Raw genomic sequence first — 69,739 nt, 5'->3', positions numbered from 1 at the left:
AACACGGCTCAAACCTGGTTTCATTGCTGATTGAATGCCAAGTTTAAGAGCAAGAGCTTCACCAAACAAAGCAGAGCTAGGAAAAAAATGATAATTGGCTACCAAAGAATCATCCCTCTAGCATCCATAATAAAGCAGCCAATACCCATTGCTTTTAGCCTATTTGACAAAGTTGCATTTGAGAAAATGAGAGATGACTCATAAGGGACAGAAAGAGAGTTGTGCATGGGATGAACTAAGGACTAGGAGCCCGACGACACTAGAATAAATGACAAAGCCTCTTCAACATATTGATCAACCATAAAAATCCAAGATATGAAGGATGGCAAGGTCACAAGAAATACCCTTAAATTCTGTTGTTTCCAAATCTGCCAAACAATTGATGCATGCGTAAAGAAAGCTATTCCATATTACCACACACAAACAAAAGCTATTCCATTGTTCCTTTTTAGTTAACCTTAGGAGTTTCCCCCATTTAGGAATCCATCAATGAAAAGGCAAGCCAGGAGTAGAAGATGATCTAAGGGAAATACATACTGCAAACCAAGCTTATTGGACAAAGGGCCACTCCAGAAGTGCAGGCTCCACTGTTTCAAGGGCAAAAACACAAGAAAAGCATACTCCAGATTGACTAAAATCCCGATGTTTTAAATTAATCGTAACACCAATAGCACTCAAGCAAACTTTCCACAAAATATTGAAGGGGTATTTTGGATCTCCAACAAATAGGAGATGACCCAAGATCTAAGGGTGTTTCCTTCACTATAGGTTGAGTAAAAAATTGCTCTTCTTTTAGGCTTAAAACTATAAAACTTCCAGATCCTATATTATAGGGAGTCAAAACACTTTTCACCTGGAGATGAGCCATTACTACTGTTGGATACGCCCAACTCAGTGTTCCATTGCTGATACATTAAACATGACCTCATTCCTTACTTGCCAGATTGAGTAATCAAGTAGAAGGGTTTTTGTTAACATTTCAACATTTTTGTTTTTCTTGAGAAATATATACCTTGGTTATCCATTGAGTTCGTGCATTCAACACTGAGGAGATCATTCTAGTGACATCCATGAGCTGTATTAACAAAAGAATTCATTAGATCTGGAAATGATTTCATTATCAAGGAGGATTCATCAACAGAACCACCATAAATGGAAAAACTTTAATGTAGAAATTTTCCTAGTCCAACAGGTATAGACTGGCACAAAGGTCTGAAATCTGAATATCCACAGGCCCCTGCCAATCACAAAGGATCAATCTTGCAAAGCCTCATCATAGATCAGTGGATCCTAGAGTCCATGGAACCAAGAACTGCCCAAGCTTTGCTCAATCCACCAAGAAATACCACATGCATATTCATTCTGAATATCTAATCTAAACTGTAATCCTTGGTTTTCAGAAAGAGCAAATTGTCATTTTGTTTATTATGTTGCAAGTAAAATAATCATGTCAGCACAATCCGAGAGAAACAGACCCCAGCCCCCATCTTCTAAAACAATGTCCTCAGATGTGGGATTGATGCAAATAAATCATCTTCCAAAACAAAATTTGGAAATTATCAATTCCTACAACAGTGGCTACAGCATAAGTACAATCACAATATTGACCACTGGCTGCTAACCATGTCCCAAGAAGAACCAGAACTCTATGAAGAAAAGCATTTCACTTGTAAAAATAACAGTTTTTAATAGAAAAAGAACATCAACATGTTTGTTTTTAATACGCTGTCCCTAATTATTCAAACATTGTGAGGATACACCACTACTAGTTCCATGGGCAAGCTTTCTCAAATTCTTCCTGTTCCTTGCGGCATAATTCAAACTCATTGGTGTGGTAATACATGCAACCAGCATAAGCATCCATCTCTTTTGTACAACTTTGATGAAGATCCTTCAACCTGCATATCAAGGAAACCCATGACTCCAAAATGCAAACCTCTCTCTCAAACAAAAGAAGAGTAGGCAAAGGGGATCATAGTTAGGTGGTAAAGAATGATAGGAGAGCCTGAAATTTGTATCTGAAAAAATCAATAAAACTGCATGTAAACATCAAATAGAACACATGCCAAATCAATTAATGCAACATTGACGCAAAATGAACAGCAGTTTGCTAATGAAATCAAAGACACAGCAATAGATGGACAAAGATCAAAAGCTACCAGATGCATGGGGGCTCGGGAAGTGCCTTCAAGAAGACCTCACACACAAAAGTTTTAGGGGGAGTCTATGAGATCTCCTAAGCCTCTACATGTTTATGGGCATGTTTGGAACAAGCAAGTTGATACCACCACTGCAACTGTGCCTACATTACCCAGTCAACCGCCTTCCTCTGATCCAGGATCCATAGTTCCAACCATCCCATCAGGTGAGTCTCTCTCCCTTATTGATCATGTTGATCCTTCTGTTGATCCATCTCTTGTTTTTCATGTTGTGCCTTATGATTCCCTTTCCCCATCCTATTGTGTTTTTGTGTCTTCTCTGTCCTTTATTTCCATTCCCAAGAATTGGCAGGAGGGTCTAGCAAACCCATGATGGAAAGAAGCTATGAATGAAGAAATGAGGGCTCATGGAAAAAATGAAACATATGAACTAGTTTCTCTTCCTTGGGATAAGAAAACTGTAGGTTGAAAATGAGTTTTCACAGTTAAACAAAAAATGGATGGCACTGTAGATTATTACAAGGCCAAGCTTGTTGCAAAAGGGCTTACCCAAACATGCATTGATTTTTAGGAGACTTTTGCTCCAATGGCCAAGATGAACACCATTCAAGTTATTCTGTCATGTGTTATTAACTTGGGATGGCAACTACAACAACTTGATGTCAAAAATGCATTTTTGCATGGTGAGCTTGAGGAGGAGGTGTATGTAGAAATTACTACTGGCTTCTCCAACAAAGATACTCAAGGAAAAGTATGCAAAGCTGAAATGGACACTTTAAGGATTGAAGCAATCGCTCAGGGCTTGGTTTGGCCGTTTTCATAAGTCAATGGTCTCTGTCGGATATAAGCATAGCAATGCTAATCACGTATCATTTTTCAAGAAATCAGGTGATCGCATTACAGTTCTCATTGTCTATGTGGATGACATTATTGTCACTGAGAGTGTCTCTACATAGATATCTAATCATAAGTCTGATTGGGAAAATAGTTTGAGATTAAAGACTCGGGGTCTCCACGTTATTTTCTTGGTATCAAAGTTGCCTGCTCATCAAGAGATATCTTTCTCTCTCAACGAAAGTATACTTTTGATCTATTATCTGAGACCAGAATGCTAGGGTGTAAGCCTGTAGATAAACCTCATGAGGCTAATGGTCATCTCACAAGTAAAGAGAGAGAACCAGTCGACAAGAGTAAAATACCAAAGACTGGTAGGAAGGTTGATTTATCTCTCTTATACTTGCCCTGACATCATCTATGCTGTGAGTTTGGATAGTTAGTATATGCAAGATCCCTATTCTACTCATATGGAGGCAATATTTCGAAAAAGGGGTTCTCTTCTCTCCTCATGATCACATGTGTGTTGAAGCCTTTACAAATGCAGACTGAGCTAAATCTCCTGATGATAGGAGATCTACTTTAGGGTACTATACTTATGTTGGTGGGAACTTTATTACTTGGCATAGAAAGAAACAGGCAGTGGTTGCTAGATAGAATGCTAAAACAAAAATTCGTTCTATGGCTCATGGTATTTGTGAGTTGTTATGGCTTCAGAGTCTTCTCCAAGATCTTAGTGTTTCTATTTAACTTCCCATGATGCTTTATTGGGATAGTAAATCTGCTATTAGCATTGCTTATGATCCAGTTCAGCATGATAGGACGAAACATGTGAAGATTGACCGCCACTTCATCTAAAAACTCGAATAGGGTCTTATCTGTATACCATTTGTTAAGTCTAGTGATCAGTTGGCTGATGTGTTTACAAAAGGTCTTAATAGTAAGGTTTTTCATCCTATTGTGTGCAAGTTGGGCATGTGTGATATTTATGCACCAACTTGAGTGGGAGTGTTGTAACATGGGTATAACGATAGATTTATCCGTAGGGTTTCTCTAGTGTTGCCCTAGGGGCATTATTGTACTTGTACCTCATATCATTTATGTTGAAGTATCGAGCATTAATGTGAATGGAATCTTGATTAGTATCTTCTCATATCCTAATCGAGATTCCCCCACTATTTGTGTTATACCCGCACCCCGGATCATAATTAATTATTATTTCTTCCCCGTGACGTGTGGTTATCACTACCACGTGCTGGTGAGCTGTTCTCACTGGTGGTCAAACCCAGTTACAAATTATTGACCATGATACGGGCTTACCATTGACACACCATGGCAATGGAGAAGTAAGTTTTAGCCCTTGGCTTATTTATTTATCTTTTTCCTCGATGCCCTCGAAGTGCGGGTCAAGATTTAGACCGCCCGGGCTATTTTAGTTGAGTTGGGAATATTCTATTTGTGGGTCCCCCTTATTTAAGGGAGCGTGTGATGGGCTTATAATCCCATGGTGGATGGATCCATCCCCAAGTGGGTTCTTTTCTATTTGAAACCTATGGGCAGGCCCATTCAACTTGAGGGCCCATTTGACTCTATTTGACCCAAAGATGGGTTAACCCATTCCTGTACCCTAAATAAGACCATGGGTCAACCCATTAAGCCCTCTTGACCCATTTAACTTAAACTACCCATTTGGCCTAATGACCATTTATCTTGGATCCACCCATTTAACTATTTGACCCATTTAACTTAAGGGACCCAAGCCCATTTTCTATAAATAAGACAAAGGGGGGGGAGAAGGATTCATTTTCATTTCTTCTCCCATCTAGCCTAAATCGTGGAAGAGAGAAAGAGGAGAGAAAGGAGGAAGAAGAAAGAAGAAAGAAGGAAAGAAGAAAGAAGGAAGGAGAAAAGGAGGAAGAAGGGTGGAGAATCTTGGTTGGAGGTTTGGAGATCACTTCTTGGAGCCTCAACATGGAGCCTTCTACCTTGGGGTGGGTAAGCCATTCAATCCCATCTCTTTTCTTCTATTTTGGGTTTTGGGGTTTGGGAAATGGGAGAAATTCGACCTAGGGTTCTCTTGGAACCTAAGGAATCGATGGAACCTCTAAACCTAGACTATGGTGGAGTTATTTCACTCCATTACAAGCCCTAAGCCTAAGTAATCTCTTTCCATTTAAGAAATTTAAGGTTTCTACCCTATTATGTCCTAATTTAGGTTCTCTTTGTTTTCTCTTAAATCCATGGGATTACATGGACCTAATGAGGTCTTAGAACCCTAATGGACCTAGGAGGAAGCTTTCTTGAAGTCTCCCTACCTTTAAACCCCTTGGAAAATGAATCCCTAGTGAGAAACCCTTCAATTTTCGGTTCGCGTATGTGGTTTTACACTTGGATTCGGTTTATGAAACCACACCTGCAACCGACCTTGACTAAAACTATCCTAAGCCCCTGGTTAGCTAGGATTTACATGTGGTTTCGACTGCAAGAAACCACCCGAAATTACCTCCCCGAAAAGGCCCCCGTGAAGCTCGGATTTACACTCGGATTCGGTTTAAAACCACATCCGCATCCGACCTTGACTAAAACTGTTCTGGGCCCCTGGTTTCCTAGGATTTACACTGGATTCAGTTTTCAAACCACATCCGCATCCGACCTTGACTAAAACCGTCCCGGGCCCCGGTTTCTAGGATTTACATGTGGTTGCGAATTTGGGCATGAAACCACGCCGCAACCACTTCACTAAAACCTTATACTTAAATGATTAATGGGAGACCTTTTGGGGATCCGTCCCTTTACTTAATTAACCCTATTTTCACTCTTTATTTAGGTTTAAAGTTTTCATCTTGTGACGTGTTACTTGATTTCGCGACAACTCATAACATCGGGGCATAACACATATTGTGAGTGGGTTTGGTTGTTTGGGCTTGATATTATTATTGCATTGTATATTATGTCATCATTATAAATTATTAAGCATGCTTGCGCATATTGCATACTTTTATATATGAATGTTATGATGTTAATTGGAGATGCTTTACTTTGATGGGTCTCGGTGCGGTGGGTGCCGTGAAACCCCTGGATAATATATATATTTATGAAGAAATTATGTTGAATGTCATGTTGAATCAGTATGCGCCGTGTCGTCTTGTGCCGGCACTAAACCGGATGAAAAGTTGATGCGCCCGGATTACCTCTCGGGACGATAGGACTTGCATGTAGCTGTGGCTAGGATTTTACACCCTTATGCTACGACCCTTACCAACGGGGGTTTAGGTGTTGGGTAATCGACACCGGATTCTCGTGGAGGTGGGAGAGGCCATCATGGTAGTATTGGTTATCGTGTGGTCGCTTCGAGTGGTCTTGGAGGCTTCGATCGGCGTAGGTCCCGGTGACAATTGAGGTTTCATTGTGGCGATAAGTTAAGTGACCCACGTGTCTCCCGAGTTGTCACCGTAGCATATGCCATTGACTTAGTTGTGATGTTAGGTGGAAAATTTACTTAACATATGCATGCATCATTGGACTATGTGAATTGTGTGTTTGTGCATCCCCATCCCCTCACTCTGCTCGGTGGAGAGCTAACCCCCTCGTGTACACAATTTTTAGATTATGATGCGTGCGGAGGAGGAGCCTAAGTCGTGTTAGAGGAACATGGCAACGGTGTCCTTGTGACAATTGCGCCTACGGGCCGTGAGAACTCTAGGGACTTGTTCCCCTTTTGTTTATTTTAGGCGTAGGCCCATGTAAAAATATTTTGTTATACCCTTGTTAATCATTATTAGATGGTAATGAAAAATGGATTAACTACAGTATTTATCATCTAGGCTTTGATCATCTTGTAATTATTGATTTTATACGCTCGCAAAACTACCGATCATTTGGAATGTAATATTTTCCTTTCCGCACTGATATTATATTGTTTTAATATTAGTTATGATCGTGCGTTGGACACCGTGTCGTCTGATCCTCGGCAGCTTAATAGGATGACAAGCGTTGTCCTAGTCACCCCTTATAATGTATTTTATCCTTGTGCAGGATGGGGCGTGACAGAGTGGTATCGAGCAATGATGCTCGCACCGACCACGATCTCGCGGACTCTTGATTTACTCTCCACAATTAGGTTCTAAACTAAAAATCTTTAAGAACATAAATGATTGTATGCAGACATAGGAGAAGACTGATTGTGGTGAAACAAGAACTTAGAAGATAATAGGCAACATGGAACTTAGGACTTGAACCATAGGCTGTAAAGCTACAACTATATAATTGCTTGGTTGAGTCTTAAGTAGGTCATAAATGGGTAACTATATGTTATAATTCATAAACAATAATGAATCAATCATAACCAAGCACAATTATCAACAATGATTTAAATAAGAGAGAATTAAGCAAATACATAGAGATACATATAAGATTAATTACAAATATTCAATTATTCCAAATCTTCTTGGGAGGCAATCATATCCTTCCCATTTCAACATTCATGATTTCATCTATTCCAACAAAGACATATGATTCTATCCTGCTCAATCAAAAGATACTAATCTAACACCATGATTGTTCCAGATTCTCTGCTTCGGCATAATTGTGTCTTTCCCAACTCAAAATACAAGATCTCATCTGTTTCAACTCAAAACATTTGATTCTGTTCATCTCAGATTAAATGTACAAGTCTACCATTTTTAAAAAGTTCCAAATTGGTCATCCTAAGATAAGAACTAGAAGAACTGATCCGAGATAACTTCAATTTGTTGAGAGAAAGTCGGGCTAGTCATTTACACCACCGCCACCACCGCAACCAAGAAAGGTGTCGATGTCACCTACCCCTCTCTCGATACCCTCTAGGCACCAAGTCTGGTTGGAGAGTTGCTTCGTGACCTCATCGAAGCCATCCACCACTCGCAGTTCATCGCCGATGGCCGTCGAATGTCAATACCTCCCACTTGATTAAGGTATAGGGATTCCTTCTAAGTGAACAATAGGTCCTTGCTCCTCCAATGGACACGTTGATAACGCCGGCCAATCGTGCTGCAATGAAGGCTATAGGAACCCCCTTGACACATGAAACAACCCGATAATTACGTATGCCTGGGTTCTCGGTGTCCGTTTGTATAGAATGGCAAATGAGTTGTAGGTAGTATGGTTCGGAAGGTTGAGAATGTTGGTCCACCCCAATGCCTCGAATCTCCGCCCCACCATGTAAGCTTTGAGATCATCCAACACTACATCCCGCCCTTCCACTATATTTTTAAAGCGGAAGTAGTCTGGTAAAGCTCGGGGTCCTCTATCTTTTGAAACCATAGTGGATCTAGGACAGTTGGTGCAACTTGTTCAACACATGCACGCTGTGTTCTTGGAGCCATTGATTGTTTTAACCTGCAGCTAAAAGCCAAGATTGATAGCAAATTTGTACCTTGAATGCTAAGGCCTAAGTAGATGATCAATGTAAGGTTATGAAGTTCAAAACCTAGTCCTTGATTTTCCTTCCAAAGCAAATTAAATTTCAGCAGGATTCTTAGGCTAGAAAATTTTGATTTTATCCAATTGTGATCTAAGAAGTTAGGGAAAAAAGAAAAGGCATGACCATTATGTGAATGACATGATAAATAATGAAGATTCATGGTCATAATATGCCTAGAAAGTAATGCTTTATGCAAAACAGTGAGTTCAAGCAAAATATGGACTTATTTGATCTTGAAACATGCTATAAACTTTAAAGAAAATTTTTAGATTTTGTGATTGGAAGTTTGAATCTTGAGAAACAAGTAAAGTTGGCTTGTGACCACTCAAAGGATGTAAACTAAGCCCTATCTAGTAAGACCGATTCATACATGGCAAAAGAGAAGAGGAAAATTCGAGTAGGTTTTGGTTTTCCAAAATCCAACCTAAATCCTTGAGTTAGATGCCAAGATTGTATGCAAGCCCTTGTATAGGTTGCTTATGATGAGAAAATGGTTAAGATTAGGTTGTGAGTAACCTACCAAGCAAAAGGAAACAAAAACCCCAAGTTTTATAAACCTGAAATCGATTTTGGGGTTTCTCCTTGAGAGAAATCAATGGGAGAGAGAGAGATCTTACCCGAATGCGATTGGATGTTGTTGAGGAGTAATTTGGAGCACTAAAATCCACCAAGGAGGAAGTGAGAGCAAGAACGATCGCGGCTTTTGGTTCTTCAAATGTATTAGAGTTGTGTTTTGAAGGAGGAAATAAACCTCTAAGTCGTGGGTTTTAAAATTTTAATTTTTGGGCCATGCGGTTTCACCATGGATTCAATTTTGTGAAATCGACTGAGAATCCATGAATTTCTCGAGAACAAAATTTGATTCAGAAAAAGCTCGGATTTACCTGTGGTTGCAACTTCATCAAAACCACACCTAAAACCGCCTGCCGAGAAGGGTTTTCTTGCCTTGTCTTGATGAACCAACCTATGTTAGGCTTTTATTACCTCTATTTGATGTTTCCTCGCCCCTCTTGTGGCATATCTTACCCTGGTAACTTAAGCTTTATCTTGGCAAATAAAAGTATAGAAGTGAAATGCCTACAAGATGTGAAAATTGTATTGTGACAAGAGCATGTAAGGGAAATGAGACATGATAACCATAGGAAGATGTTTGGAGTGAAGAGAAATGAATAAGATCAATGCACATGTAAAATCCATGTGACATTCCTAATGCGTGGATGTGAATAATGAGATCAATGTGAACAACATATACTTTTGGCGACTTTACATTCCAACCAATGCCAACCAAGCAAGTTACTGGATGAAAACACCTCAACAAGAGACAAGAATTATTTATTTGAGGAAGAGAGGAAAGATTCTAAGGATTTTTATCAACGATCATGTATACAAGAGAATATGCTTGAAGATAAGACAATGTGATAATTTTCTATGAGATTTTATGGCATGTAAAAGAATTAGATTTGAACTTGGAGAGTTTTCCCAAAATACTGTGAATTGAGGACTTTACTACAACCAAAACTTGAACATAATCCAAGTAAAATTCAACTATATATGATAAACCTAGCAACAATCTCTAAAATACTTGCAAAGACTTGAAATTTATAAAAGGTGCAATAATCAAACAAGGATCCAACAACTTAGTGCCATCGATCAAATAGGACTTGATTACACCCAAAAACCCTAGTTTTGGCCAATCAATTTTGGTATGGATTTGGTGTACATGGCTATGGGATTACAAGCAAAATCAAGACATGATCACAACTTGAGATGATTCATCCCAAATCTAAGAAAAGAGAAAGTAGAAATGGGAAGAAAGCCATATCTTGAACAAGTGAGAGTTAAACCTTGAGGCTTAAGATTACAAGAAAACCACCCGAGGGAAGCTTGAACGGAAGTCCCTATAGAGCTTTTTCTCCTGCGGTTATGTTCCTTTCTTTGGAGCCAAAAGTGAGTTTTAAAACTCGCGGCTCGTTATGTTAAATTTCGCAAATGAACGAACGAGCAAATCCACTTATAGTGAATCCGCTCCGCATAAAACTTGAAATTATCATTTTAAATGCATGCGGATCAACGAACGGATCCACACTCATGCATCCGTCCGTAAATCCGTTTGACTTACACCCTCTCGGCCATTGAGACTTTTGAGATTGGACAAACGAACGGATTCGTATTCCACATCCGCCGTTAGTTTGCTCTCCTATTTTCGCGGAGGAGCCACGAAACGACTGCAGAGTATCGACACGCTCGTGAGTCCACCCGATTTCTTTTAGGATTTTTAGCTTGTTTTGGAGACTTTGACTACACTTATATGTGATGATTATGTGCCTATACCCTAGATCGGACACCCCGTTGTGTGACCCATTTGTGGGAACCACCTAAGTCTAGTCAATACCTTGAATTGAAAGAGGTTAGGACTTGTACTGGATCGGCACCTAATAAAAAGTAGCAGCATTGGTAACCATGTGACTCCTCTCTTACATAAAGGAAGAAGAGTTACCTTTGAGGATAAAGACCTTCGATCCTATGAATTTAAAGACCGAACCTTATGGATAGAGAAACCTAAACCTATACGGGTAGAGACCCTCAATGGGGTGCGTAGGAAAGGAAAGTAATAGACTGGTTTATTTGAGTAAGCCATGAAGGTCACGTGTATTTGGAAGTCATTCATAACACCTCAAGCTAGTGACGACTCTATTTGAACTTTACTTGGTCCATCCAAACCTTGTTTAGACTCATAGAGAAAGTCCTACACCGTGATTTGACTTTCCAAAAAAAAAAAAAAAAAAAGACTTAGTGAACCTGCACTCGAGAACTTCTTGTTCTCGTGGATTGACCTAGATGACGATATGTCCATAGGGATTTGAATGTAATTATTGAATCTATGCCTACATATTGGTGTGATAAATATATATAGATATACCTTAGAACCTTGGACTTGTGTGACTAGAGTGATTCTCCGGTACTACAAGTATGACTTACCTCGACCTTCTTGTGAAACTAGTGAGCCCGACCTTGGTTGACCAAACCTTAGGGTAATGAAGAATGAATTTAATGACCGGATAGGTTAAATTATGGAGAGCTTGAAGAGTTGACTTGGACAAAAGCTAGTAATGGTTATTGGTTCTCAAAGAGGACTGATGTGGACTCTTCCCTGGGATAACCGTAGTAGGTTAAAGGTTGTGAAAGTTGAAATCAAGGATGTAACAAGACCTTCTCCAACGACGATATGAATGGGGTAATGGATCACCAAATGCGTCCCCTCCGATCGAGTGAACAATAGGAGATTCCATCAATATTCCAAATCATTCTAAAGTTGGGTTAGGTAATGAGACAACCGGATGTGCAAGCCTTTAGAATGTGAACCCTATGTTGGGACATGGACGTTAAATCCTGTAACCCAAGACTGACTGAGTAGTGAAGGCTAGAATGGTATCACCTGATCTGGAAGATTTAGGGAACTCTTCCTTGAGACTTAACTTAGTAGTTGGAACCCTGTTTTTCTAGGGTTATTGTGAACCACACCCCGTGGTAATGTGACCCTGTAAAGAAAAGAGAATTGTGAAACTCGACTTGTTGCCATGTAGACATGCCTCATCTTGACTCGACCTTTGACTTAGTTCAAGATGTGGGTGACTTGGGATGTTGTTATCCAATAGTTCTTATCACTTGAGACCCTAGTGCCTCAAATTTCGGGGACGAAATTTCTTGTAAGGTGGGGAGGATGTTATACCCGCACTCGGATCATAATTAATTATTATTTCTTCCCGTGACATGTGGTTATCACGCCACGTCTTGGTGAGCTGTTCTCACTTGGTGGTCAAACCCATTACAAATTATTGACCATGATACGGGCTTACCATTGACACACCATGGCAATGGAGAAGTAAGTTTTAGCCCTTGGCTTATTTATTTATCTTTTTCCTCGATGCCCTCAAGTGCGGGTCAAGATTTAGACCGCCTGGGCTATTTTAGTTGAGTTGGGAATATTCTATTTGTGGGTCCCCTTTATTTAAGGGAGCGTGTGATGGGCTTATAATCCCATGGTGGATGGATCCATCCCCAAGTGGGTTCTTTTCTATTTGAAACCTATGGGCAGGCCCATTCAACTTGAGGGCCCATTTGACTCTATTTGACCCAAAGATGGGTTAACCCATTCCTGTACCTAAATAAGACCATGGGTCAACCCATTAAGCCCTCTTGACCCATTTAACTTAAACTACCCATTTGGCCTAATGACCCATTTATCTTGGATCCACCCATTTAACTTAAGGGACCCAAGCCCATTTTCTATAAATAAGACAAAGGGGGGGGAGAAGGATTCATTTTCATTTCTTCTCCCATCTAGCCTAAATCGTGGAAGAGAGAAAGAGGAGAGAAAGGAGAAAGAAGAAAGAAGAAAGAAGGAAAGAAGAAAGAAGGAAGGAAAAAAGGAGGAAGAAGGGTGGAGAATCTTGGTTGGAGTTTTGAAGATCACTTCTTGGAGCCTCAACATGGAGCCTTCTACCTTGGGGTGGGTAAGCCATTCAATCCCATCTCTTTTCTTCTATTTTGGGTTTTGGGGTTTGGAAAATGGGAGAAATTCGACCTAGGGTTCTCTTGGAACCTAAGGAATCGATGGAACCTCTAAACCTAGACTATGGTGGAGTTATTTCACTCCATTACAAGCCCTAAGCCTAAGTAATCTCTTTCCATTTAAGAAATTTAAGGTTTCTACCCTATTATGTCCTAATTTAGGTTCTCTTTGTTTTCTCTTAAATCCATGGGATTACATGGACCTAATGAGGTCTTAGAACCCTAATGGACCTAGGAGGAAGCTTTCTTGAAGTCTCCTACCTTTAAACCCCTTGGAAAATGAATCCCTAGTGAGAAACCCTTCAATTTTTACTGCATTATGTGGTTTTACACTCGGATTGATTTTATGAAACCACACCGCAACCGACCTTGACTAAAACTATCCTAAGCCCCTGGTTAGCTAGGATTTACATGTGGTTTCGCACTGCAAGAAACCACCCCAAATTACCTCCCGAAAAGGCCCCGTGAAGCTTCGGTTTACACTCGGATTCGGTTTTAAAAACCACATCCGCATCCGACCTTGACTAAAACGCTCCGGGCCCCCGGTTTCCTAGGATTTACATGTGGTTGCAGAATTTGGGCATGAAACCACACCTGCAACCACTTCACTACGAAACCTTATACTTAAATGATTAATGGGAGACCTTTTGGGGATCCGTCCCTTTACTTAATTAACCCTATTTTCACTCTTTATTTAGGTTTAAAGTTTTCATCTTGTGACGTGTTACTTGATTTCGCGACAACTCATAACATCGGGGCATAACACATATTGTGAGTGGGTTTGGTTGTTTGGGCTTGATATTATTATTGCATTGTATATTATGTCATCATTATAAATTATTAAGCATGCTTGCGCATATTGCATACTTTTATATATGAATGTTATGATGTTAATTGGAGATGCTTTACTTTGATGGGTCTCGGTGCGGTGGGTGCGGTGCAAACTCCCTGATAATATATATATTTATGAAGAAATTATGTTGAATGTCATGTTGAATCAGATCGCGTCCGTCTTGGCGTAACCGGCACTAAACCGATGAAAAGTTGATGCGCCCGGATTACCTCTCGGGACGATAGGACTTGCATGTAGCTGTGGCTAGGATTTTACACCCTTATGCTACGACCCTTACCAACAGGGTTTAGGTGTTGGGTAATCGATACACCGGATTCGTGGAGGTGGGAGAGGCCATCATGGTAGTATTGGTTATCGTGGCCTTGCCACCGAGTGGTCTTGGAGGCTTCGATCGGCGTAGGTCCCAGGTGACAATTGAGGTTTCATTGTGGCGATAAGTTAAGTGACCCACAGTGTCTCCCGAGTTGTCACCGTAGCATATGCCATTGACTTAGTTGTGATGTTAGGTGGAAAATTTACTTAACATATGCATGCATCATTGGACTATGTGAATTGTGTGTTTGTGCATCCCCATCCCCTCACTGCTCTGGAGAGCTAACCCCTCGTGTACACAATTTTTAGATTATGATGCAGTGCGGAGGAGCCGAAGTCGTGTTAGAGGAACATGGCACGGGTGTCCTTGTGACAATTGCGCCTACGGGCCGTGAGAACTCTAGGGACTTGTTCCCCTTTTGTTTATTTTAGGGCGTAGGCCCATGTAAAAACATTTACTGTTATACCCTTGTTAATCATTATTAGATGGTAATGAAAAATGGATTAACTACATATTTATCATCTAGGCTTTGATCATCTTGTAATTATTGATTTTATACGCTTCAGCAAAACTACGATCATTTGGAATGTAATATTTTCCTTTCCGCACTCGATATTATATTGTTTTAATATTAGTTATGATCGTATGCGTTGGGACACCGTGTCGTTGATCCTGGCAGCTTAATAGGATGACAAGCGTTGTCCTAGTCACCCCTTATAATGTATTTTATCCCTTGTCTGGGATGGGGGCGTGACAATTTGACTCCCTTTTCTGTTATGTTTTATATCTAGGATTAGTCTAATTCCTAGCTTGTTTATGTTTGTGGATCCTAATACAACTAGGAGTCCCTCTTTGTAATCCATTATATAAATAAAGGTAGTGAAGGGGGACTGGAGGTTATGACCATTGTCTCTCTCAGTCCCTGTTCCTCTTCTCCATCTCTTCTTCATCTATTCTATTCTCCTCTCTCGGTTTTGCTATTTTAGGGTTTTGATCAGCCACATGGTATCAGAGCTTTACTCTTAGACTGGAAGTGACTTGCGGTTCTGGTTTGAGGGTCCTGTAAAGCCTTGTCTCTTCAAGGGGTGCAGCACCCTCTGCTGCATATTGCTATGGATTAAACCCTAGATGGAGTTTTCAATTGAAAACTAGGGTTTTTATTACTACTACTTACCTGAGTTTTGAGATCGATTGGAGATCCTTAAGTTGACGTTGCTGGTTGTTATTTGAAGGTTTCTTCTACATCTAATCCTGATCCAATTTGTGAATCCATTCTCTTATGGAACTGCAGATTCAACCAATTTATTTTTCAAAATTTCTCTCTACTACTTCCTGTGGTAATCTATTGAGGGTTTCATATCAGGTGATATTTTATCTCCAATTGATCCATTAAGTTGGTGAAATCTGATTTCTCCTTCAGGTACACCCTTCGGTTCATCTTCTCTATTGCATTTTTTTTTCGGGGGAGGGGTGGTTCAAAACCCTAGTTACTACTGCAACCGATTGATCTACTACTGCTATTTTTGGGTTTTCAAACCCTAACTCTATCATACTACTACTACTAAATCTCTTAATTGTTCTGTGACCTTCTATCTTTCTTCTTGTATTTTTCAGGGCCTTTAGACAAGGAGGACAATTGATGGAGAGCTTGAGCGTGATGGTTTGTATGACATGGATGGCACCGATCCTTCTATTGCAGCTACATCTACTAATATACCATCTAACATGCAATGGCATTTACGACTTGGTCATCCATCTATACCTAAACTACAGTTAATGGTTCCTAGTTGTAAGCCTACCTCTCATCTTGAATGTGAAGCTTGCGAACTGGGCTAACATCACCGTGCCTCTTTTCCGGCTCGTATTACACCTAGAAGTTCTTCATTGTTTTCTTTAGTGCATTCTGATATTTGAGGTTCGTGTCATGTCAGTAATAGCTCAAGATATTCTTATTTCGTTAGTTTTGTAGACAACTACTCTCGTTTTACTTGGGTCTATCTGTTGAAAGACCGGACTCAATTTATTATTGTATTTAAAATTTTTTATCAGTAAATAAAAACTCAGTTTGACAAGTCAGTTAAAGTTTTTCGTTCTGACAATGCTCTTGAATACACTCAAACTGGGATTTCTGATTTTTGTCTCACTCGTGGTCTTGTTCACCAAACCAGTTGTTCGTACACCCCACAACAAAATGGACTGGCTGAACACAAAAATAGACACTTACTGGAGGTGGCACGGTCTATTATGCTCCACATGCATGTCCCCAAATGATTTTGGTGTGATGCTGTCCTCATTGCTTGTTACCTTATTAATCGTATGCCGTGTCTGTTTTGAATAATAAAATCCCTTTTTCTCTTCTTTACTCAGATCGTCCTTTGTTTGCCTCTCCACCACGTGTTTTTGGCTGTGTACGTTTTGTTCACATCCTTCACCTTGTCATTGATAAGTTATCCCCTCAGTCTATTAAGTATGTTCTTGGTTACTCTAGAACCGAAAATGGTTATCAATGTTTTGATCCGGTTTCTCATAAACAGTTTATTAATGCTGACGTCACCTTTTTTGAAAATACTCCTTATTTTTCTTTTCCTACACCATCTCTTGTGCACAATGAAGATCTTCTAGGTCGTCCCATACTTGTGACCATACCCATCTCATCACCCAAACCAGTTAAAGTTTATCACTCTCCGCCGTGGCCAACCTATTGCACCATGCCCCACTACTAAGCCGGCCACCCATGCCTTGGTCTGGCACCCCCTGGTCCTACTATTTCGGAGTTGCCATTCACTACAAAAGATGTCACTCCTCCTGACGATCAAACTAATTCCGATGCTGAGGTTTCCCTCGACTTACCAATCGCTGTCCGGAAAGGTACTCGCTCTTGTACTCAAAAGTCATATCAATCCCAAGTTGTTTATCCTGTTGAAAACTATGCCTCGATTTCTTACCTACCATCCCACTATTACCCATTTACTTTTGCTTTATCTACTAACTTTGTTCCTAAGACGTACTGTGAGGCATTACCTCACCCTGGCTGGAAAGCAACAATGGACACAGAAATGGATGCTTTGTTATCTCGACACACTTGGACTTTGGTTTCATTGCCCCCTGGGAAGGATCTTGTTAAGTGTCACAGGGTTTACATTATCAAATACAATCCTGATGGTTTTGTTGAGTAGCTTAAGGCCAAAATGGTTGCAAAGGATATATTCAGACTTATAGTGTGGATTATTTTAAACCTTCTCCCCGATTGCCCGTTTGAATTCTGTTCGGATTCTTATTTTTCTGGCTGTCAACTTTGATTGGCCCTTGTATCAAATGGATATAAAAAATGCCTTTCTTTATGGTGATCTTTAAGAAGAAGTTTATATGGAGCAACCTCCGGGGTTTTTGCTCAAGTGGGACGATTATACTAAAGTATGCAAACTTTGTAAGGCTATCTACGGGCTGAAATAATCTCCAAGAGCTTGGTTTGACAAGTTCGGCTCCATTGTTACTAAGTTTGGGTTCTCACAGTGTTACTCTGACCATTCCGTCTTTGTTCGACACCAGAATTCAAAGGTCGTTGCAATGGTAGTTTATATGGATGACATTATTCAATCTAGTACTGATACTTCTGGCATTGCTCAAGTTAAATCCTATCTTCATCAGCATTTTTAGATAAAAGACTTAGGTATTCTCAAGTATTTTCTTGGTATTGAGGTTTTGCGAAGCAGGAAAGGTATTAGCTTATCACAATGGAAATATGTTCTTGATCTCCTATCTGAAACTGGAATGCTTGCTTCCAACCTAGCAGATACTCCCATGGATCCCCATAAAAAACTTGGATCTAGTGAGAGTGAGGATTTTATAGATGTACATCGGTATAAGAGATTGGTTGGCAAACTTATTTATCTTACGGTTACTCGATCAGATATATACTTTGTTGTTAGAATTATTAGTCAATTTATGCACACGCCAAAGAAGATTCACTGGGATGCTGCTTGCCGTGTGCTACGATACCTAAAAGATGCTCCTAGCAAATGACTCATTTATCGACCTAATTGAAATAATAACCTAGTTGGATTTTCTGATGCTGACTGGGCTGGTGCTGATGGTGATAGGTGCTCTTCTACTAGTTATTGCACCTTTGTGGGAGGTAACTTAGTCACCTGGAAGAGCAAGAAACAAACTACTGTTGATAGGTCTAGTGCTGAAGCTGAGTATCGGGTCATGGCACATACTACTGCTGAGTTGATGTGGGTAAAGTCTTTGCTTAAGGAGTTGGGCTTCCTGTCACTCAGCCTATGCAAATGTTTTGTGACAATCAAGCAACTATTTATATTGCCAGTAATCTGGTGTTTCATGAAAAGACAAAACACATTGAAGTTGATTGCGACTTTGTTCGAGATGCGGTTATGAAGAAATTGATTTCTAGTCCATTTGTTTCCACTACCAATCAACTGGGTGTTATGTTTACCAAACCACTATTTGGACCTGCTTTTCGAAGAAATTGTTCTAAGCTGGGTCTAGGTGATTTGTACGCTCCAGCTTGAGGGGGAGTGTTAAAGTATCGAGCATTAGTATGAAGGGAATCTCGATTAAGATCTTCTCATATCCTAATCGAGATTCCCCCACTAATTGACTCCCTTTTCTATTATGTTTTATATCTAGGATTAGTTTGATTCCTAGTTTGTTTATGTTTGTGGATCCTAATACAATTAGGAGTTTTTCTTTGTAATCCATCATAAATAAAGGTAGTGAGGGGGGACTGGAGGTTATGACTATCGTCTCTCTCAGTCCATGTTCATCTTCTCCATCTCTTTTTCATCTCTTCTATTCTTCTCTCTCGTTTTTGCTATTTTAGGGTTTTGATCTGCTACAATCTATTATAACTAAAGTTGGCTGGTGTCTCATAGACACAAGTCACATTTCCCCAAAATACTTCAACTATTAAAAAGAAAAGATAGCTTCTTGAATAGGGCTTCAACCTCAATTTTAGCAAAAAACGATTTTCAAGCAGTTTGAGTTTAAAGAAGGATGAGAGAATTGTAGAGTAGGACATACTAGCTAAGACGGCTATGAAAGAATTGACTTCGCACATTCCACAACTGGGCTATTCATGGTGCTTCATTGAATTAGTAGAATATCAGAATAGCAATTCAAGAAAACCCAATTAAATTCAAAAACCTACCTAGAAGGCAAACATAAAACTGCAAATTTCACCAATAATTAGATCTAATCGAAGATCAATATCAGTAAATTATCAAACTACAATGAACAAGCAACAGATGCAGTGGCAAATAGACAAGGAAGAAGAGATATCCCATAGGGACCAATTCCATATTCCTATAAATTCTCAATAACCACATAAAACACACAATCTATCTATCATAACACTCATGCCCCTTACAACAACAACAAGAACAACTCAGACTTATCCCAGCTAAATGGGGTTGGCTATATGGATCCTGTCAAAACAACGTATAGAAAACTGAGATTCTCACTAGGGAAAGGGAAGTAAGAGAAAAGAAGCTTAGAAACGAAGAATGAGATGGGAAAAGTGAGGAATAGAAAATGAAAAAACGGGAGTACGACAGCATGCCCCTTATGACGGCAAAATCTAATTCAGTTCCCTATAATTCAAACTTAATTCACAAATAAACTTAAATTCCCAACATGAATTCAAATACAATTTCATCAACTCTGATTAGTAGTGCTTGATCCTTTCCTCAACGTATAAAATAATAACTCAAGGATAGGATAGGCCCAAAATCAAACACTTGATTAAATTAAAATTTCGAAAAATGGATATCTCATCTTATACTTGCTTCCCCCAAGTATAAAGGTCACTAAATAAGCTTTCAGACGGCATAAAAATCAGACTGAATGGTTCTCACCTTTCAAAACATATAACAAAAGAGTACTTCCTCCTGGTCAAATGAATTGGCCACTTGGAATCCACGAAGGTACAGTCAAAACAAATTAGATTCATTCATCGGAACCCATATACATTAAACAAAAAATAGAGCAATATACATGGGATCAAATTCAGCAGAGATCGACAATAAAAAACCCCCAAGTTTCGCAGTGTACACCGTTTTAAATGCCAGTTTCAAATAATTGCACCATCAATCAAGTCTGTAAATACGAATAGACAAGCAAATAAAAGAAATTAAAAAAAAAAAAAAAAAACCAGAGATTTTGGATGTTTATAGGCTTAGAACGCAACGAGTAACCTTCTGGAGATGAGCCATTACGATTGTCGGATATACCCAACTTAGTGTTCCTTTGCTTGTACATTAAATGTGGTATGGGTTCCCTTTAGCATCATTAAACAGGACCTCATTCCTTGCTTGCCAGATTGAATAATCAAGTAGAATGATTTTTGTTAACATTTCAACATTTTTGTTTTTCTTGAGAAATATATACCTTTGTTAACCATTGAATTCGTGCATTCAACACTGAAGAAATCATTTCAGTGACATCCATGAGTTGTGTTAACAAAAGAATTCATCAGATTTGGAAATGATTTCATTATCAAGGAGGATTCATCAACAGAACCACCGTAAATGGGGAAACAACTTTAATGTAGAAATTTTCCTAGTCCAGCAGGTATAGACTGGCACAAAGGTCTAAACTCTGAATATCCACAGGCCCCTATCAACCACAAAAGATCAATCTTGCAAAGTCTCATCATAGACCGGTGGATCCTGAAGTCCATGGAACCAAGAACTGCCCAAGCTTTGCTCAATCCACCAAGAAATACAACATGTAAGTTCATTCTAAATATCTAATCTAAACTGTAATCCTTGGTTTTCAGAAAGAGCAAATTGTCATTTTGTTTATTATGTTGCAAGTAAAATAATCATGTCAGCACAATCCGAGAGAAACAGACCCCAACCCCCATCTTCTAAAACAATGTCCTCAGATGTGGTATTGATGCAAATAAATCTTCCAAAACAAAATTTGGAAATTATCAATTCCTACAACAGTGGCTACAACATAAGTACAATCATAATGCTGACCACTGGCTGCTAACCATGTCCCAAGAAGAACCAGAACTCTATGAAGAAAAGCATTTCATCTGCAAAAATAGCAGTTTTTAATAGAAAAAGAACATCAACATGTTTGTTTTTAATACTCTGTCCCCAATTATTCAAACATTGTGTGGATACACCACTACTAATTCCATGGGCAGGCTTTCTCAAATTCTTCTTGTTCCTTGCGGCATAATTCAAACTCATTGGTGTGGTAATACATGCAACCAGCATAAGCATCCATCTCTTTTGTACAACTTTGATGAAGATCCTTTAACCTGCATATCAAGGCAACCCATGACTCCAAAATGCAAACCTCTCTCTCAAACAAAAGAAGAGTAGGCAAAGGGGATCACACTTAGGTGGTAAAGAATGATAGGAGAGCCTGAAATTTATATCTGAAAAAATCAATAAAACTGCACATAAACATAAAAAAGAACACAGGTCAAATCAATTAATGCAACATTGAAGCAAAATGAACAGCAGTTTGCTAATGAAATCAAAGACATAGCAATTGGTGGATAGAGACCAAAAGCAACCAGATGCATGGGGGCTCGGGAAGTGCCTTCAAGAAGACTTCACACACAAAAGTTTTAAGGGGAGTCTATGTCATCTCCTAAGCCTCTACATGTTTATGGGCGTATTTGGAACAAGCAAGTTGATACCACCACTACAACTGTGCCTACTCTACCCAGTCAACCGCCTTCCTCTGATCCAGGGTCCATAGTTCCAACCATCCCATCAGGTGAGTCTCTCTCCATTATTGATCATGCTGATCCTTCTGTTGATCTATCTCTTGATTTACCTATTGCTGTTCGGAAAGGTAAACGGACTTGCACTTAACATCCTATTTTTCATGTTGTGTCTTATGATTCCCTTTCCCCATCCTATCGTATTTTTGTGTCTTCTCTGTCCTCTATTTCCATTCCTAAGAATTGGCAGGAGGGTCTAGCAAACCCATGATGGAAAGAAGATATGAATGAAGAAATGAGGGCTCATGGAAAAAATGAAACATGGGAACTAGTTTCTCTTCCTTGGGATAAGAAAATTGTAGGTTGAAAATAAGTTTTCAAAGTTAAACAAAAAATGGATGGCACTGTAGATTGTTACAAGGCCAGACTTGTTGCAAAAGGGCTTTACCCAAACATGGATTGATTTTCAGGAGACTTTCGCTCCAGTGGCCAAGATGAACATCATTCAAGTTATTTTGTCATGTGTTATTAACTTGGGATGGCAACTACAACAACTTGATGTCAAAAATGCATTTCTGCAAGGTGAGCTTGAGGAGGAGGTGTATGTGGAAATTACTACTGGCTTCTCTAACAAAGATACTCAAGGAAAAGTATGCAAAGTTGAAACGGGCACTATAAGGATTGAAGCAATCGCTCAGGGCTTGGTTTGGCCGTTTTCATAAGTCGATGGTCTCTGTCGGATATAAGCAGAGCAATGCTGATCACACATTATTTTTCAAGAAATCCGGGGATCACATTACTGTTCTCATTGTCTATGTGGATGACATTGTTGTCACTGAGAGTGTCCCTACAGAGATATCTAATCTTAAGTCTTGTTGGGAAAATAGTTTGAGATTAAAGACTTGGGGTCTCCACGTTATTTCTTGGTATCAAAGTTGCCCACTCATCAAGAGATATCTTTCTCTTTCAACGAAAGTATACTCTTGATCTTTTATCTGAGACCCGGATGCTAGGGTGCAAACCTGCAGATAAACCTCATGAGTCTAATGGTCATCTCACAAGTAAAGAGGGAGACCCAGTCGACAAGAGTAGATACCAAAGACTGGTAGGCAGGTTGATTTATCTCTCTCATACTTGCCCTGACATCACCTATGCTGTGAGTTTGGAGAGTTAGTATATGCATGATCCCTATTCTACTCATATGGAGGCAATATTTCGGAAAAGGGGTTCTCTTCTCTCCTCATGATCACATGTGTGTTGAAGCCTTTACAAATGCAGACTGGGCTAAATCTCCTGATGATAGGAGATCTACTTTAGGGTACTATACTTATGTTGGTGGGAACCTTGTTACTTGGCATAGCAAGAAATAGGCTGTGGTTGCTAGATCGAATGCTGAAGCAAAATTTCGTTCTATGACTCATGGTATTTGTGATTTGTTATGGCTTCAGAGTCTTCTCCAAGATCTTAGTGTTTCTGTCCAACTTCTCATGATGCTTTATTGTGATAGTAAATCTGCTATTAGCATTGCTTATAATCCAATTCAGCATGATAGGACGAAACACGTGAAGATTGACCGCCACTTCATCGAAAAACTCGAATAAGGTCTTATCTGTATACCATTTGTTAAGTCTGGTGATTAGTTGGCTGATGTGTTTACAAAAGGTCTTAATAGTAAGGTTTTTCATCCTATTGTGTGCAAATTGGATGATGTAGATCTAAGCCTCCTCGAATTGAGGAAGCCACCCTAAACCTAGGGTTTTAGTAGGAGCCTTAGGATAGTTTAGTTCAGTTCTATACTTAATTTTTTTTAGCAGCCTTAAGGACTTAATCCTATTGGCTGAGATTGTTTTATTCTTATTGGTTCCTAGGGTATCTTTTATTTAAGTTGTCTTAAGTTATTAGGGGTAGATGAGTCTTTTCTTTTTAAGTTTAAGTTATTTTAATCTAGCTACTCCCATCCACGATTGATGAAGGAGAGTTTGAATTGTATTCTGTTTTGGCTCTTAGGCCCTTATTAATAAGAGAATCAAAGGAGAGGCTCCCCCACAGTTTATTTTGAAAAAATATTTCGTTGCTTTGCTGCCTTCTGCTGCTGCCATTGCTCCCTTTGTGTGAGTGTTGCCTTGTGGATTTCAAGGTGCTAGGGTGAGTGGACTCACACGACTCCTTGCGTTTGTCCAGTACCGGGAGGTTCTTCTTCTTCTTCATTCAAGCTTCTTCAAGGCAGATCTACAAAACCCAGTGAGTATCTTATAGTTTCTGCTATTTAACAATCTTCTTCTTCTTCCTCCAGCTTACCCTAATCGACCCCCATAACCCTTACTCCATGTAGAGTCTGTCCAGGCCAAATTTCACAGTGAAGCCCTTTAAAACTTTAAACACAACCCCCCTCACAGCAGAAATAGGTGTTTTAGATGTATTTTTTACCTGGTTTGTTTCACTGGCACATAAAAACAGAACGGTGGATCCAGACGGTAGATTCCATTTTTCTGTGCCAGTAGCACAGAAAAACGCCAAAAACAAGAAACAAAAGTGTTACCAAACGGGCTCTTATATGTCAAAATTCTGTTTCTAAGTATTTAAATTCTAAAAAGACACAACTAAGTGGTGAATAAAAAGTATCGGCCGACATAAAGACATGACATGAGATATCCGCTTTAAAATTAAAAGGACCACAAATCCCAACTTTCATGCACCATTGCTACACTTAATGGAAGATCAGATGACTCAGAACTCAAAACTTTCCATTTCCATGGCTTCCCTTTTGTCTACACCCACCACACAACAGTACACTAAGTACAGACTGAAATCAAAGCTCAAATTCCAAGTCTCTCACACTTAAACTAGTTTCTAATAATTCTAATTATATGTTAGTTCCCATATAAATAAAGCAGGAGCCTAAGCATTGTAAACCAATGGTTTAGAATAATCCAAAGTGGGATTCATAGAGACACATGGGCAGACAAAGAAGTTGTATTAGTAATAAAAATGGGGTTCCTAACTCCTTGTTTGGGCTACATTAATGCCTTGCTGTCTGTCTACAATACATAGATGGCTGGATTCCAGGCGAGGGTGGGCTCTCAGGATTTACTTTAGAAGCTTCGGACTAGAGTTCTAATCTTAAAAATAATAGTTAATAAAGTTGCTGGCATGCTCACTTACATTAATAAATTTGTTCTTATAATGGTTTTGCTGTCTAGTGTTCTTGTCAATATTCTCCCTTCATTACACTTAAAAGGGCTAATAAATTATACAATAGTTTTTGGATTGCTCCGATGATACCTAGCCAATTAATATAGATTGCCAACTTAGGATTGGTTATATTGTCCACCTATTTAGTCATCCATGGATGGTGCTTTTCTGTTTAGAGTTTGTTTAAACTTCAACATAGATGACAATCAAAATTAAGAACTTCAAATTACAACACAAGAGTCTTTAAGAGTTTGTTTAAACTTCAACATAGATGATAATCAAAATAAAGAACTTCAAATTACAACACAAGAGTCTTTAAACCCCCCCCCCCCCTCCAAAAAAGAAAAATTGTTTACTGCAAAGGATGTAGAAAGTTAATGGTGAGATCATACTGAAAGGGTTGATTGGGAAAACGTACAACAGATAATTAAATTTAGGTTTCCTAATATCATTAAAATTATGGATCAAGCCTCATGTGAGCATCATAAATGCAGTGCCTCCTAAGTAACTTATCCCAACTCCTAATAACTCCTCAACTACTAACGTAATCCAACTTAAAACTTCAAACATCTCATGCACATAACATCGATGGAGGAGATCGAGAGGGTGCTAGAGTGATGAGCGACCAGCCCTTCCCCCTCTCCTCATTATTTATTGAATGTAGAATCCATAGTTACTAACCGTAGATGAGAAGGGAAAGGAGAAGAGAGGGCAGAGAAGGGAACCGCAACCAACCTGCCTAGGCCACGCAGGCTTTAACCAAACAAACAAACAAACCCAGTTCATTCTTCAATTATGTTCATTATGTTTGATTGCTTACAAATATTAAGTGAAATAGAAATAAATTTCCCTTTCCCAACTCCAAAACTGAAATAGAAGTAAAATCAAATCCTATCTCCTAAAGAAGTAAAATCAAATGTTATCTGAAGTAAACGTCTTATGAAGTATGTCATGAATCCTTTTATATGAAAGTGTGATCTACTTATGTTTTTTGTCATATTTTATCTCTTACCTTCCAAAGGAGTTATTAGCTTTGGAAGATCATATAGGGAATGTCAGCACAAAGATATCTGAAGAATTAAAGATCGAATATCTAAAACTTCGAAAATGTTTTTTATCCTCAGAAGAGAACTCTCTCTGAAGGAATCCAGCATTATTTGTCAGGTATCCATATCTTCTCACTTCAATCTTCTCAGTTATTTCAATCACGATTTTGAACTTTCTCACAGGTCCTTGTAGAAAATATGAGTGACAAGACATGCCTACACTGCCTTTAATGAGAGGAGTAGTAGTATGAACTGGGAGTACTAGATTGTGGCCATAGCTTCCATACTGCTTGTATCAAGCAATGGCTAAGATGCAAAAAAACCTCTGCCCTATATGCAATTGCACTGGTCTGACTACCTTAAACCCAATAATATGGTCTTTTACTAATGTAAACTAGCAATATATATTGTAATGTGTTCCAAAAAAACAACAGAAAAGAGACATGTATGTAAATATAGAAACAATAAACTTACATAATTTCCCTTCTGAAAAGGTAACCTGTTCTTCAACAGAATGCAAGTTAAAAATGAATTAACTGTCAGCATGGTTCCACAAGCTCCTAATAAGAGATCAGGTGGAGGCTTCACATTCATTGCCAAACAGAAATCTATTTTTCTCTTGGAAGAGTTTATTCAGATCTTCCAATAAAAACTCTCCTCCTTGCTGAATAAAATTTTGTTTCTACCTGCTCTGCTTAGCCTCCATATTCTGCACTCTGCAGGCAGGCCTTCAGGGTGTTAATTCAAATTTTCCTTTTCAAAGGTGATGCTTGGGAGCTATCAGAAATTTGGCTTCAAGTCTAAGAGTTGTAGGCATCCTCTTTTTATAATTGTATAGGGTGTGAGTCTATCAAATCAAATAGTTCATCTCCTATACCAAATCCAAGCATTCTAGCCATGTCGGTCGTCTTCAACTTGGGTTTTGAGACTTTATTTTGCTTCAACCAAGAATACACAACAAATACTTTCTTCATGACAAACAATTCCAAGGCCTCTAGATAGAACACAATACCCATTTTCATGCTTATCTGTCCAAAGAAAAAAGTTAGGATGTTAGAGCTGAAGGCATCCCATCCCCCTATCTCTCTCTCTCTAACTCGCAACTAATACCTGGTGAGGAACCAACATAGCTGCATAACGAGCAAGCTCTCCAGCACGCCAGTCCAATACAACAGGTAGTCATGGGTAGGCAGCATCAAGCCTCAAGAACCATAGTTATATCTGGAATTTCAGATAGTTCTCGAAGATCATGAGGATCTTCTCTTGTATAGTTTATGGTAAAACCGACAGTTTGCTAATGAAATCAAAGACATAGCAATTGGTGGACAGAGACCAAAAGCTGCCAGATGCATGGGGGCTCGGGAAGTGCCTTCAAGAAGACTTCACACACAAAAGTTTTAGGGGGAGTCTATGTCATCTCCTAAGCCTTTGCATGTTTATGGGCGTGTTTGGAACAAGCAAGTTGATACCACCACTGCAACTGTGCCTACTCTACCCAGTCAACCGCCTTCCTCTGATCCAGGGTCCATAGTTCCAACCATCCAATCAAGTGAGTCTCTCTCCCTTATTGATCATGCTGATCCTTCTGTTGATCCATCTCTTGATTTACCTATTGCTGTTCGGAAAGGTAAACAGACTTCCACTCAACATCCTATATTTCATGTTGTGTCTTATGATTCCCTTTCCCCCTCCTATCGTGTTTTAGTGTCTTCTCTGTCCTCTATTTCCATTCCTAAGAATTGGCAGGAGGGTTTAGCAAACCCATGATGGAAAGAAGATATGAATGAAGAAATGAGGGCTCACGGAAAAAATGAAACATGGGAACTAGTTTCTCTTCCTTGGGATAAGAAAACTGTAAGTTGAAAATGAGTTTTCACAGTTAAACAAAAAATGGATGGCACGGTAGATTGTTTCAAGGCCAGGCTTGTTGCAAAAGGGCTTTACCCAAACATGGATTGATTTTTAGGAGACTTCTGCTCCAGCGGCCAAGATGAACATCATTCAAGTTATTTTGTCATGTGTTATTAACTTGGGATGGCAACTACAACAACTTGATGTCAAAAATGCATTTCTGCAAGGTGAGCTTGAGGAGGAGGTGTATGTGGATTTTACTACTGGCTTCTCTAACAAAGATACTCAAGGAAAAGTATGCAAAGCTGAAACGGGCACTATAAGGATTGAAGCAATCGCTCAGGGCTTGGTTTGGCCGTTTTCATAAGTCGATGGTCTCTGTCGGATATAAGCAGAGCAATGCTGATCACACATTATTTTTCAAGAAATCCGGTGATCACATTACTGTTCTCATTGTCTATGTGGATGACATTATTGTCACTAAGAGTGTCCCTATAGAGATATCTAATCTTAAGTCTAGTTGGGAAAATAGTTTGAGATTAAAGACTTGGGATCTCTACGTTATTTCTTGGTATCAAAGTTGCTCGCTCATCAAGAGGTATCTTTCTCTCTCAACGAAAGGATACTCCTGATATTTTAATCTGAGACCAGGATGCTAGGGTGCAAACCTGCAGATAAACCTCATGAGGCTAATGGTCATCTCACAAGTAAAGAGGGAGAACCAGTCGACAAGAGTAGATACCAAAGACTAGTAGGCAGGTTGGTTTATCTCTCTCATACTTGCCCTGACATCACCTATGTTGTAAGTTTGGATAGTTAGTATATGCATGATCCCTATTCTGCTCATATGGAGGCAATATTCCGGAAAAGGGGTTCTCTTCTCTCCTCATGATCACATGTGTATTGAAGCCTTTACAAATGCAGACTGGGCTAAATCTCCTGATGATAGGAGATCTACTTTAGGGTACTATACTTATGTTGGTGGGAACCTCGTTACTTGGCATAGCAAGAAACAGGCTGGGGTTGCTAGATCGAATGCTGAAGCAAAATTTCGTTCTATGGCTCATGGTATTTGTGATTGGTTATGGCTTCAGAGTCTTCTCCAAGATCTTAGTGTTTCTGTCCAACTTCTCATGATGCTTTATTGTGATAGTAAATCTGCTATTAGCATTGCTTATAATCCAATTCAGCATGATAGGACGAAACACGTGAAGATTGACCGCCACTTCATCGAAAAACTCGAACAGGGTCTTATCTGTATACCATTTGTTAAGTCTGGTGATCAGTTGGCTGATGTGTTTACAAAAGGTCTTAATAGTAAGGTTTTTCATCCTATTGTGTGCAAATTGGATGATGTAGATCCAAGCCTCCTCGCATTGAGTAAGGCACCCTAAACCTAGGGTTTTAGTAGGAGCCTTAGGATAGTTTAGTTCAGTTCTATACTTAATTTTTTTTAGCAGCCTTAAGGACTTAATCCTATTGGCTGAGATTGTTTTATTCTTATTGGTTCCTAGGGTGTCTTTTATTTAAGTTGTTTTAAGTTGTCTTAAGTTATTAGGGGTAGATGAGTCTTTTCCTTTTAAGTTTAAGTTATTTTAATCTAGCAACTCCCATCCACGATTGATGAAGGAGAGTTTGAATTGTATTCTGTTTTGGACCTTAGGCCCTTATTAATAAGAGAATTGTGGGAAAGGCTCCCCCACAGTTTATTTTGAAAAAATATTTCGTTGCTTTGCTGCCTTCTGCTGCTGCCATTGCTCCCTTTGTGTGAGTGTTGCCTTGTGGATTTCAAGGTGCTAGGGTGAGTGGACTCTCACGACTCCTTGCGTCTGTCCAGTACCGGGAGGTTCTTCTTCTTCTTCAAGGCAGATCTACAAAACCCAGTGAGTATTTTATAGTTTCTGCTATTTAACAATCTTCTTCTTCTTCCTCCAGCTTACCCTAATCGACCCCTATAACCCTTACTCCATGTAGAGTCTGTCCAGCCCAAATTTCACAGTGAAGCCCTTTAAAACTTTAAACACAACCCCCTCACAGCAGACCCTCCACTCGACTGCCATCTCAGCCCCAACTTACAACTCTAAACCCTAATCCCCTCATCCCTCTAAAACCCTAAAACCCTAGGATTCCCAGATCAGTCACTTCTGCCCATCAATTCCACTCCATATTCTGATAGAGTGTTCTTCCCCCTCTTTGGAAAACTCGACAAACCTGAGTCCAAACTCCCATCTTAAAACCCTAGTTTCAGCCTAGAATCTAAAACCTAAAACCCGAAACCCTAACCCTAATTTTGCAGATTTCTCAAACTTAACCAAATCCTATTATTTTATCCCATAATAACCCCCTAGACCTGCAGATTAAAACTATATAAGACCCATTCCCAAATTCCCCTCCTAAACCCTAGAATTAACCTAAATCCTAGTGCTGTCCATTCGAACCAGCAACCCCTTTGGCTGTTTGGTCCTGTTGTTTTGCTCCTAGTAGGCCTCCTACCTACATAGGACTGCATTACTGGGCATGTGTGATATTTATGCACCAACTTGAGGGGGAGTGTTGTAATATGGGTATAACGGTAATTTTGTCCGTAGGGTTTCTCTAGTGTTGCCCTAGGGGCATTATTGTACTTGTACCTCATATCATTTATGTTGAAGTATCGAGCATTAATGTGAAGGGAATCTCGATTAGGATCTTCTCATATCCTAATCAAGATTCCCCCACTAATTGACTCCCTTTTCTGTTATGTTTTATATCTAGAGTTTTATATCTAAGATTAGTCTAATTCCTAGCTTGTTTATGTTTGTGGATCCTAATACAATTAGGAGTCCCTCTTTGTAATCCATTATATAAATAAAGGTAGTGAAGGGGGACTGGAGGTTATGACTATTGTCTCTCTCAGTCCCTGTTCCTCTTCTCCATCTCTTCTTCATCTATTCTATTCTCCTCTCTCGGTTTTGCTATTTTAGGGTTTTGATCAGCTACATAGTATCAGAGCTTTACCCTTAGACTAGAAGTGACTTGCGGTTCTGGTTTGAGGGTCTTGTAAAGCCTTGTTTCTTCAAGGGGTGCAGCATCCTCTGCTGCATATTGCTATGGATTAAACCCTAGATGGAGTTTTCAATTGATAACTAGGGTTTTTACAACTACTCCCTACCTGAGTTTTGAGATCGATTGGAGATCCTTAAGTTGACGCTGCTGGTTGTTATTTGAAGGTTTCTTCTACATCTAATCTTGATCCAATCTGTGAATCCATTCTCTTATGGAACTGTAGGGGTGTCAATAAAGCCCGGCTGACCCGAACCCGCTCAAACCCGCCCTGAGCCCGGCCCGGGCCCGACCCTGATTTTTTGACCCTGAGGGCAGGTTTGGGTATAGTTATAGTTCGACCCTGGCAGGGTCGGGTCGGGTCAGGGTTTAGATCCCGGGCCTAGCCCGGCCCGGCCCGACCCTGTATAAATTATAGGTATATAATATTACATATATATATATATATATATATATATATATATTATATACTTAATATAAGTATTTTCTTAACAAAACAAACAGGAAAAAAAAAAAAGAAGAGAATTGTACAGAGATAACTACTAGCTTTGTCATCATCATGAAGTGGGAACCTATAAAAAGAGTAGATCATCTACTATTTTGATCAGGGCCATAAAAAGAGTCACTGACATGATTGTTATTTAGTTGTAGCCCCTATAAGCTTCCAGGCCTATTGAGGGGACACCGTTACAATTGTAGAGAGAGTCTATACACATGCCATTTTTTTCAACATATTTATTAGTTGTCCCACAGGTTGAGATCCTATGTTATAAAAACATGGTCTAATGAGACGTGGACGGTGCCATAAATCAGGACCAACCCGACCCGGCTCGACCCTGCCAGGGTCGGGTAAGGGTTGAGAGTTTCTTGACCCTGGCAAGGTCGGGTCAGGGTCAGGGTCAGGGTTAAGGCCTCTAGGGTTGGGTCAGGGTTTAGGGCAGGCCCGGCCCAACCCGACCCATTGACACCCCTATGGAACTGTAGATTCAACCTATTTATTTTTCAAAATTTCTCTCTACTACTTCCTGCGGAAACCTATTGAGGGTTTCATATTAGGTGATATTTTATCTCCAATTGATGCATTAAGTTGGTGAAATCTGATTTCTCCTTCAGGTACACCCTTCGGTTCATCTTCTCTATTGCATTTCCCCCCCCCTTCAAAACCCTAGTTACTGCTGCAACCGATTGATCTACTACTGCTATTTTTGGGTTTTCAAACCCCAACTCTGCCATTACCATTGCTACCGTGGGTTTTTTTTTTTTTTTTCCTTTTAAACCCTAATCCTACCGATTGTCTTACTATCACTATATTTGGGTTTTTCAACCCTAATCTGACTATATTACAGAAGCCGAGTGTGTCATTCCTGCTACTGCTGCAACTGTTGACTATGTTACTGCTGTTGGTACTAATTTTGGGGCCTTGTTACATCTAATCTGGTTCTATTCAAGCACCAATTAATTTAATACTGCTGTTGCCTCTTTGTTCTGATCAGTTATCTTTATGGCTGATCCTAAACCTCAAATGGACATTGTCGAAGTTTAGATCACTACTATAAAACTCTCCGGAGTTGCCAACTATCTTGCATGGGCCCAGGCTGTGCATGCATACATTCAGGCTAAAGGAAAAATAAAATACATTACAAATGATCCTTCTACTGTTGATCCAAAGGATCCTACCTCAGTCACAGCTCATGATGAGTGGATACGTGAGAATTCTATTATTAAAATATGGCTATGGAACAGTGTAGAGCCTGCTGTTGCATCTAATGTGATGTTTCACACCCTTACCAAGGATGTCTGGAATGATTTACGTGGAAGTTTCTCTCAAGAATAAAATCTCTCGCATGCATGATCTTTATGAGAAGCTTTTCACTTTTCAACAAGGAGATAAATCTTTGAATGACTACTTTTCCATAAAGGCATGGTTGAAGAACTCAAGTTACATCAGCACCTCACTACTAATTTGGATCAGTTAAAAGAACAAGAAGCTAAATTTCACGTTGCTAAATTTCTGGCTGGATTACATCCTAATTATCAGTCTGTGAAAAGTCAACTACTCACAAGGGAGAAAGTTCCTTCTCTTAATGAAGTGTTCTCATGTATCAATCGTATGGCTAATCCCTCTAAATCTGATATTACTTCAAAAGACTGCTCAGCTTTTATTGCTGGTCATGGTCGAGCCGTCGAGGATGTGGTCGTGGCCAATCCAAGGGCCGTGGCCGTGGCACTAGTGGAAGAGGTACCAGTTATCAATCCTTTGACAAATCTGCCCACCAATGGTCTTATTGTGGGAAACAGAATCATACTGTGGATACCTGTTGGGCTAAACATGGAAAACCTGAATGGGCAAATGAACTAGCCAATACAGCCATGACTGAGAAACCTACCACTGAGAACCCTACCAGTGATATGAATTAGAGTTCTACGTCAGGTACTTCATCCACTGTGGCATATGATGATTACAATCAGCCGGTCAAACGCCTTCAACAACTTGAAGCTGCATTTGCCTCCACTTCTACCACCACCTTAGCCTATAAAAGTAATTTGGTATTTTATCATCCTTCTACCTCTTGGCTTATTGATTCTGGTGTTTCATGTCATATAACTGGTAAGTCAAGTTTGTTTTATTCCATAAATCAATTTCAAACCTCCTCTAATGTTATCCTTGCTGATGGGTCTTCTACTAAGGTAACTGGTCATGGAATTGTTCCCCAACATCTTCCTCGACTTTTTCCCCTGTACTTTGTTCCTAATCTACCTTTAAGCCTTTTATCTGTCAGTCAACTTACTAAATCTCTTAATTGTTCTGTGACCTTCTATCCTTCTTATTGTATTTTTTAGGACCTTTAGACAAGGAAGACGATTGATGGAGAGCTTGAGTGTGATGGTTTGTATTACATGGATGGCACCGGTCCTTCTACTGCAGCTACATCTACTACTATACCATCTAACATGCAATGGCATTTACGACTTGGTCATCCATCTATACCTAAACTACAGTTAATGGTTCCTAGTTGCAAGCCTACCTCTCGTCTTGAATGTGACGCTTGCGAACTGGGCTAACATCACCGTACCTCTTTTCCAGCTCGTATTACACCTAGAAGTTCTTTATTGTTTTCTTTAGTGCATTCTAATATTTGAGGTTTGTGTCATGTCAGTAATAGCTCAAGATATTCTTATTTTGTTAGTTTTGTAGACAACTACTCTCGTTCTACTTGGGTATATCTATTGAAAGACCGGACTCAATTTATTACTATATTCAAAAAAATTTATTAGTAAATAAAAACTTAGTTTGACAAGTCAATTAAAGTTTTTCATTCTGACAATACTCTTGAATACACTCAAACTGAGATTTCTGATTTTTGTCTCACTCATGGTCTTGTTCACCAAACCAGTTGTTTGTACACCCCACAACAAAATGGAGTGGCTGAACGCAAAAATAAACAGTTACTGGAGGTGGCATGATCTATTATGCTCCACATGCATGTCCCCAAACAGTTTTGGTGTGATGCTGTATTGCTTGTTACCTTATTAATCGTATGCCGCATCTGTTTTGAATAATAAAATCCCTTTTTCTCTAATTTACCGAGATCGTCCTTTGTTTGCCTCTCCACCACGTGGTTTTGGCTGTGCATGTTTTGTTCACATCCTTCACCCTGCCATTGGTAAGTTATCCCCTCAGTCTATTAAGGGACCGTTTGACAACGTTTTGTTTCTACTGTTTCTTTGCCAGCAATGTTACCAGTACACAAATGGAACAGAAAAAACGTTTGATAAATCCGTTTTGTTTCACTTGTTTTTAAGGAACAAAAATCAAAATTTATAACAATTTATGCCTAAAATAACGTTTTTGACATAACAACTATTTGTTGTTTTTACATTTGTTGGACCAATTACTCAAAACTGTTACCCTTTTTTTTGATAAATCTCAAAAGTGTTACCCGATATCTCCTTCTCTCGCTCACTCCAACCTACCTCTCTGTTTGGCACACGATCAACAAACCCTAGAAATCCCCAAGCTCCAACTCTCTCTCTCTCGCCCATCTCTCTCTTTGGCACACGCTGAAGCTCCACTGCTCGAGTTGGCATCATCGTCCTCACCTCAAGCTCGAGGAGCTCTGCTGCTGTCCCTCCCTACTTCAAGGTAAATATCTCTCTCACTCTCTGTGTGTCTCTCTCTTTCTCTGTCTCTCATTCATGGTGGAACGAACAGGTTTTCTTGTAGAGAACGAGAAAACCTGCTGCTATGAAACCCTAGATGTCAACAACAAGAATTTAAAACCTTGTACCGATTACAGCACCCCAGGTCAGAGACTCGATTTCTGCTATGAACCCTCGTTTGAGAGAACGATGGGTTAAACCCCTATCTGTTCATTTGTCTCTGTTTCTCGCCTCTCTCTCTCTTGCTCTGTATGGATAGTCATATTTCTTTTATTTCAACTGCAATACATGTACCGATATTTTTTTTCCCCTATGATTTTATCATGTGCATTTTTGAAACTATTTGAAAATCCTGCTTTGTTCTAGTTACTTCACGTAGTGCAGATGGGTTTAAATTCAAGTGATGGGTTCGATTCAAATTTCAATCTTTTCAGTTTTAACAGAGTTCAAGAGATGAATGGACTCAAAATCACAAAATAATTTAGGATATGCTTGCTGGTCTAATGTTTTATTTCTCTGTTCACCTTTATCTTTATTGAAGATTTTAGTGTTGCTATTATGATCTTTCATTATTAGGGGAAGAAGAAATGGATTCATAGAAGTATTTTTCAATACCTTTTCTTTTACATTGATGTCTCTGGTTCTAAAATGAGACTTTTTTAAATTCAAAAAGTGACTTTTTGAGATAGAAAGTGAAGCACAAGAAGAAAGAGAAATCATTCAATAAAAATTCAGTTCCCACAAGAACGCTTAAATTCCTTGAGAGCCTTGTGCTTCACAGGCAAACCTGACTCAGAAATGAAACCTGTGAAGTAGTTCCCAACACTGAAGTTCAGTTCCCACAACATCACTTACCCAGTTACCCCCAAATAGTCCTTAAGAAACCACTTAACCATAACTCTAGGGACAGTAGTAAAAATAACCCTCCTCCCTGTTGGAGCCAACACCTCATAAGCCTGAAGCTTTAAATTCTCAAGGAAGAACTTGGGCAAGACAGCTCTTCCAAAAACAACAAAATAGGACAGGAAAGAAGCAATAAGACCCTCAAAGGCAACCAACATGAAATAAGGAAAGAAAGACTGAGACTTTAATAAGGTACCATGAATGTCACAAACTAAGGTCTGAGAAGCATTTGGTCACACCAGGGAATGGAGAAGCTTCTTGTGATGATTTGAGAGATGGGTTTCTATAAAAAACCCATAATACTTTCTGATCTTAGTGGCTGTTAGGTAGCATGGAGTGGCCAAGAACTGGTATAAAAGCCAATCTACAAACTTGAGAAGAACCAAGTGAAAGACCATGGTTTTTAGTCTTTCACCTTGAGTGTTTTGGAGTATACGTGGTTGAAGAATTAGACTTTTGACCTGCAGGAGAAGCAGATATTACTGAGTAAATTTTCTGTTAAGGATTATGCTTTTCTGCTCTTTTCTTTTTTTTGCATCTGCTTGTAGAATAGTTATGGGCTTGGATTATGATTTCAAGGTCATTCAGTGATAGTGTTTTTGCAAGTCTCAAAAGAGGAAATAGTGTCTGGGTAGAACTCTCTGTTCCCATTCCCGTATTTCTTTTCATTTGTTCCCACCACTCTCTTTGTTATTCTAGCCATTCATAACTGTTGTCTTCCCTGCCTCAACCTTCCTTTCCTTTCTTCTGTGATTTCGCTTGGAGGCATACGGTTTTATTTATTTATTACACTGCTGTCATACACTGGATTTTCTGCTACAACTCCCTCCCTGGCCTCCTATTCTATGCACATGCAAGATGTTTGGTTTCCTTTTTCTCATGCCCAAGGACTAATTCCTTTTTGCTATACTCCTCTTTGCTCCTACAACAGACCATTCAGCTGTGTATTCTGGTCTGGTGGTGGGAGGGGGCCTTTTTTAACTTTGTAATGAAAATGGCACATCCGTGGCAAGTTTGCATTTTAGTAGCTAGTGCTGCAAACATATTAGCAGAATTATGAAGTATGAACACTCAACTTCTTCAATGGAATAGAGGGATCCAGTACTCTATGTGATTTGAATCATGGTATAAAATCTCGCGAAATATCGGCGATATATCGCGATATTTCGTGAATCTCGACATGACCGAGATACGAAACAAGGTCGAATAAAAAGTACAATAACTGTCGATATATCGAGATATTTCGACGATATATCGTGGAACACGATATATCGCGAGATATCACGATATATCGCGAGATATTGTAAAGTGACAATAGTGTCACATTCAAAATCCTTATAAAGTTCATATTTCGCAGCTCTTGGTCGATATTTCGACCGAGAGCTGCTGAAAATGAAATTTTCTCTCTTCTTCCTCCCTTCCAAGCCTCATTGAAGCTCCTTGTCGCCGGGAAGACGTCGGAGGGTCATCTAAGCTCATCATCCAAGCCTAATTTCATTATTTAAGGTAAATTATATTTCTCTAAAACAATTTTTTTAAAAACTTTGTACAAATGTTGTTGGATGTTGATGATATTAATATATGTTAGACACCGGAGGCCGATCTACAGCCTCACGTGTCGAAATTTTTTCCCATATGTATTTTTTTATTTTTTTACTGGTTTTAAAATTCATTTTCCTACAACTAAAATAGGAAATAATTAGGGTAATATGACTTAGATGGTAATGAATTAAATATATGTTAGACACCAATGGCCGATCTACGGCTTCACAAAGTTGTCGGATTTATTTTTCTGCTCTTAAATAATTCTTTTAATTTTCGAAAATTAAGAAAAATATATAAAAAATTAAAAAACAGAAATAAATAAGGAAAAATATGAGTTTTAAGTTTAAAAAATAATGAAAAAATATGAAAGTTATTTCTATATGTTTTGAGATGCATTACATGTATATTATGTTTACTAATTCATAGTTTTGTTGTGTTAGGTCAATACTTATATTAACATTATATATAAAAAATTGGTTTTAATTTTGTGAAAAATATAAGGGTTAGGGGAAAAATATTAAATAACTATACAAGTGTATTAGTAATCTAAAAGTGTCAATTGAAGTGCATCTACATTAAGTTTTTTAATTATTTGTGTTACTTACATTGCAAGAAACAAGTATCATTATGGCGGATCGTGATAGACAACGTGCGAGGGGCAAGCAAAAGGTGGGGAAAGTAGTCAACAAAGGGGGCGGACGGAACAAAGAGAACAGAGGGAACAAGAGAGACCAACCAGCCAAAGATAGGGTGACATTGCATGGTTACATGGTACTCCCATTGATGGGGATAAGAGAAAATCTATATGTAATTATTGTCACATGCAATTTATGGGAGGTGGGTCCAAGAGACTTAAACAACATCTCGATCTGAGGATCTAAAGATGTTGTAGGTTGTCATATGGTCCCTCTGAAGTAGCCAGGGAGATTGGTGATAGTTTGAGGGGAAGAAAGAAGAGGAAGGTCGACAAGCAAAGGATAAGAGAACAACTTGAGGATACAAGTGAGGAGTTCGATGGGAGGAGGAAGACGATACAATGATGATGACTCCTCCTCCTCCTCCTCTCGATGATGACATTGCAGCACTGATGACATACAAACAGCAGAGGAGGCTAGGGATTTTAGGCGGACTGTTTCAAGGAGTAGAGGAAGTTTTCAAGATGATCACAGAGACAAAGAGTAGGGGGTAGTGGAGGAGTCAGGCTTCTGAGGTCCTAAAACTTTGAATCCTTTTAAAAGATCACAAAGTGTGAGGGCAACCCCAACACCTCTACCAAGACATGCACCACCATCAACATCCGATCCTAAATTGCATAAGAAGAAAGGAAGCATCACCCGTAATCAAAGGAGCATGGAAGGGGATGAAGGGATTGGTTAAAGAATCAATAGCTAAGTGGATGCTATACCATACCATCCCAAAGAACACTCGCACAAGGCCCCCATTATGATACCATGATAGATACCATTGCGGGCTGGCCCAGATTCAAGGGCCCCACCCCATATGAGGTAATGAATGTTTATCTACCTCAACAAAAGAGTGAGATTGATGAGTACATTAGTGAGATGAAGAATATGTGGGAGACATATGGGGTGACTATAATGGCGATGGATGGACTGGGCCTACAAGAAAGTCCATCATCAATTTCATGATTTATTGTGATGGGAGGACAAGTGTTCCTCAATCGTGGATGCATCCAAAGAGATAAAGGATGCAAAATATATTTACGATTGTTAAAGGAAGTAGTGGAAAAAGATGTGGGTATTGAGAATGTTGTCCGGTTGTAACTGATAATGGAAGTAACTTCAGTCGGCCGGTGAGAAGATGATGAACAATAATAAGTACCGCTCTTCGACTCCTTGGCAGCCCATTGCATTGACTTAATGCTAAAAGATATGGGAAAGTTAAAGTTGGTGAAGACTGTGGTTGAAAGTGCAAGACAAGTCACCAACTTTGTATACAACCACTCCTATGCACTCAATCTATTGAGGGAAAAATGTGGGGTGACTTGGTTAGGCCTGGCATCACAAGATTTGCCACCAACTACATTGCCCTCAAAAGCATTGAGACAAAGAAGGCTCGGCTGAGAAGCATGTTTGCTTCCGAGGAGTGGTTTCAATGGAAGGGTTCCAAGATCGCAAATGGGAGGGAAGCACAAACAACGATGTCATCCGAGGACTTCGACCAAACTAAGCAAAGTGGTGAAAGTTTTAGAGCCTAATCCAAGTTCTACATGTTGTCGACTCCGCTCAAGGGCCCAACCATGCCAGTCCTATACTGAATAGACTTGATGAAAGATAGGTCTATAGTGTGGGTCCTCGCAGAGCAAACACTTCTTAGATATCATAAATGCTCATTGGAGAATCAACTTATGCATCCACCGCATAAGGTCAGTGAGTAAATTTGTTTTATGTTTACTAATTCATAGTATTATTATTTACTAATTACCTATGCATTCGACAATACCTCTATTCTATATGTCATATTTCAAAGATACTACTTCAACCCTAAGTATCAATATAACAATAGGCTTGGGTTGGAAACTCAACTTATTGATGCTGTGAAACAAGTAGTGAAGAAGTTGGAGCCGATGGTGCACTACAAGCAATTTGCAACAACGCTGAGTTCATTTGGAAACTCAACTTATTGATGCTTTCAAATAAGTAGTGAAGAAGTACTTACTAATTTTCCACATGGGTATAGATCAAGGTATTTAGGGATGCATCGGGAAGTTTTGAACCGAGGTCGCGATACAAGGCGAGAGCACGTGGTGATGCCGGTAATTCTTTTAAGTTTTAAATTACATATGTATTGAAATTTGAAAGTTGAAAGTTGAAACAACATTCGACACATGTCTTTTTGTTGTAAACTTGTAATGCATAATGGTGGGTGTTGTATGGGGAATCGGCTGAAAACTTAAGAAGAATAGCAATTAAAGTCCTCGCCCAAACATGTTCGATCGGTTGTGAGAGGAACCGAGTACCTTGCACTCATCCACTCCAAGAGGCGCAATGTTGGGGTCTCAACGTTATCCGACATGGTGTATGTGCACTACAACTCGAGGCTGAAATCGCAACACATACGCACGGGACATGAGGGACAGAGGGGCACCATTGATCTAGCCGACATCTTTCAAGTTGACTCGGCGATGAGGACCCTATTGTGGATTGGGTGAGGATAGAGGTGAGCCAGTGTTGGATGAGGAGGGAGGTAGGCCCGACCCCATGATAGCTTCCGAGATTGGTGCTGATGTGGACGAGTATATGGTCGACGAGGGTCGATACATGCGAGGAAGCCTCACCCATACCATTCCAACCCACCGTGATGTTGTTCGATGATGAAGACTGCGTCTAAGTCCTCAAATGATGATGATGGTGATGATGGTGATCTTGGTGGTGGTGATGGTGATGCTTGGTGGTGATGTTGGTGGTGGTGATGCTTGGTGAAGAATATGACGGCATGCGAGAGCGTTATGTGGTAGGCCAGGAGGCCCGGATTCGGCACTGTAGACCCACTCCGATTCACCGGAGAGACACAGCTTTGATCATGCCACACAAGATACTGGACCACGAGCACGTGCCCCGCACCCCCACCTCGAGAGGCCCCCTACATACATACAACAGAAGCGTAGGGGTCGACAAACACAGCTTGCAACCTCGATCAAATGGACATTGATAACCTATCTAGCTCTGTTGGTGGTTCGAGTATGGGTGATAGGGAGGGAGGACCGACCGACATTGGCGTGCCCCATCTTTGACGCACATGCCACTCCATTGGCATCGGATTATGGTGCATCACAACCTTACGGTGGATATGGATATGGATCATCATCATATGGGCGCTTAGTGGGGTAGGGACTACGACTACACACCCCACCCCAGGGACATACTGATCATCTTTTGTAGATAACATCTTTGCATACCCTAGCGGACCTAGATACCAACCTCACTACCCATACATGCACCAATGCCATCGCTCTGCGCGCCAACATCATATCACAAAGGATCATCTTCTTCACGGATCGGATCGATTGGTAACCCTAGTTTATATCCTAGGATAGGTTACCTACAGATCGTTGATGATTCCATTTACGTGACACTTGTGGATGACTACACTCGCTTTCTTCTCCGATTCTATACCGTGGTCCACATATGTCATTCAAACAGAGAGCAATGGACGCGACTCAAGAGGCATGAGTGGGATTGATCCAGGAGGCACAAAGAACTACTATTAGCGCTTAGCACTTGTAATTTGTAACTTAAGTTGTGATTTCATTAATCTAGTGTATTTAACTATTTATACATTAAGGTCGGCATCGTATGTCAATCAAGGGTGCAAGCCCAAAACACCAATTTGAATTCACATTTTTACAATTTTATGGTTTAAATGTGTTTATTAAGCTTAAATAAGGCTGTCCATGAAGTTTCGTGCCTAAATATGGCCAAATACCCCCGAGATGGACCCCAAATATTGCAGAAAAATGCAATATTTCGGGAATATTTCGCGATATCTCGGATATTTCGGATATCTCGGTAGGCCCGAGATACCGATATATCGCGAGATATAGTACTATGATTTGAATTGGGTAATTGATCTACTTTCCAAGACTGTTCAGTTCTTCATTTTTTGAATCGACTTAAAAGCAAGCTTACCTTGTCCAGCAGGGGATTCTTGGCGATTTAAGCTACCTCTTCTGTGTTTCTAGGTTTTCTATTTCTTTCTTTTCTGTCTCTCATTAGCTGCTACAATGATTCTGATATTCAACCTTTCTTTGCCATCATCCTCAGGGTTCAACAATTCCGTGATCCTCACTTGCTAGTTTGTATTTTTATTTCTCCATTCTAAACATTTTTCTTGAAGTCCTTTTTGTAATCAGTTGAAGCAAACAGGCTCTCTAATGTGGAATTTTGAGTAAATTGTTCTTATATGGGCTGCGATACAGCCGTCGGAACCTAAAGAACCAGGCCCACACCTCCCAAATGGGCTGCGGTTCATTTAAGTCACCTAAGTGACTTAAGTCACTTAGCCAGACATGGGCTGGATGTTTTCTGGTTCACCCAAAAACCTGAATACTTGTTAAGTTAAATTGTTTTCTTTGTAAGGTTGATTTTTTCTCCTTATCTTTCTCTCTCGCTCATCTCTCACTTTCATTTTTTTATTTATTTAGCACATTCTTATGCTAATTAGAACAAGACCATATAAAAGAGAACCAAATAGAGAGGTTTAAGATTATGTCATCCCTTGTTTGCTTTTGCCTGCCTCTTCTCTGCTACTGTTTTGAAACTGTAATTACACTGTAGAGAGTGTGAACTTCCCATCCGAGAGAGAGAGAGAGAGAGACAAATGGGTGTTTTATACAATCAGTTAGACCGTGACTATAACAGAGACAAATGGGTGTTTTAATTAGTAAAACATTAATGGACAAGCTATAACACACAACTGGATATCATATCTGAAAATTGAACCACTTGGGATCCTTTGAGCAACATTTGCTTCAACTTGAGAAAATATTTCAAGCCCTCTCCTATATCGTGACACGATTCATTGAGTGACTGAGAGAGAGAGAGAGGGAGGTACATGATGAAGGGGTACCTCCAGCCTTATGAAAGGGACGTGCATGTTGACTACTTGTGATTTTTTGCATGTCAATGACTTTATTATCATTTTAGAGAAGGCATACACCAAGGTTCGAGAACTCGCGAGATCTCGCCGAGATCTTGCCGAGTTTCTCGGTTTTTCAAAATCTCGAGTCGAGATCACATACGCATTCTAAAAGTGCATTTTCTCGGCGAGATCTCCGAGTTTCTCGGTTTGACATAGGAAAATGCCCATCTAGGTCCTTTACATGAGTGCCAGATCTCGAGATCTTGTTGGAAATTCTTGTTATACAGACACCTATCTATGCCAGGAACCAAGACAGACACTTATTTATGCCTAATTTGTATTTCATTTACTTAAGATATTATTCATAAATAAGAAAATACCCCCCATTTGAATCCAATAAAAATAGTTAAAAAATAAAATTCCAAAAGAAAAAAAAATCAACCCCCCAGTTCAAGAACAAAAACTAGATTTTCGATGGTAGGTGCAATTTTCAACTTTCTAATGCTGGGGTTTTTCTCAAATCTAAAAATTCCATAAATCTTATTATGGTAAAACATTTCTAAAAACGAAAAGTGCGGTAAAATATTCATTTGTTTTGATGTCCAAAAAATTATTTCCATTCAGAGCGATTTTGACAACATTCGCGCACACCGAATTAAGTTTGACCGGTACATAACTCTTTCAATATAAATCAGATTTTAGCAATTTTGGACTTGTTGGAAAGCTTTGTTAGCTAAAATCTGATTTATATTGAAAGATTTATGTACCGGTCAAACTTAATTCGGTGTGCACGAATGCTGTCAAAATCCAGTTGCGTTAGAAAGTTTGAAAATTGCACCTACCGCCGATAATCCAGTTTTTGTTCTTGAACTGGGGGTTGATTTTTTTTCTTTTGGAATTTGATTTTTTAATTATTTTTATTGGATTCAAATAGGGGGGTATTTGCTTATTTATGAATAACATCTTAAGTAAATGCAATATCATTTACTTAAATGATATTAGGCATAAATAAGTGTTTTTGTCCCGTGTCTGTCCCGGTTTCTAGCATAAGTAAGTGTCTCATCCGCTTTCCTACTAACTCGAAACTCCTATTTGGACTTAGTTTTTGCAAAATCTGATAGTGCCATTGTGTTTAAATGGCCTAAAATAGGCTGAATACCAAGTTTCAGACCCAAACTAGGTCTAAAATCCACCGAGATGAGGCTTCGAGTCGAGAAAAAAAAAAAAGGCAACAACTCGGCGAGATCTCGTCGAGATCTCGACTCGACTCGGTTTTTCAAGGGTCCGAGTTGGCACCGAGACCCGAGTTTTCAAACCTTGGCATACACTAGAGAACAGATATTGGGGATGGAGAAGGCAATATTGGGCAGGCTTGAATGGAGATTGACATTTCCAACACCTCATGTCTTCCTTGTCGGATTTATAAAGGCTGCTGGGTCTGATCAGGAGGTAATAAATCCTTACTTTTTCCTCTGCTTAGAGTTCTTTTTAACCAATACATGTGAGAACATTAGGAAGGTTTGTGGCCAGGTCTCAATTGGGTATTATCATTGAAGCATGGTTTGTGGCATGGTCTCATGTTTACTTGTAAATTTCAAACTTTACTTGTTGGGTCTTTAGCTCAAATTGGTAGAGCACTTGGAACATGAAGATGTGTCAAGCATGTTCCCAGGGGATGGTGGTTCGAATCCACCATGACCCTTTTTATTCAACTGTTCATAGAAGACAATCATGAGCATCATACAATGTTTGCTTCTTTGTGTTTTTTTTTTTTTCTTTTCTTTTTTTTGTTGATAGTTTGAAACTTTGAATGAATTTTGTTGCTTCTCTGGTTTTGAAGATGCAACAACGAATGAGACATTTCCTATTTGTATTCTTTAAAACTTTTGTATGTCTAATCGATCCATAAACTTTTGTAATTTATAGTGTTAATGGCATTTTTGTAATTTATAGTAACCTATTAGTGTATCTCTATCTTTTTATTTAATATACATTTTATTTAGATTTTTAATAAATTTTAATGTCCTAACATCATCGACTTTATATGTATTATACTATTAATGGCAATTTTGTAATTTATATTAATCAATACAAAACTGTTACAGAAACAGGTTTTATCAAACACCTTTCAGTATTAATAGTGTTCTGGATACGTTTCTGGAACAGGTTTATCAAACACCTTTCAGGAAGCCAGTAACGTTATTCTGGTAATAGTAACACCAAAATACGTTTTTAGTCAGAAACGGTACGGAACACTAGTAACGTTGTCAAACGGTGCCTAAGTATGTTTTTCTTGGTTACTCTAGAATCGAAAATGGTTATAAATGTTTTGATCCGGTTTCTCATAAACAGTTTCTCAATGATGACGTCACCTTTTTTGAAAATACTCCTTATTTTTCTTTTCCTAAACCGTCTCCTGTGCACAATGAAGATCTTCTTGGTCCTCCCATACCTATGACCATACCCATCTCATCACCCCAGCCAATTAAAGTTTATCACTCTCCACCGTCGCCAACCTGTTGCACCATCCCCCATTACTGAGCCGGCCACCCTTGACCCTGGTCTGGCACCCCCCACTCCTACTATTCCGGAGCTGCCATCCACTACAACAGATGTTGCTCCTCCTGACGATCAATCTGATTCCGATGCTGAGGTTTCCCTCGACTTTCCAATAGCTGTCCGGAAAGGTACTCGCTCTTGTACTCAAAAGTCACATCAACCCCAAGTTGTTTATCCTGTCAAAAACTATGCCTCAATTTCTTACCTACCATCCCACTATTACCCATTTGTTTCTGCTTTATCTACTAACTTTATTCCTAAGACCTACTGTGAGGCATTACCTCACCCTGGCTGGAAAGCAGCAATGGACACAAAAATGGATGCTTTGTTATCTCGACACACTTGGACTCTGGTTTCATTACCCCCTGGGAAGGATCTTGTTAAGTGTCACTGGGTTTACACTATCAAATACAATCTTGATGGTTTTGTTGAGTGGCTTAAGGCCAAAATGGTTGCAAAGGGATATACTCAGACTTATGGTGTGGATTATTTTGAAACCTTCTCCCCGGTTGCCCGTTTGAATTCTGTTCGGATTCTTATTTTTCTGGCTGTCAACTTCGATTGGCCCTTGTACCAAATGGATATAAAAATGTCTTTCTTTATGGTGATCTTCAAGAGGAAGTTTATATGGAGCAACCTCCGGGGTTTGTTGCTCAAGGGGGATGATTATACTAAAGTATGCAAACTTCGTAAGGCTATCTACAGACTGAAATAATCTCCAAGAGCTTGGTTTGACAAGTTCAGCTCCATTGTTACTAAGTTTGGGTTCTCACAGTGTTACTCTGACCATTCCGTCTTTGTTCGACACCAGAATTCAAAGGTCATTGCAATGGTAGTTTATTGGATGACATTATTCAATCTAGTACTGATACTTCTGGCATTGCTCAAGTTAAATCCTATCTTCATCAGCATTTTTAGATAAAAGACTTGGGTATTCTCAAGTATTTTCTTGGTATTAAGGTTTTACGAAGCAAAAAAGGTTTTAGCTTATCACAATGGAAATATGTTCTTGATCTCCTATCTGAAACTGGAATGCTTGCTTCCAAACCAGCAGATATCCCATGTATCCCCATCAAAAACTTGGATCCAGTGAGAGTGAGAATTTTATAGCTGTACATCGGTATAGGAGATTGGTTGGCAAACTTATTTATCTTACCGTTACTCAACCAAATATATACTTTGTTGTTGGAGTTATTAGTCAATTTATGCACACACCAAAGAAGATTCACTGGGATGCTGCTTGCCGTGTGCTACGATACCTAAAAGGTGCTCCTAGCAAAGGACTCATTTATCGACCTAATCAAAATAGTAACCTGGTTGGCTGGTTGGATTTTCTGATGCTGACTGGGCTGGTATTGATGGCGATAGGTGCTCTTCTACTAGTTATTGCATCTTTGTAGGAGGTAACTTAGTCACCTGGAAGAGCAAGAAACAAACTACTATTGGTAGGTCTAGTGCTGAAGCTGAGTATCGGGTCATGACACATACTACTGCTGAGTTGATGTGGGTAAAGTCTTTGCTTCAGGAGTTGGGCTTCCTGTCACTCAGCCTATGCAAATGTTTTGTGACAATCAAGCAACTATTTATATTGCCAGTAATCTAGTGTTTTATGAAAGGACAAAGCACATTGAAGTTGATTGCCACTTTGTTCGAGATGCGGTTATGAAGAAATTGATTTCTAGTCCATTTGTTTCCACTACCAATCAACTGGGTGATATGTTTACCAAACCACTATTTGGACTTGCTTTTTCGAGAAGTTGTTCCAAGCTGGGTCTAGGTGATTTGTATGCTCCAGCTTGAGTGGGAGTGTTAAAGTATCGAGCATTAGTGTGAAGGGAATCTCGATTAAGATCTTCTCATATCCTAATCGAGATTCTCCCACTAATTGACTCCCTTTTCTGTTATGTTTTATATCTAGGATTAGTCTGATTCCTAGTTTGTTTATGTTTGTGGATCCTAATATAGTTAGGAGTCCCTCTTTGTAATCCATCATATAATAAAGGTAGTGAGGGGGGCCTGGAGGTTATGACTATTGTCTCTCTCAGTCCATGTTCCTCTTCTCCATCTCTTCTTCATCTCTTCTATTCTCCTCTCTCGATTTTGCTATTTTAGGGTTTTGATCTGCTACAATCTATTATAACTAAAGTTGGCTGGTGTCTCATAGACACAAGTCACATTTCCCCAAAATACTTCAATTATTAAAAAGATAAGATAGCTTCTTGAATAGGGCTTCAACCTCAATTTTAGCAAAAAATGATTTTCAAGCAGTTTGAGTTTAAAGAAAGATGAGAGAATTGTAGAATAGGACATACTAGCTAAGACGGCTATGAAAGAATTGACTTCTCCCATTCCACAGCTGGGCTATTCATGGTGCTTCATTGCATTAGTAGAATATCAGAATAGCAGTTCAAGAAACCCAATTAAATTCAAAAACCTACCAAGAAGGCAAACATATAACTGCAAATTTCACCAATAATTAGACCTAATCGAAGATCAATATCAGTAAATATCAAACTACAATGAACAAGCAGCAGATGCAGTGGCAAATAGACAAGGAAGAAGAGATATCCCATAGGGACCAATTCCATATTCCTATAAATTCTCAATAACCACATAAAACACACTATCTATCTATCATAACACTCACGCCCCTTACAACAACAACAAGAACAACTCAGCCTTATCCCAGCTAAATGGGGTCGGCTACATGGATCCTTTCAAGACAACATATAGAAAACTGAGGTCCTCACTAGGGAAAGGGAAGTAAGAGAAAAGAAGATTAGAAATGAAGAAATGAGATGAGAAAAGTGAGGAATAGAAAATGAAACATGAGAGTATGACAGCACACCCCTTATGACAGAAAAATCTAATTCAGTTCCCTATAATTCAAACTTAATTCACAAATAAACTTAAATTCCCACCATGAATTCAAATACAATTTCATCAACTCTGATTAGTAGTGCTTGACCCTTTCCTCAGCGTATAAAATAATAACTCAAGGATAGGATAGGCCCTAAATCAAACACTTGATAATTTCGAAAAAATGGATATCTCATCTTATACCTTCTTTCCCCAAGTATAAAGATCACTAAATAAGCTTTCAGACGGCATAAAAATCAGACTGAATGGTTCTCACCTTTCAAAACATATAACAAAAGACTACTTCCTCCTGGTCAAATGAATTGGCCACTTGGAATCCACGAAGGTACAGTCAAAACAAATTAGATTCATTCATCGGAACCCACATACATTAAACAAAAAATAGAGCAATATACATGGGATCAAATTCAGCAGAGATCGACAACAAAAAACCCCCAAGTTTCGCAGTGGACACTGTTTTAAATGCCAGTGTCAAATCACTGCATCATCAATTAAGTCTGTAAATACGAATAGACAAGCAAATAAAAGAAACCAAAAAAAAAAGAAGAGATTTTCGATGTATACAGGCTTAGAACGCAACGAGTAACCTCCTGGCCCTTATCTAGGCATTTCTCCGGGTTGGCATCTTTCTTTTTGCAATTGATGAACGCCATGTTCTCCATTCTGCATTTTGTTGCTATGTGCTTGGAAGCCAACATAAGTACGGATGAAGTGGGGATCGGCTCTCCTACGGCATCGACAGTACTCGCCATGTCCAAATTCTGGTGACTGCTTCGGCGATCAACAACAAACCCAAAAATAAATAAATAAAAGTAGATATTAGGGTTAAAGTTTCCCCAGAAAACGTGAATAAATCGATTGCAAGATTCGGTGTAACTCTTTACCTTCCTCCTCTGTTTTATGGCGATGGAGCCTTCGTTCTAAAATCAAAACCAATTGGTCTTAGTACTTCGGAATCAGCTGGTTCGCTGCAGAAGATTTCACCTGGCACCTCTAGCTTGCGCTGATGGTGTGTGACTATGTGTTTTTGCCCCTTTTTCTTTGGGTTTTTTTCGCGTATCCCCTGGGGTTTGACGTAATTATAAAAGAATCCCTCAGTTTTGAAAAATTTTGTGTGCACCTTGAAATTCTTAACAGTTAACCGATGGATCCGACTCCTCTACTTCCAAAGCGGGCTAGCTGTACTTCCGTGCGCCCAACATTGCCCCACATACAAGGTGGCAGAAAGTACCGCCTTGTCCCTACCCAAGCGCCCTGTCCGAGCGGGGGCAAGGCAGTACTTTTCGCACGCCTTGTATGTGGGGCAATGTTAGGCGCACGAAAGTACAATCCGCTTTAGAAGTAGAGAAGTCTCTTCCGTTAACAGATACTCCCATTCCATTAGTTTAGGTCTAACAGTGTTAAAATCAAGGGGTGAACTTACAAAAATTCCCTTAGAAGAAAGAAAAAAAAAAAAATTGCAATTCATCTTCCCCAAACGATTGGGGGAAGATGAGTTGCAGGTATGAACATCATTGGGTTCTTGGGCCTAGATTGCAACAATTTGCAAGGAAATTGGAAATATGGAGAGGTTATAGTGGAAGGGTATGACAGGATTCACTATCATATAACATCATCGCACCTGAACTTTCACCAGCCAATCTCAAAGTGGTTCAGACAATCAGACCACGACTCAAGAAGGCAGCGATCTTGGGTGAGCCCAATAGATCTGGTGGGATTGGAAGGTTGTTGAAGACGGATCCTCAGCGTGTCCAGAGGGTAACTAGAGATTATGCCCGCAGCTCTCCCAAGTCCTCCTGCAATGAACTCTCAGCCTCAACTATTCGCTAGAAACTCTGGCCAGAAATCCATTTCTTTTCACTTCCATTCCACGAAGGCACTCCTCGTTCTCTTTCTTCTCTTTCCCTAATTAGTAATAACTAGCTAATAATCCAATCCCTATTCCTATGTCCCAACCCCAAAGAGAGATGCAGAGATCTCTCTCTTGCATTAATGGTGATAATGAATCTAAGAAATAATTCTGTATGGTTTGGTGGAGGATATAGAATATGGTCTTACAGAGTGGAGAGAGATATTTCGTGTTTTCAGGGAACCTTTCGTCATGATCTCAATCCATTTAAGAGAAGGAAGTGAGAACGAGAGAGACGGAAGAAGAAGAAAAAATAAGTGACTCATAAACTTGAACGTTTTTCTTAGGATTTCACATCCCGATCCTGCTCTTAGCTTGTGGCCTGTGTCACTTATAAATTAGAGGTTTTATTGCTCAGGCATCCATGATCAGGGTTTTGTCGTCTTCGTGGAGAGACAGATTTAACAGATTGTTACAGCATGTTCTTGCGCCCATGGGTCACTGCAAGGAAGGAGAGAAGTTAAGGCAGGAATGGCACCGGATTCCCCAATGGTGTTCATATCTGCTACATCTTCCCCAAATTTTTATTTTTATTTTTCTTGTAAGAGTATTTTTATCAGTTCATCCTTTGATTTTAACAGTGTTAGACCTAGACTAACGGAATGAGAATATCTGTTAATTGTTAAGAACCCTAGGGGGCACGTAAAATTTTTCAAAATTGAAGGATTTTTTCATAATTACATCAAACCTCAGGGGTACGTGGAAAAACCCTTTTTCTTTTGCCTTTTTTGGAAAAGAACACTGCCTAGTCGCGAGGAGTCTGCGTCATCAAAATTACCGTTCCGCCCCCGCGAAATTAAAAAAACTGCAGAGTCCAAACCACGACTCTCTCCACTGACAACCATCACAGGCACACTCTTCCCCGATTCACCATTGAAGGAGCACGTCTTCCAGTGGTCTGCCTTCCTCCGGTATGTACACCACTCCTCTCTTTGTCTCTCTTTCTCTTGCTTCCGTTTGCCTGATCTGAGGTTGGGTTTCGAAAGGGAAGCGTTTTCCCTGATTTATCCGGTTGGAATCAGCACCAGAAGAGCTCTCGTTGAATATAACTATTTCAAAGAAAGCCCTAGATTTCATTATCGGGTTCCCCCCATTTTGACGTGAACTCGATGGTTTTTCTGTTACTGGGACCTTCTTCTCTAAATCCATATCGGGTTCCCCCTTTGTCCTAATTTACATTCTCATCTGTCTCTCCGTTATAAACATTTGTTTGCTGTCTCATTGCATGGAGGGTTGAAGCTCGAAGATTTAGTTTCGTAAGAAGGATGACCTTATGTATCCTTATATAGATATGAACATATTTTGGCTAGTTCCCCAATTTTGCTTGCTACGGGTTATGGAAGAACTTACAGATGGTAGTCCGACTGCTAGTGTAAGTTTAAGGCAGTCATTTGGCATGTCATGAAGAGTGCCTTTAATCTGTTTTTAGGAGCTAAAATGTCTTAAACTATATAGTAATAGTTTTCTAATTCTTACAAAATAAAGTACTTGAATTTTCTGAGTTATAAATTGTGGTTGAGATTCCCAAGTAATCCTATTTCACTTTCTGGTAAATTGAATTTTAATTCTTTAGATTTAGTGGTTTTTTTTTCTGAATCAATTTTGTACTGGGTCCTGCTGGCTCCTTCCAGCATCTGAGGTAACGGATGTTGTGTGCTTCCAAACATCTACACTTTAATCTCTTCTGCTTTCATCAGTAAATGCCATTTATTTAGATTCTTTGATTTGTGCATGACTCGTAGATCATTCTGAGTTTATTCTAATTTCTAAACCACATATAGATGGAAGTGATGTTTGTGTTACGTATGTCTCGAATTCTTGGACCCGTTTTGAAGAATGACCCGCTTTGACATTTTTGGTGGCGACCCGAATGGAACTTTTTCTGAGATCTGTGATGGTAGCGGAAGGCTCGGAGCCCATCATTGATCTTGTTGGAGGTGCGGGGGCGTAGCCCCCATGGTACAATTCGATCCGACCCGATGGATCGACCCGGATCCGATGGAGGAGTATTTATGTTCTTTACCCGTTTTATTGTAAAGAGAGAGTAAGATTTGGGGTTTTTCGTTCTAGGGTTTTTGGGAGAGAGCAGCAGCGCCGTTTTGGGTGTGATTGAGATCTCCATTGTAATCTTTTCTCCGATTTGCATAGTGAATCATCTTCGCCTTCCCCCGTGGATGTAGCACACCATACTGGTGTGTGAACCACGTTATATCTCTGTGTCCTCTTGCTTTGTTCTTGTTTATTTTCCTGTTTTTGGTTGGTGTTTGCTATAACAGTTTGGATGGCATCAGAGTTCATTGAAAGACTCTCAGAATTCCAATATTGTTGTTTGGATGGTGTTTAAAACTTGTTAGGACTGTTATCATACTTAACATGTAACATTGTGTTATGTACATAACTGAACATAAACCTATGGAATCAAGAATTGACCCATCTGTGGGACACCCCAATATAATGGGTCGCTTTCTGACATTCTCAGGACCATCAATAAACTTAAGGCATTGTAATCATATGGTGATACTGACTGAACTTGTCTTTAGTGCATCATGTTAATGATCAAATTGAAGTAGTTTTGGTTAGTTTCAGACCAGAACACAGGAGATCAGAAACCGTTCCTAGAAAGAGAACAGCTTAAGGGGAAAAACTGATAGTGAGCACTTACACAGGAGCCAAACTTGAAAGAGCCACAAACAGCAATAGCTGTGCTCAGCACAAGCATCCCTATGGTACCCATGTTGCACAGGTCATGTGTTTGATAGCCAAGCAGGATAGAAACTATGTTCCATCTTATTGAAGTATGAATACTGATGTTACAGTTCCATGTTCAAAACCCACCTTGCCTGCTAACTTACTCCGAGGTTATCTGCCAGGAATTGGGGGGGGGGGGGAACAGGAGAAGAAACCGATTAGAGGTTACATATGTATCAGTCTGGATTCTGTTTGATGGTGTGCAACAACAATTACCCTGTTTCTAAGGCTTTGTTGAGCTTTGTTTGTTTTGAATTTGTGAAGTATTTTATTCCTACTATTCTTATAGTGTAATCATTGTGCCCTTGAGCATTTCCTAAAATTTCCCCTATGTTGGATGTGCCAATGCTGAGATATTGAATTCTGGACAGCAAATGTTAGGATCTGATGTTTAATCTGTCTTTTGGTGAGAGATCTGGTAATTAATCAATCAATAAATTAGGTGTCCCTGCAAGATTTATTCCCAACTCTAGAGTATCTGTTGGATTTCAATTGAATCCAGTCTATTTAATGGGTTTTTTGTTTTAGTTATTTTTTGCAATTGCAAATAGGACTGTGAATCCTTCTTATTGGCTCTTTCCTTCTAATGCAACTCTGAAGGCTCTTCTCCTAACGAACCCCTTAAGCTGCCCTATAACTACCGCATTAGAAAGTCTATAATAGCAGCATCAATAAAGCAGATCTCAGGATATATGACTGCTGACTAGTCTCAACAACATTGGGTAGTGATTCAGCTACACTGGTTGTAGGTACTCCTCCAAAAACTAAAAAAGAGTTCATCCAACTTATATTATTCTATGATATTATAACGGCATCAAAAAAGCAGATCTCAGGATGTATGACTGCTGACTAGTGTCAACAACATTGGGTAGTGATTCAGCCACACTGGTTGTAAGTGCTCCTCCAAAATTTTTTAAAAATAGTTCATCCAACTTATATCATTCTATGATAGGATTTCCCACTATGTATATCTTTAACTATGAGTCATAAACTATAATTTGTAGCATGGGTCCAAGATGACAACCATTGGCTATATTTAGACTAGTAATGCTCAAACTTTACCATCATATTTGGTTTTATAGTTTGCATAAATATACCTGGACTTCCCATCTCCTCATTCAAAGTCTTTTGGATCTTCTGTACCTAATAGAAATATGAATTTGAAGTGGGGTATTTTGTTCCTTAGAAAATGTTAGTGGCAACACAAAAGATTGTCAAAATTGTAGCAGCATTCGCTGCTTTCTCGCATTCTTTATAATGCAAAATTGACCTTGAACCAGGGAAACCAGCGGGAGATTGGTTGCAGCAGGATCAATACAATAAATAGAATAATATTAAATGACTGAAACTCTTTTTTATTGCTATTTTCTGTTTAAATATGAAGAAGAACATCAAAGGATAGGAAAGAAGAACAAAGGGAGATATAGAAGAGGGGAATTGGATCAGCTATCTCAGCCAGGCTATCTCAGACCATCATCCTCTCACCCACGGTATCTCACCGTTGCGGCATCTCACAGCTTCATCAATAGCTCTTTCTCTTCAATCTCTGTGTCTTTTCTGTTCAGCCACATACATGTATTTATAATAAAACAACCCAATACTAATCTAAGTAAGAAACTAATTAAAAAAACCTATAAAAAAGAAATTAAATTCTAACTAGGATTCCTAACAGAACTAGGATTTCCAATTAGGATTACAACTCAAATAGGAAATTAAATAAGTGTTTGATAATAAAAATAACACCAAAAAACAACTCCTCAAAGCCAGCAGTCCATAGCAGCCCCCAAATCACTGTTCACGTGAACAGTAATTGTTAAAATTTTTTTTCCCATGCTACAATCTACATCACTTTATCTATTAGATAATCTTTATAGTTCATATTAAATAAATGCAATGACAAAATACCCAGTGCACGAGGCTCCCGCCACTGCGGGGTCTGGGGAGGGTCATAACGTACGCAGCCTTACCTCTGCTTACGCAGAGGCTGTTTCCAGACTCGAACCCGTGACCACTTGGTCACAATGGAGCAACCTTTACCGTTGCACCAAGGCCCGCCCTCTTAATAATGGTAGACACTAGACACCAGCAATCCTGGGTATTGGTGTGCTTTTTGTCCATTATAATTAGAAATTTAAGCTCTTGGCACTCTTAAATGTTCTAAGAATTGCTTATGCTATAATATACAGATTGGATGGTTAAGGTTACTTGATTACTCGGATGTTTTGGTTTTGGATTTGACAACTCAGAGAACTCGCCTCAGTTTGATGAATTTGATATACTAATGTATTATAAACAGTATTGAAGTTCAGTTCAAGTTTAGTTGGTTAGATTTTAAGGCTTGAGTTCAAATCTTTCTACTATGTTGTTTTTTTTTTTTTTTAAGTTGCATTTCTGATAGTGTGTGTGTGTGTGCGACTTGAAAATGCGTTAAATTAGAAACTAAGACAACCGAGAGACACAGAAAACATAGTTTAAAACCAGATGGGACATGGACATATGGCCATATGGCCATATGTCATTGCCTGAAATTCAGGACCATGTCCATGTTAGATAAATACACACAGGTGTATCTCCTTGTCTGACTTGAACCTGGGTTTATCCAGATACCAAAGTCACTCATAGCTGATGAAAGCATGAAGGGAATGTCAGGGTGGAATGTTAACCCCAACCACAGGTGTATCTCCTGGTCTGACTTGAACCTGGGTTTATCCAGATACCAAAGTCACTCATAGCTGATGAAAGCATGATGGGAATGCCAGGGTGGAATGTTAACCCCAACCAAAAACCAACCAGCTATTTAAATTTACCATATTCATTATTTCATTTATAATATCAAGTATGATCTTGAATAGAGCTGATTGGAGGCCAAGAATCCATGTAGCCGACCCCATTTGGTCGGGACAAGGCTGAGTTGTTGTTGTTGTTGTATTATTTCATTTATATTAACCTGAAGATGTACTGGTGATTGAGTCATTTCTTGGCCTTTAATGATTGGGAAGAAACATGAGTTCCGAGCAAGATATGGCAAGGTGGACAGCGTCTTCTATTTTCCTGTCATGATGCATTCTGTAAATTGATCTATGGATCCTAAATTTCCTGTGTGTATACTTCTTATCAGCCAGAGACTTAGAAAACATATTATGTGTGGTTTATGTAATGTCTTGAGCTGTTGCAATATTTTCTCACATTCAGAGGGAACCAATTTTATTGGGTATTATTTGTTTTGCAGATTTTGTTAGCTGGTTTGTGGCTCACTAAAAAGGATGGGTAAGGCAAAAGGTGGTTCAATATTTATTAGGCTTGTCTCTGCTGCTGGGACAGGATTTTTCTATGTGAAGCGGAAGAACCCTCGGAAGATGACAGAAAAGCTTGAGTTCCGTAAGTATGATCCCCGAGTGAACCGACATGTTCTCTTTACAGAACAAAAGATGAAGTGAGTGTGAAGGGCCGTAAGATATGGATCTCTGTGCACTCGTACGGTCATGTGGATCCCATTTGTTGGATACATCTGAAAAGAAGCTTGTGGAAGATAATCTTTTTCTACTGTGTTGGATTTTAATTGTTGCCATTTATATTCAGTAGCTTTACTCAATAACACTAATCATCTTACTTGCATAGTTGCTTTTAATCCACTGGTTTATGATCCACATCGCATTACTTGTATCGTGTATGCTGGACCAGAGGTTCAATATCTTCACTGAATCCAACAAATTAATTTAATTAGACCCTGGGGATTGTTCATTGCATATAGCATGGTCATAGCAAGCCCCTGTTATTTTTCAACTCTGAATATTTCAAGGCAAAAACCACAGGAGAAATTTTCAGGTAAAATTAGTATGTGAAAGCTAAGATCATAATCATTATACTTGAAAATTATGCTTTTGCATGGTAGTCACCTGCAAACCGACAAAGCTTCAGAAAAACTTGGCAATCAAGTAGATGAAATGGAGCCCTCAGAAGAAAAGTGAACTAGGTCACCTTTCATAGCTGTTTCACTGGAGGATTTGATCACAGTGATCCTTGATGTTTAATCTGTCTTTATGCTCCACCCTATCTGTCCCTTTGTACTGCTTGTTGGGCCTGCTTTGTACTCTTATATTTGTTCAATTCTATGTCCTTTCTCTATTATTGGTGATTTTAATGAATTGCTTGATCAGTCAGATAAACTGGGTGGCAGTCTTTTTTTCCCCAGGGTCCTCTTGTAGCCCAAGACATTAGGAATATCATTCCTTTCTTTAATCTGGAGGAGATTAGAGTTGTAGGGTCATGTTTCACCTGTTCAAATAGACAGAAGCCCCCTTGTTTGATTAAGGAATGTCTTGACATATGCTTTGTTTCTTATTCACAGTTACAGGTTTGGCCCTCTGCCTTTCTTAAGAAGCTTTCTTCAGCTGGTTCTGATCATAATCCTCCAGTGTTGCATACCATTGCTAGACTTGTGTCTTTTAAAAAGTTATTTCATTTTCAAGCTGTATGGATGTATCACCCTGATTTTAGTTATTTTTAAATTGAAAAATGGAGTCTAATTGGTGATTGTAACATCATGGTTAAGTGGGCTGCGTTTAGTAAGCTCCATAGAGGCTGGAACATCTCTGTTTTTGGTCATATGGAGGGGCTTAAAGATGGGCTTTTTCAGACCTCTTTTGTATGATGAATCTTGTGGTTCTGGTTATGACCCTAATGCTGTTTCTTAGTGTGATAAGGTTATTCAATGGATTTTAGATGTCGAGGAGATCTTTTGGTTACAGAAATCTAGGCATAATTACAATAATGATGGTGATCGTAATACGAGATTCTATATTGCTGTGACTAAACATAATTTGAGAAAGCATAAAATTGAGTTCATCTTTGATAGGAAAGGAAATACATTAGTGGCAGCCCCCGAAATTACTGGAAAGATTTACACTACCTCTAATCTGTTAGACCCATCTATTTTGGAAACTCTTTTTTCCCCCAGTCATTCCTCTATCTATGAATTTAACTTTATGTAGTCAGCCTTCTGAGGAAAATGTTAGGGAGGCTGTGTAACTGTGTTTAGCATTGGAGCTTTGAAGGCTTTGGGTTGCAATGGTTTTAAGCATGTTTCTACCATAATTTTTGGGATGTTATTAAGTTTGATTTACTTAAGACTGTTGGTTAATTTTTTGTACACTCAAAACTCTTGCATTTGGAGTTAACCATACCCCTATATTTTGTTGATCCCTAAAAAACCTACAACAGTTTTGGTCGAAAGCTTCTGATAGGCTAGAAAGGCTGGAAAGGAGGCTGATTATGGGACATTTTTTTAGGATTTTGGTCGAAAGCTTTTGATAGGGCATTTGATTTCTTCAATTTCGTATTTTATTAAGCTAGAGGGTAGCTCCTTTGAAAGTATTGAACCCTCTAGGGAGATTCAACAGCGATGTCCCTCAAGTCCTTTCATCTTTATTTCTGCTATGGAAGTCTTCTCTAGGCTTAAGTTGTTTAAGAATGTGAAAATTACTAGATACGTTCTTTGAGATATCTCATTTTTTTATTTGTTGATGAGAATTTTTTTTTTATAGTGCGGCTAAAGAGGATATCTTGTCAATTAAAGCAATTTTAGGCTTATTCTAAGATTTGTCTAGTCATGATGTTAATTTTCATATAAGTGGAGTCTATTTTAGTAAAAATGTGTTTGTGGATGATAAAAGATATTTGAGTAATTTGTTGGGGTTTAAGCAAATGTCCACTGAGGCTGTTTATCTTGGTATTAATCTGTTCTACCTTTCCACCCAAAAAATAAAAAATCTGTTCTACCTGAGATTTAAGACTAGGGGTTTTCGATCTGTTGTTGATCGTGTGGAAAAAATCTGTTCTACCTTTCCATCTCTTTAATCATGTTTTTTTTTTTTAATGAAAGTGTAATCACACAAACCACACACCAATCCCAAAAGGGTAACCGACCATCTCTTTAGTCATGTTGGTCGTTCTGTTCTTATATAGTCAATTTTGTCTGTCATTCCCACATATTGGATGACCTCTTTTTCTTTTTCTAAGAATGTGCGTAATAAGTTAGATTCTATCGAATCGTTATCACCTTCAATTTGCTGTTCGCTCCAATTTCTTTCAATTCCTTACATAGGAGTAGAACTGACCATGCTACCCCCTGCCCAAACACACTGTCCAAGGTGGGTTAGGATGGTCATTTCCGCTCCCATATGAGCTGTTGGAGGAAATTGAAGCGGACAGCGAATTGGAGGTGATAATTATTCCATTTACTACGGAGTGAAAGTAGTGATAAGAACAACACTAGTTATGTGGTGTGGCATAAGTTTTGTTCATCTATGAATATTGGGGTCTTGGCTAAACATAATAAGACTATTAAATGGATTATGCATTACTTTGTTGCATGCCAAGTATTTCCAAAATAAGTCTTTATCGGATTTATCTGTACAAACTAAGAAAGGTTCTTGGGCGTGGAACAATATTAATAGTGTATTACCTTTACTTAGACAAATAGTATGTATTCGTATTGATGATGGAGCTACCACTAGATTCTGGGAGGATCCATGGATACCAAAGTTGTTTGGATTCTGTTTACCCTCCTCTTATAACAGGCAATTAATCCTCTCTTAAATAAAGCAAAAGACTTTTTTTTTTTTTTTTTAATGATAAGAGAAAATAATATTACTAAGAAACCAAGTGATTTACAGATTTTTAATAGTAGTAATCTTTCATTTATTGACAATCAATGGTTTTTTAGTGTGGTAACTATCACTAAAAAAAGGGTTTATCCAGTACATGAGACTCACGCCATTGGGTTTGGCGAGGGTCATAATTTATGCAACTTTACCTCCGTTTTGCATAAAGACTGTTTCCCGACTCGAACCCGTGGCTACTAGATCATACAACATTACTGTTGCATCAAGGTCTGCCCTCTAGTGTGGTGACTATCACTATATATTCTATTTGGATTCATCAGAATCAAGTGGTTTTTAAAGGTGTTAAACCTAATCCAATTGGTGTTTAACAAAATGTTTCCCGTTGGATTTGTGATATTCAATTGTCTCCATTTTTCAACCTTCCGATATGTGACTTTAGATGTCAGCTTTCCATAGATGATTTGGATACCTTTGATATGCTTGGTACGAATTATCTGGTGATTTGTTTTACTGGTAGTTTTGACTCCACAATCAATGAGGATGGTTGGATCACTACAATTACATTTCAAAACAAATTTATCTTTGTGAAACTTCGCTATGGTGTGGTAAGAGAGGTCTTCTTCAAAGGATCAAAACAATCTGTAAGATGGGATACCAATCAGTAGAGGCGTGGACAGATTGATAAACTGATTATGCTAATTCCAAGGGCTAAGAATGTGGTGTGATCTTGCTTGATGTTCAATTGGGTTGTATTTGGCTACAAAACTCTCTTACATTTTGTAACAATTTTGTGGTGTGGGTTACTCGCTTCTGAATTCTTATCTCAAAAAGCGAAAGTGAACAGGTGGGGATCTAAGGTATATGTGGATGTTTATGATTTTGTTATTTCTCTTATTTCTTAATGGTATTTTCTATTTATTTCATAAAAGAGAAAAAAAAAAGAAAAAAAAAAAGGGTGAACTCATCACCTCATTTGTTCTTATTGGTTACGTCTGATTTTTCAGGGAATAAAGGGAAGTGAAATGTTAATTTGAAAAAACAACCTTTTGTAATCATAAGCAAGTAACTAATTAATTTTTTTTTATAAAAAAAAATCCTATGTTGAGAATGTAAGGATTTTTTTTAATCCCGAATATTTCCTAGGATCCAAGGGAGGCCCCTAAATTTTATTAATCATAATGGGAATAAAAATAAACACAAAAGAGGGGAGGGGGGGGGGGGGCATAACCGCCTTACCCAATCCAAAGGAGCAAACAATAACTCTCAAGCACTCATGAAAAACCCCAATCCCTTACTTTAGGAGAAAAAAAAACACAAATAAATAACCTATTTCCTAAGAACTGGTAAACTTGTTTTGTCTTCCCAGAGAATTCGCCCAAGGCTCCCTGGAAGCATGACCCAGAGTGGAAAACAATGTTGGAAGCCGTCTCGCAGGCCAAATTAGCAAGCCAATTGGCTGCTCTATTGCTTTCCCAGAAAGCAAAGGTGATGGCAAGCCGAGTGGAATTACAAAACATTATGATTTCTTGGAATCAGTACCACCCTTTCCACAAATTGCATTTCTTCTGGTTTACCATGTTTACAAGTAAGCCCGAGTCTGAGTTAATCATAAAATTCGAAATCCCCATGTCCAAGCAAAATTTTTGCCCATCTCGTAGCGCTCTCAACTCAGCCACCGAGTTAGCACATTCCCCATAAAAATTAGAGAAAGCCATCAGAACTGCACCTTCCTGGTTCCTAATAATTCTTCTTCGACCTCCTAAACCTGGATTTCCTTTACAAGCACCATCCACATTTAGTTTGACAGGGACAAAAGGCGGGCACCAATAAACTGGAATAGGAGGTTTCAGCTTATGGGGATTATCCTTTAAGTCAAAGCAATTTAAAATAAGAGACTCTCTGGGGCGATTGCTTAAACTTAGAAGGATAAGGAGGACTATTCACCAAATTCTTGATTTTCCAAATAATTGTCCCTGCAGTGCGAGGAGCCTCACCATATCTTCTATTAGTCCTTTCGCGCCATAGTTCCCAAACAATAAGAAAAGGCATGGCAATGATAAAACCATATAGCCTTTTAGAACTAGCCAGTTTTGCCAACCCAAAGAATGTGTGATCCATGCTAACACTCTCTCTCCTTCCTGATTATGTGGGCCTCTTTGTTGATGAAATCGTTTTCCACACCTTGATTGGTGTGGCATGAGAAACCCTCTCCCCTAAATATTTAATCAAATGTGATAAATTCGATTAGTTTGGTTGAAAAGGAAAGTGAATTAATTATTATATTTCATTAAAATTTTGAACTAGTTTATCAAATCATTATGGGCAATGGTTAGAAAAGTAAATCAAATCAAATCAATACTGAAGTAGAATTATTTGTAATCATCTAGCCTCACATGGTGGTGTAACTTCAAAAAACACCAAATTTAGTTATTAAATTTTACTTTACTTTGTAATTAAATTATTTTTAATTTAAAAATATAATAATTTTATATTTTATATTTAAAACTATATTTATGAAATATAATAAAACAAATATAATAAGAATTTTAGGTAAGTTACATAAACATGATTACATAACTTTCTTCTTTTTTGTTTCAAAGCAACTTCACTTTCTTTTGTTTCTTCTACTGAAATTGCAAATCTTAATGAGGGTTGGGAAAAAGCCACAAATCCAAGAAGGGATGACAATATCTAAAGGAAAGTCATTAAATATCGTGGAACTCAAGGAAGAATTGAAGGAACAGTCAATAATCTTTTGAAACAAGAAAAGAAGCACTTCCCAAAAGAAAAGTTTTAGCCATATATGACCACTAAATTAACAAAGATTACTTACAAACATCGTACATTAGGATTAGGTGATAACATGCATGGAAGAGCCCCCTCTTCCCCTCGCCCTGCTCTGAAAAGATAAAAAAGTATCTTGACTCATGATGCACAATTCTTCACAAGTAATTCATTTGACAAAGACCAACACCTCACAATTAAGAGGTCATGAGTTTAACTCTCCTTGTGGCCTACCTAGTTGGAAGTGCCTATACAATGGAACTTTGAGATTGTTGATGAAATCCTTTTCCACACTTTGATTGATGTGGCATGAGAAACTCTCTCCCCTAAATTTTTAATCAAATGTGATTAAAAATTTATGAGCAAGTAATTGATTAAAAATTTTAAAAAATTCCTACACTGAGAATGTGGGAATTCTTTCCCATATCCTCTCACATCTTGATCATGTGTGATCCACACTGATACTCTCTCTCCTCCCTGATTACGTGAGCCTCTTTGTTGACGAAATCGTTGCCCACACTTTGATTAGTGTGGCATGAGAAATCCTCTCCCCTAAATATTTAATCAAATGTGATAAATTTGGTTTTTAAATGGATTTCTCAGTTGGCACTATCATATTTTTATATTTAAAATTCAATTAGTTTGGTTGAAAACGAAAGTGAATTAATTATTATATTTTATTAAAATTTTGAATTAGTTTACCAAATCATTATGGGCAAAGGTTAGAAAAGTAAATAAAATCAAATCAATACTGAAGTAGAATTATTTGTAATCGTCTGACCTCACGTGGTGGTTTAACTTCAAAACATGCACACCAAATTTAGATATTAAATTTTACTTTACTTTGTAATTAAATTATTTTTAATTTAAAATATAATATTTTATATTTTATATTTAAAACTATATTTATAAAATATAATAAAACAAATATGATAAGAATTTTAGGTAAGTTATATAAACATGCTTATATAACTTTCCTTTTTCTTTTCAAAGCAATTTCACTTTCTTTTGTTTCTTCCGCTGAAATTGCAAATCTTAGTGAGGGTTTGGAAAAAGCCACCAATCCAAGAAGGGATGACGATATCTAAAGGAAAGTCATTAAATATCATGGAACTCATGGAAGAATTGAAGGAACAGTCAATAATCCTTCAAAACAAGAAAGGAAGCACTTCCAAAAGAAAACTTTTAGCCATATACGACCACCAAATTAACAAAGATTATTTACAAACATCGTACATTAGGATTACGTATTAACATGCATGAAAGAGCCCCCCTCCCCTTCCTCTTAAAAGATAAAAAGGTATCTTAACTCATGATGCACAATTCTTCACAAGTAATTCATTTGACAAAGACCAACACTTCACAATTAAGAGGTCATGAGATTAACTCTCCTTGCGGCCTACCTAATTGGAAGTGCCTATACAATGGAACTTCGAGATTGTTAGATAAATCACATGGCAGAATCACAACACGATAAGATAGCTTAAAGGTTTCACTATAATCATCAAGCAATAAATTTTTTTTTATGTGCATAGATTAAGTAGAAAGTAGCACCAATTGAAAGGCAAATGAGAGAAGGAAAACCCATAAATCTTTGGTTTTTTCTTCTAATGGTTAAAGAAGATAAAAGCAATCCAAATTAAATGGGGTACTATTGAGATTAGTTTTAGCAACACACCTTTCAATGTTGGTAAAGGTTGAAAGACAGTGCCTTTATAAAAGAAAATGCAGCAAGCCTCCTAAACAAAATCAATGATTAGTCCAAATTTTGTTCTTCCATAGATGAGCCAACATGCTAGAATCCAAATTGAAGATCTTAGATTCAAGCTTTACATGATAAAGTTCACTAAGAATAGATGGATTGTTAACATAGCCAAATAACCAATCCAATGCCTTTGTAGGAGATTTTTGCCAATGAAAATTTGGTGGTGCTGCAACTAGTACTTTGTTATGTAAGCATAAATCCGTACAGGATCGCATATAGATAGATTAAGAACACAACAAAGTATGTGACAGAATTGTTCATGGGAGCGTACCTTCTTTAGGATCCATGGAGACGACGAAGAACGTAGCGGAATAGATCTTTAGTCTCCCTTGAAGCAAAGATCTTCTCCTCTAAACTCCCCTTTAGCACTGGCTCAATGGTAGAACCTTCAAGTCACCATTTCTCCAAAGTGGTGTTGCAATATTGTGAATGAACAGGGTTTAGAGGAGGGACTTAGCTTCCCTTTTATATAGATTCCCATTAGATCTTCCCATTACAGATCTAACGGTGATCTGTGAGCCCACACTAGTCAGTCTATATTAGATCCTCAAGATATTGCATATCTGCCTTATTAGACCAACCACTAAGAAATAGTAACTGCCACAATTAATAGAGCCCACCTAATAGGTAAGAATATAAATAAAATATTCTAACATTCTCCCACTTGGGCTATATTAATTGTAACCAAAGTTAGAAAATAAAAAATTTCATTTTTGTCCAAAACAGTTCAAAAACATTTTTTTGAAAAAACTTGCGCGCGCCTTTATATTGGTCTAGAGATAATTCTAAAAGGATCAATCCTCTCACATAGAGTCTCAAACACATGATCATGGTGGTAACTGCATCTTTTAAGCGACACAGGACCATCCGTATTCACGAATGCCCTTAACTCTACTGAAATGGATGCAATATGGTAGTGTAGCAATTGAATGACACTTTACAGATAATCTTTATGGGTCATCTCCTTTGTCAGTTCAATTCTCTTTCCTTAAGTGACGCAATGACACAATAGAGAAAACTTTATGGTTCCAATGAACCTGTATGTCTTACATTTAGTAACTCGAGTTTTACTTTATGTGATATAAGACATACCTTAAGGCAAAAAATAAATGCCCCAGCCTTTGCTTAAGGTTATCACATACCTAAAGACTTCATAACAGATACGTATACAACATATCATAATAAACTGCACTTTATTGAATAGAAAATTTATGCCATAGACAGTTGATATATGAATACCAAAATTTATCAAAAGATAAAGCATAGATGCAAACTTTATTACACGATAGAGAAAAAATAAAAATGACTTCCACTAAACAACCGCATCTAATGATGCTCCCAAGCCCATACTGACAATATGTCTCTCAAAAACATTAGGGCGAAGGCCTTTAGTTAGGGCGTTAGCAACCATATCATCTATACCAATATGCTCCACTGTGATGTCACCTTCTCTGACATTTTCCTTGATGGTCAAATATTTGATCTCCATGTGTTTAGACCCTGTGATACCTTTATTGTTGTTGATAACCAACACTGCAGAATTGTTATCACAGTATAACTGGATAGGTCTATCCACAAAATCAAACACTATCAACTCCCTTATGAGATTCCTTAGCCAAACTGCCTGAGTAGCTGCTCCATAACATGCTACAAACTCTGCTTGCATAGTTGAAGAAGTAATCATTCCCTGCTTCGTGCTTTTCCACGACACTGCCTCTCCTGCCATTAAGAAAATATAACCTGATGTGGACTTCCTGTCATCCTGACAGCCAGCAAAGTCAGAATCTGAAAACCCTACTAGCTGCAGGTCTTGAACACGTCTGTAGATTAACATATAATCCATTGTCCTCTTCAAGTACCTCAAAACCTTCTTGGCAGCAACTCAGTGATTGTGACCAGGGCTGGACTGATATCTGCCTAGAAGTCCTATTGCAAAAGCAATATCTGGTCTAGTACAAACTTGAGCATACATGATGCTTCCAAGTGCACTAGCATAGGGTACCATCTTCATCTGTTCTCTCTCAGCATCATTTTTAGGGCATTGTGATAAGCTCAGTTTGTCTCCCTTGAGAATTGGAACATTCCTAGGTTTACAGTCCTGCATACTGAACCTCTTCAAGACACGATCAATGTAACCCCTCTAAGAAAGACCTAACAGGTGGCGTGCACGATCTTTGTGAATCTCAATGCCAAGAACAAAAGATGCTTCACCAAGGTCCTTCATGTCAAACTCCTAAGACAACAACTGCTTTGTCTCACATAGCAATCCAACGTCACTACTTGTAAGCAAAATGTCATCCACATAAAGTACCAGGAAGATAAATTTCCTCCCACTCATCTTGCAGTATATACACTGATCTATGCGGTTCTCAACAAAATCGAATGAAGTCACAACACTATCAAACTTTATGTACCACTGTCTAGAGGCTTGCTTGAGGCCATAGATAGACTTCATAAGTCTACACACTAGATGGTCTGAACCATCCATAGAAAAACCTTCAGGTTGAACCATATAGACCTCCTCATCAAGGTTTCCATTAAGAAAAGCAGTCTTCACATCCATCTACTGTAACTCCATGTTGAAATAAGCTACTAATGCCATAATTACCCTGAAAGAGTCCTTCGAAGAAACTGGTGAGAAAGTCTCATTATAATCAACTCCCTCTTTCTGAGTAAATCCCTTGGCTACCAGTCTGACTTTAAACTTGTCAATCTTACCTTCAGAATCCTTTTTGGTCTTGTACACCCATTTACATCTAATAGGCTTGTAACCTTCAGGTAACTCAATAAGCTCCCAAACACCATTATGTCTCATCGATTGCATCTTATCTTTTATTGCTTTCAATCATAAATTTGACTGAGGTCCAAAAATAGCTTCTGAATAAGTAACTGGATCAACCACAGGACCAATGTCATAGTCATGCTCTCCCAGATAGACCACATAGTCGGGTGATATGGCTGACCTCCTCTCCCTAATGGATCTCCTAAGTGGAGCGTCCACAATCACATCCTGAACCTGAGGAGCTTCAGCAGGAACAGGATCAATAACAGGTTCTTGAACCTCAATAGGTACAACCTCTGGTGCAACAGGTTCTGCATCTGTCTAAATGGATAGAGGATAAAATATAGTCGTCCCAACCCCACTACTTTCCTGTACAGTCTGAGAACAAATACTACTCTTCTCGGCCACATCGAACTCCAGAAACTTAGCTGTCTAAGAATCCACAATTCTAGTACCACCACTGGGGTTATAAAAATGATAACCCTTCGAATGATCTAGATAGGAAACAAAGAAACAACGAGTAGTTCTGGATTCCAACTTGCTTAATGTTGGATTATACAACCTTACTTCTGCAGGACAACCCCAGACTCTAAAATGGTTCAAGCTAGGTTTACGTCCAGTCCACAACTCGAAAGGAGTCAATGGAACAGATTTGGAAGGAACATGATTGAGGATATAAAGGACTGTTTTCCAAGCTTCACCCCACAAGAACTCAGGTAAGTTTGTCCTACTAATCATACTCCTAATCATATCCATAAGGGTGCGATTACGTCTTTCGGTCACCCCATTTTGCTCAGGACTCCCAGGCATAGTAAACTGACCAACTATCCCAGAATCCTCCAAGTACTTGGTAAACGGGCCCTTAAGCTGTCTAGCATCGCCATGTCTGCCATAATACTCTCCCCCCGGTCAGATCTAACAATTTTTATGACTTTCCCTAACTGTTTCTCAACTTCAGTCCTAAAATCTTGAATTTCTCAAGAGATTCAGACTTTTCCTTAATTAAGTACAAGTAGCCATATCGGGAATAGTCATCGATAAATGTGATGAAATCATAATTTCTACATAATGTGCTTGAATAGGGTCCACTGATGTCAGTGTGAATGACCTCCAATAGGTCAGAACTACGGGCTGTCGATTTCTTCTTTATCTTGGTCATTTTACCCCTACAACAGTCTACACAAGTCTCAGGCTCACCCTTAAGAGTAGGTAAGATGTCAGACTTTATCAGCCTTTCTACTCTTTCTTTAGAGATGTGCCCAAGCCTTTTATGCTATAAAGTGTAAGACTATTCCTTAGGCAAGGGTCTTTTGGAAATAATTTTCTCAACATTATAAGAAATATAGATTTCATTGAGAGATAAACACAATCTATATAATCCATTGGACATAGTGTAACAATCAACCTTATTTGAATAAAAAAACATTGTAACAATGTTATTCTTTATTTCAAAAGAGTAGCCACACATGTCCAAGCTAGAAACAGAAATCAAATTTCGTCTAAAAGAAGGTATATAAAAAATATCTTTCAACATCAAATTAAAACACTATCTAGAATTAAAGTGATATCACCCATGAACTCCACATCAACTTGTTCATTATTCCCCATGAAGAGCTTTGACTCATCCTTATTTAGTTTCCTCCTATTTCTGAACCTCTGTATGGTAAACGCAACATGATTAGTTGCACCACTATCTAGCCACCACGTACTGGATGGGGCTTCAGATAGATTGGATTCACAAACAAAAGCCAAAGAATCATTACATGTACTCTCACGTTTGGCTAACCAAGCCTTGTATTTAGCGCAGTCCTCCTTTATGTGACCTTTCTTCTTATAGAATAAGCAACGATCACCTCCTTTCTTAAAAGGAGCCTTCTTTGGGCCCAAATTGTTAGTCTGACCGGACTTTTTGTTATTTCTCTGAGCATCCTTTTTGGTAGGGTATTTGGACTTCTTACCTTTTAGGGTATTGGATTTAGAGGCAAACAAGGCTACATGGGGTTTGTCTTTCTTCAGTTTCTCTTCCTCAGCCACAACTCTAGAGATCAAGTTATTGATAGGCCAGGATTCATCAACGTATCTGTAATTGGTTTTGATAATTCTAAATTCAGGTGGAAGGGTGTTCAAGGCCTGATGAACAATGCAAGTTTCAGGAAGTAAAACATTCAGGGCTTTCAGCTTGGTCTAGTAGTCAACCAGCCTAATGATATAATCCCTAACTCCCCCAGAACCAGTATAAGTCATGTTGAAGAGTTCCTGCAGAAGGGTTCCTATTTCAGCATTGGATGAGACACGGTACCTAAGTGCCACTGCAGCCAACAACTCCTTAGCAGTGCAATCAGAGGGAAAACCACTTTTCAGGTGCTCCTTAATAGTTCTCTTTAAGGACAGTAAATAGAGACGATTACTCTTCGTCCATGCAGCATGTACCAAGTTATCATCATCAGT

General features: G+C 38.8%; 2 protein-coding genes across 3 annotated transcripts; one reads left to right on the top strand and one right to left on the bottom strand.

Annotated features, from left to right (window-relative positions):
• Positions 1–21,107: 21,107 nt before the first annotated feature.
• On the bottom strand, positions 21,108–49,605 carry LOC122669871 (NADH dehydrogenase [ubiquinone] 1 alpha subcomplex subunit 8-B-like). 2 transcript variants are annotated; one of them, XM_043866748.1, is made up of 3 exons: positions 49,558–49,605; positions 49,245–49,441; positions 21,108–21,486 (listed from the first exon to the last, which is right to left on the bottom strand). In XM_043866748.1, the coding sequence occupies exons 2-3, from the start codon at positions 49,430–49,432 to the stop codon at positions 21,354–21,356; spliced, it is 321 nt and encodes a 106-aa protein (XP_043722683.1). In that variant the 5' UTR covers positions 49,433–49,441; positions 49,558–49,605; the 3' UTR covers positions 21,108–21,353. The 2 variants fall into 2 exon arrangements, with proteins under 2 accessions (XP_043722683.1, XP_043722682.1); XM_043866747.1 differs by having other exon boundaries at positions 49,245–49,446; positions 49,554–49,601.
• A 6,707-nt stretch (positions 49,606–56,312) lies between these two features.
• LOC122666931 (50S ribosomal protein L33-like) lies at positions 56,313–56,984 on the top strand. Its single transcript, XM_043863045.1, has one exon. It carries the CDS (start codon positions 56,601–56,603, stop codon positions 56,772–56,774), a length of 174 nt encoding a protein of 57 aa, XP_043718980.1. The 5' UTR covers positions 56,313–56,600; the 3' UTR covers positions 56,775–56,984.
• Positions 56,985–69,739: the final 12,755 nt, after the last annotated feature.

This window comes from Telopea speciosissima, chromosome 7 (assembly GCF_018873765.1).
Source record: "Telopea speciosissima isolate NSW1024214 ecotype Mountain lineage chromosome 7, Tspe_v1, whole genome shotgun sequence".
NCBI lineage: Eukaryota > Viridiplantae > Streptophyta > Magnoliopsida > Proteales > Proteaceae > Telopea > Telopea speciosissima.
Note: the sequence above shows the minus strand (reverse complement) of the source record. Positions and strands in the feature narration are given on the sequence as shown.

Excerpts from the sequence above, each read along its gene's own strand:
- LOC122669871 (XM_043866748.1), bottom strand. The coding sequence starts at position 49,432 with ATGGCGAGTACTGTCGATGCCGTAGGAGAGCCGATCCCCACTTCATCC. Across the intron at positions 21,487-49,244 it reads ACTCGTTGCGTTCTAAGCCT|GTTAAAGGATCTTCATCAAA; the intron begins GTATACATCGAA and ends CTTGATATGCAG.
- LOC122666931 (XM_043863045.1), top strand. The coding sequence starts at position 56,601 with ATGGGTAAGGCAAAAGGTGGTTCAATATTTATTAGGCTTGTCTCTGCT.